Below are 70,991 nucleotides of genomic sequence, written 5' to 3'. Positions count from 1 at the left end.
TTTTTTCATAAATTATATTACTTTATACTTGAAGATTTAATAATAAGTAATAATAATACATTTTCTTGACTTAATATCGACTTAATTCTTGAAAATATAATTTTATCATTAGATTTTTTTTCACAAGATTAATATTTGTTTCTCAAAAGTAGAACTATACGACTGTGCTAAAAAATGCACAACATTCTCCATCCTAAACAACTTTTTTTTTCTTGAAAATATACAACTTGATTCTCAGAAGATTACAAATTTAATCTCACTGTGTAATAATGTTTTATTTTACGTGTGGCCCAAACATTCTTTGGTAAAAACAAGCACCGTATCACACTGCAGCCAAATATATTCCAAGTATACGCAAGTTCTCACATGTCATTTAGCAGTTTTACTTGTGAGCGACGGGCCTTCCAGCCAGGGGCGCTGTAGCAGGACGCGCAAGTCGGCCACAGTTTGTGTTTTTTTCCGGTCGGACAAGCTGACTGCTCGTTTTTTTTTTTAAAGGTACACAAACTAGCCCCGACCACACATTGAAACAGCCCCCGCGATTGGCATGTGAGCGCTAACACTTGAACGTCAAAATAACAAAAGTTTCGAACTTTTTTTCTACAAGTTGGCGTGTAACATGAGCAGTGATTATGCACACTTGTAATATTTTCTATTTTCATAAGAGATTTAAGTGCTTTTTTTCTACATCTTTTTTTCCTAACTTGCATGGAGTGCAAGCGAGAGGCACGAGGGGGTAAAAAAAAAAAAAGTTGTCTTTTTCATAAAATATATTTGCATTTGGTACTCTCTTGGTGGTTAAAATAAATCTAAAAAAAGGATTTAAAAAAAAAAAAAGAGGCGGTGTCACGCAAAACGTGTGTGTGTTTCGTAGTTTAATTTACGAGACTATGCCAAGTATTTAAAAGCTATTTTTAGAGTAAATTAAAGAAAAAGCAGAAGTCATTCATTGTTTCCTTTCAGACATGCCTTTGATCTTTGTATCTATACATATAGCAGGATATTCCATAGTCATATGAGTGTGCTACTGTTGTATGATACTGCAGTCTCATTCGCAAATAAACTCTTTGCATGAAAATGCCTCCCTTTTGTCATCAATTGGGCTTTGATATGTATTACACATGAGACTACCCACAATTATTTTTCTCAGGCCAAAATGACAATGGCAACGATGTCATGGCATTGCAAGAACTTGCTTTGCATCATGGATGAGATCCGGAGGCATGAATTGTAAAAAAAAAAAAAAAAAAAAAAAAAGAAACGATTAAATAAAATTCTCTTCATTTTTAGTTCTCTGGTCTGTGTTTTAATATTGATTTTCATTTTGAATCAAATAATGATTTCATAGTCAAAATTGCTGAATTTGCATATTTCCTTTTTAAAGACAGCAATTTCCAGAGGTGCCCAAATGTCTTATAAAAACTGATTAATAAATGTTTCCTTGATAAAATTATTCTTTTAGTTTTAATTCATGTTATGGTACAGTCGCCTGACTTTGGTACAGGCAGCGTGGGTTCAGTTCCCACTCAGTGACGGTGTGAATGTGAGTGCGAATGATTGTCCGTGTCTATATGTGCCCTGCGACTGACTGGCGACCAGTTCAGGATGTAGTCCCCCTTTCGCCAGAAGTCAGCTGGGATAGGCTCCAGCGTCCCGCGACCCTAACCAGGATAAGCGGTGTTGAAAATGGATGGATGGATGGATAGTTTTAATTCATATGCTTAAAGAACACATACAAATGTTTAATCTACCATTTTCGTTTCAGCAGCAGCAAGAAGATGTACTAGTCCATTGCATGTGAAAGAAGGGGGCTTCTTTCACATGCAATGGACTAGTCCATCTTCTTGCTGCGCTTGTGCTGACTTGATTCAGGAAGATGAAACAAATTTGTTGGCATGGTTGTGAGGAAAATGTGGCACCAGCCGTGGTCAGTATATTCTAGATTTTTCCTCCAAATGAAAACCAAACATGATATTTTATCTAACTTAAAAATGGTCTCAAAAGTGGGCCACCAGTTGAAACGGGATCTAATTACTCCGGAAATTAAAGATCTGCCTCAAACCTCAGGTTAGAGAAAACCAGTGTATCAGTTATTAAAATCGGGCAAATACACGTTTTCTCAAAAATATTGAACCTTTTTTCCTTGAAAATAAACAACTTTTTCCTCAAATGTCTGTCTTTAAGGTAGAAAATATTACTTTTTCCTCAAAATTATTTTTAAAAACATTTTTTGATAATTTTATTTTTCAAAAATACAGTGGTGCATTGAGATGCGAGTGACTTGATTTGCGAGGTTTTCGAGATACGAGCCATCATTCGGTCGAATCCTTGCTTTGACTTACGAGCGCAAACTTGCGATAGGAGGGCTCGGTTGCAGTAAACTCAGTTCATCTCACTTCACAATAAGCACCACCTTAACAAATGGTGAACATTTAATTTAAAAAAGAGGTTTCAAGCTGTTTAATGCCACTCCTAGTTGAAGTTTATGGTCAAACTACGGATAAAATAGAGAGAATTTCAGCTAGCTTAATGCTAACAAACAACGATCAAATGAATGGAAAACGACATTGACGTGCTAACCGTTAGCATGGACAGCCGCGGTTTTAGAAACCTTTAAAACGGATATTTGAACGCAAATGGTGGAACAACACATATAATATAACATTACTCACAGGCATGTATCCTTACCCTTGACAAAAAAATGTCTGACAATAAAGCAATTTACTGAGTGGTAGAACAGTAGCAGAAAAAGAAGTAGTAGTGGTAGTCTTTTCTTCTTCGTTTGTCTGCATTACTGTACTATACAATAGTGCCACCCGATGGCCAAACCGAGCACACCAGAAGGCGCAGCACACTGATGGATGAGACATTAGTTCATGAGGCACAAACTGTTTAATGCTTTACATTCTATTTAATTCTTTAATCAACCTGAGTTTTTATAAAGTACAATATTATAGAGTACCATTTTTCCTTATTAAAAAAATAAATAAAATTTCAATGGGGAAAGATGATTTGAGATAAGTTTATTTGGAACTAAGTCACAACAACAACTAAAATGTACAACTTTTTTTGTTGGAATATACATAACTTTATTATGAAACTGAACTTTATTAAAAATATAAAACTTTTTTTACAAAATATTTTTCCTCAAACGCCTTTTTTCTAAAACAAATTCAACCTCTTCCCAAAAAATATAAAACTTTTAAAAAAAAAAACAAAAAAAAAAACCTACTTTTAAAAATTATGAAAATTACAAAAATTATCTAAAATCTGAGATGTATTTGGTCAAGCGTATATAACTATTTTTCATGAAAATAAATGATTTTTCTTGTCAAAAATAGATAACTTTCAAATTTGAAAACATCAAACTTTTGTTATTGGATTAAGACTTTTCTCTCAAAAATATGACAATTTTCATGAAAATATCTGACTTTTTCCCCTTAAAAAAAATTACAACTTTTCCCAAACTGTCCACGAAAATTACTTTTTTAAGGAAATATGAATTTTAGTTACATGTAACTTAATTTGTCAAACTATACAGTACAACTAGTCTCCTTGAAAATATGTGATTTTCTTTCTTGAAAAGAGTGAAAATGTTTTAAAAAACAATACACCACTCTTTTCTCCCTAAAAATATTCTCTTGAAAATACGTAAAATACACTATATTGCCAAAAGTAATCGCTCACCCATCCCAGTAATTTGAATCAGGTGTTCCAATCACTCCCCTGGCCACAGGTGTATATAGCACCAACATTTGTGAAAGAATGGGTCGCTATCAGGAGCTCAGTGAATTTCAGCGTTGAGTTGTGATAGGAAGCCACCTGTGCAACAAGTCCAGGCGTGTAACATCGCCGCTCCTAAATATTCCACAGTCGACTTTCAGCTGTATTATGAGAGCGTGGACGTGTTTAAGAAGGACAGCAACTCTGCCACGTAAATTGACGGAGCGGGGTCAATTCCATGCTCCCATTTTTTTGGGAACTGTTTGGAGCTGGCCCCTTCCTCTTCCAACATGACTGTGCACCAGTGCACAAAGCAAGGTCCATAAAGACAAGGATGACAGAGTCTGGTGTGGATGAACTTGACTGGCTAACAGTCCTGACCTCACCCCGGTAGAACACCTTTGGCATGAATTAGAGTGGAGACTGAGAGCCAGGCCTTTCCGTCCAACATCACTGTGTTATTCACAAATGCAAAATGACGATTTCAGGGGATTACCAAAAAATCTGGGAATCATCCAAACAGATTTCTTTTCCGATTTTTTTTCCGTCATACAAACTCATCTCCCAAAGGAAATTTCTACTTCCTCTTCTTCTACTTCGACTTCTTCATATCCAATTGTGCTTTGTTGAAGCTTTTTGTCCATCACATCAGACTAATTAGCGGGTCGGCACGGTCCAGCCAGGTCCAGTCAGATGACGGCGTCCCGCTGCGCTCCACTCGAGTGCCATCAAAATGTTGGAAGAGTTGGCACATTTTGCGGGCGCTAGTGAGTTGGCAGCGGCGGCAGCGTTTGGAGGGTGGCCATCTTCTCTCTCCTCTGAATGCTTTGGCGCAGGAAGTAGCCTGTTACAAAGTAGTTCGATGCTCCCCCCCCCCCCCCCACACATTTTTCAATTGACTTAATAGATTTAATTTCATAAAAGTAATTGATTTGCTTTTTTTTTTTATTTGAAGTTGCTTTGAACATCTGGGGCCAGTGTAGAGTGCTATAGAAAGTCTACACACCCCTGTTCAAATGCCAGGTTTTTGTGATGTAAAAAAATAAGACCAAGATTCATTTCAAAAACTGTCCACCATTAATGTGACCTATAACATTCATGGTGGAAATTTTTTTGGGAGGGTAGGGGGCATCCATATGGGTTAGGGAGGGGAAAGAACAACAACCATATATTCACTTGGTCTTGATGTGAGGTTGTGAGTTAAAATTTTGGAATGGAAAAAAAAAAGTTTAATTTGATCTCGTTTTTGATTTTTAAACTTTTTTTTTAACTTTTGGAAAATATTACGTTTTATTTAATGACTTTTTGAAAAAAAAAATATACAAAGGAAAAATGTTGTGCGATTTAAATGTTTCAAAAGACACTTGAATACCAATCAACTCACGCATTTTAATAAACTTGTAAAAGTATCAAAAAATACTTCAACGTGCTGTTGTGTGTACATTTCTGAGGTGAAAAAATTTGTTTCATTTATTATTAATCATAACTAAAATACAGATACTATCTAACATTTTCAAAAAAGAAAAAAAATATATACTCCATTAACTGGTGTGAGGCCTTATCACCAGATGATGGCGACAAAGGACTAACGGAGCTCGAAACCAACTATTTTAGCTACTTTACTGCATGTAACCTGGTATGCATATGAATTTCATGCAGGTGTGAGTTCAAAGTTAGTAAGTGTCGCTTCCTAATGCACCTTTAACCACTTTAGCGTTTAATAGTGTATGTGCACAATTACTGAGTGCGTCTTTAATCCCACCATTGATTTCCCTCCTGTTGCAATCCCAACAATGTGCCTCAGATTTGACTTAATCCCTTTCTGTCGGGTGCATCCCCCGCCGTGTGATTTATAAAGCGGGTGGGCCTGCCCGCGGGTGTCGGGACCCTCACGCGGGCAAAGCAGCCGATTGGCCGGTGGTCGGACCGGGCCCCTCCCGGCTATTTATGGCAGACGCCAGTCGAGCGTTGAGCCCATACATGGTGGGCCGTGAGGTAGGTTTACCGAGCTCGCCGAGCGACCCTCCCTGCCGGTGGGTCACCTCTCCCACTCGGTCTCGAATGATAATTGCGTAAGGAAACGTGTGGACTTTATGGATTAATTTGATCATCTTTGCGGGGGACCCCCCCCCCCCCCTCCCAAGACGACACAAAGCAAAGCTACTGCATTTATGTGTATATATATTTTTTGTATAGTTTTTGTTTTGTTTTGTTTTTTGGCTTTACCTGTTCACACCTGCAGCACATGAAAAAGGACGCAGCTAGCCCTGATCTAGATCCTGCAGGATACACGTGAGTACTGTACCAGCCCGTCCGTCCTTGCTTTGATGACATTTCAGGGCAAAAGATGGGACAGATTTAGGATCAAGTCGTGGATGGACAGTTTGCTCCAAAATATTGTATGCAACCTTTTTATCCAAATATATATAACTTAATTCTCGAAAAATATATGACTTTTCTTTCTGAAGCTATCAATTTCCCCCACCCGAAAAATCTGTAACTTTATTCTCAAAAAACAGATATTTTTTTTGTTTGTTTGTTTTCAAAATATAATTCTCAAACTGAACTCAACTGAATTTCTCAAAACATAAGTCTAAAAAAAATTGTGATACTTTAAAATAAGTTTATTCTTGAAAAATTGACAACCTTTTTTTCAAAATAGACAATATTTTTCACATATTGCCTTACTGTTACAGCCTTACTGTTGAAAATGTACTTTGTTACCTGTTAATTTTTTTTTTCGTCAAGAAAATACAATTGAAGAAAAAAAATGACAACTTTTTTTTTCTGACTATTCCCTGCTTTATTTTTAAAACGTGCTACTTTATTTGTGAAAATGTAAAAACAAATTCTGAAAAATATACCACGAATATATTACAACTTTTCAAGTTTTTCCCCCTAAAATTTCTTTTTACTAAAAAAAAAAAAATCATCTTTTTGCTCTATAATATGACATATTGTCTCCTAAATATACAACTTTCCCCCCAAAAATATAAACATTTGTTCCCCTTAAATTGATGTTTTCTTTTAATAAATATACAGTCTTTTTCACAAAAATATGACTTTTTTTCTTTTAATTCATAAAACCTTTTTTTGCTGAAATATAAAATGCATTTTGTTAAAAATATACAAAATAAACATATTTTTCTTCTCAAAATATACAACTTTTTTTTACTCTGAAATAATTCCACCCCCCCAAGAATATTAATTATTGTCCCAAAAAAATGACTTTTTCTTGAATATTTCTGACCTTTTTTGGTGTAGGATTACGACTTTTTACTTGAACTGTCTCTGTAAATAAAAAAAATTTAAAAATAAAAAATACATGTAACTTTATTCTTGAAAATATAGGACTGGGAAACAAAATACACGTTTTTCTTTTAAATATTAAACTTTTTTCATGAATTTCTACTCTTTTGTCTAAAGTAGTTATTTTTTGGTTGGGGGGGGGGGGGGGGGGGGGGGTGTATACAACTTTATTCTTGAAAACAGTAGGATTTTTTATGTTTTCCCAGTCAGAAATTATACATTAGTCTGAAAAATACTGTATGTAAGTGTACTATATGCGTTGAAAGAGTACTCATCATCATGGCCATCATCATCAAGAGTCCCTCTTGTGACATGAGCATGTTGTTGTGTGTTGTTCCCAAGTGACCACATGGCTGTTCGCGAGCCGACTTGTGCATTCACAGCTGGCTGAGCCCACCGTGTTGTTCCCAGCTTCACATTCTCGTGCAAGTTGCGTGTAGCGCGTGCGGGCCGACTCCAGCACCTGCTCGCCCCGTCAGAACACACATGGCCACACGACTACAGACGCACACAAAGACCAGCTTGTGTGAAGTACAATATCTACTATATCAGTATGGCTCGTGATGTCGCTGAGTTTATGTCAACAGCGGATTAGTTTACTTTTACAATTAGGGTTGTACCTATCTGCTCTGTAAACAAACACACTGTAGCTCAGTCTCTGGCTCGTGGACGTCGTGGCCTGCGATATGCTTCAGGAAGCACGTCAAACTTGTAAAATTATATGAAATGGCATCATGCCAACGTGAATATCAGTAAAGCCCAAACAAAATAAAACAAACAAAAAAATAGCTCAGTGCTAACGCTAAGGCTATCAGCCAGTGACATTTAAATAGTCTCTCAATGTCTCGTCAATGCCATTATTAGTTTTTTTTAGAGCATCATAATTCGCATTGTCCAAACTGTTATTGTTGTCTGCATGGTTCAAAAAGAAGACCAACCATTACTCTTGCACATTCTTAAAATGAAAAACCTTAATGCAGTTGCATATTAATTTTTTATTTGATTTTATACATTATATTGTTGAATATTTCAATAATTGGAAAATTTACTGCTAGGAATTTGATTTCATATTTATTGTACACATTTTGTTTATGTATGAATCTTTCATCCATTGGATAATTTACTAAGACAAGTCTGATATTGCACTTTCTTGAAAAGGTTGAAGCTGTTCTATATTAGTAAACATTACATTTTTATTTTGAGATACATAATTTTGTTATTTGAAAATCTTTCATTCATTGGAGAATTGAGTGCCAGCAGCCTGATGTTGCACTTTCCTAAAAAGAAAATATTTAACCTCTTATACTGTATATTATTATATATTTACACTTTATTTGATAGGATATACTGTATCGTTTGGTTTATTTGAGAATGTTTCCTTTATTGGAGAATTGACCGCAAGCAGTTTGATGTTGCACTTTCCTTAAAAGAAAAGCAAAAGAAAAAAGCTGTGAGTTTTTATTTCAAATCAGTGTAAATATTATTTTTCTTGATATGAAAATCTTTAATTTATTGGCAAATTTACTGCTAGCAGTTTGATGTTACGCTCAAAGACAAGTATGGTCTGCCTTAGGTGTCTACTGTCAGGCGTTTAACGCAAGGCAGCACATCTGGCCTCCGCCGTAATTATGATGATGATGATGATGACGAGGAGCAGGAATTCGAGCTTATATATTTGATACTTCACCACAAGCGATAACACCTTGTTCCAACGATCATAACGACATAATGCAACATCATAACATAATATGGTTTGAGCAATAACATGCACGGGCACAGAGGAAGATTAAGAAATAGTGGGGTGAGGGGGACTTGGGGTGGGGAGGTGACACGACGGGGCCGGCTGCCGTCTTGTAAACACAAGCCTCGGCTGGTGCACAGGGTGACCTCCTCGCAGCAGCCACTCACAACACATGTTGCCTTATTAGGGGAGAGCCGGGTGTTGTGTGTGTGTGTGTGTGTGTGTGTGTGCGTGTGTGTGAGCGAGCGAGAGAGAGGGTGACAAAAAGCATCAGAGTCAACAGTGTGATTTGACACCAGGGTACTTTTTGTACTGCAACACATGTACACTATACATGATGTTTTGCATATATGCAAAAAGAAAAATCATATCTGGCAATTTGGTCTGAACATTTTCTCAAAAGAACGATGTTTTTTTTTTTTGCAGAAATGATACAACATTAGTCTGCAGAATACTATAATGTAGTGTAGTGTACTGTATGCGTCATCATCATGAGTCCCTCTTAGTGTTTAAGCAATCAGTCTAAAAGGCTATCTATCTATCTATCTATCTATCTATCTATCTATCTATCTATCTATCTATCTATCTATCTATCTATCTATCTATCTATCTATCTATCTATCTATCTATCTATCTATCTATCTATCTATCTATCTATCTATCTATCTATCTATCTATCTATCTGTTTTTCTCATGAAGTCCTCTGAGGGCCATAGTAAAATAATGAAAAATGATCAGACTGTTTATTCTTATTGTCCATCCAGTCATTTTCTGTACCGCTTATCCTCAAAAGCTGACTCTGGGCGAGAGGTGGGGTACACCCTGAACCGGTCGCCAGCCAATAGCAGGGCGCATATAAACAAACAACCATTTGCACTCACATTCACACCTATGTGCAATTTAGTCTTCAATTAATTTACAACGCACGTTTTTGGGATGTGGGAGGAAACCCCGGTCCTAAAAACTGTGAGGCAGACGCTCCAACCAGTCGTCCACCGTGCCGCCACATTTTAATTCATTAATGGTAATTATTTGGATAAATATACAAAGTGAATGAGGTGTATATATGTATGAATAAATATATAACTGCAATATAAATATTTGAGATTAAAAGAGATTTGAGATTAAAATTATAATTGAAAACATTATTGAGCATTTTTAACAATAAAATTGAATTTGCCCTCCATTTCAGGCTATATGCAGTCTTGTAAATTAGTTTTAAGACTTTATTGAATGTATTTTTGTTTATTTGAACTATCCATGTATTGTTTGTACCGGGATAACAGCAAGCCAAACTGAAATTAGTTGTAATTAATACAAAATAGTCATGTTGTATTGAAAAAAGATAGGGATTTGTCATTTTCCAGACCTCCGACTCGTTAAAACAACAAAATGCCATTTGAAATGAGAAAAAAAACATGAAGGAACAATGAAGGATACCTAATAGCCCCCAGTCAGTGAAAGCCTGGAAGTAAACACCTTTTATCACACGATCCTAGACAGGATTACGGCACAAATGTGCTAGCTTGCTAATGCTAATTGACATGTATGAAGCTTCACCTTCAGTTGGTGGACCGGGAAACACCATACAACCCCGCACACCCGCCCCCTTCACCCCTACCACCACCTGCCCCAATCCCGCGTCCAATCCCCTGTCCCGCTGTTTTGATCATCACGGCTAATTTCTGACTGTAATCTGATTAGGCCGCTGAGCAGCTTTAGCGTCCCGCTGCGCTGTCGTTCTGCGACCAGTCCGTGTGGCCGGGTGGCGTCGTTGGCGGGTGGTGGTGGCGGTTGTGGCGGTGCGACCGCTCGGGTGCCGGTTAGTGACTTCTCACCTCCCGCTGTCCGTCATCCTCGGCGCTAAACATGTTCCGAAACCCTTGGATCTCTGGTTACCATGTCAACCATGTGCAGCACTGCGGCACAGGTAAGGCCTGGTGGGGACCAGGAGTCCCAACCAAAATTAGCATTAGCAAAAAATGTTGATAAAGAGTTAGACAGTCCTATTGTGGTGCAGTATCGATTGGTTGGTGTCCAATGTTGATATTTGTACAAAGTATTCCTGTGCTCGATACTTTAGGACTGGAGGTGACTCGATGTCCTCTTTTCCGCAGATGTGTCCTTGTTTTTGGACTTAAAAAAGCATTAGGGATGGTACAAACTATCAATAACGATGTTGTATCGTATCATGGAACTGTATCGATAGGCTAGCTTCAAATGTTGATGTCATTATGCAATGTCCCACTGCTTGAAAACTTCTTTTCATGTAAGGCCTGGTGGCTGGTGACAAGGTATACACTTTTCCGCTAATGTGTCCTTGTTTTCGGACCTAAAAAAAGCATAAGCGGTGGGACAAACTATCGATAACAGTGTTGTATCATATTGTGGTACAGTATCGCTCCCGTCAAATGTTAATATTTTTACGAAATATCTCAGTATCTCAAAACCTTGTTTTCAGGTATGGCCTGGTGGTAACCAGGTGACCTCTTTTCCGTGGACGTGTAATCAATTGGGACCTAAATTTGCATCAATGGAAAATATTGATACAGTGTTGTATCGTATCGTGGTACAGAAGTGACAGACAAGTGTCAAATGTTCATATTTTTACACAAGACCCCAGTGCTCGAAACCTTGTTTTCAGGTAAGGCCTGGTGGCGACCAGTTGTCCTCTTTTCTGTGGATGTGTCATTGTTATGAGAGCTAAAAAAGCATTAGGACAAAGTATCAATATTGTGTTGCATCGTATCATGGTACAGTATCGGTAGGCTGGCGTCAAATATTGATATCTTTCCATAACATCCCAGTGCTCTAAACCTTGTTTACTGGTAAGGCCTGAAGGTGACCAGGTGTCTTCTTTTCTGCAGATGTTTCGCTTTCAGCCCTAAACAAAGGATTAGGAGTGGACAAACTATCGTATCGTGTTACAGTATCGATAGGCTAGCGTCAAATGTTATTTTTAACAAAATATCCCAGTTCTCAAAACCTTGTTTTCAGGTAAGGCCTTGTGGTGACCAGGTGTAATCCTTTATGCAGTGATATCTTTGCTTTAGTGATGAACAGAAGCATTTGGGCTGGGCCAAGCTATAGATACAGTGTTGTATCATATTGTGGCACAGTGTTGATATGCTGTCATCAAATGTTGATATTTGTACAAAACATACCTCAAAACTCAAGGACTGGAGAAGACCGTGTGTGCTCCTTTCTGCAGGTGTCGTTTTGTGACCCCCAAAAAAGCATGAGCACAAATTATGCAGTGTTGTATCATATTAATGTACAGTATGGATAGGCGAGTGTCAATATGTCTGCCTAAATAACATTACAAAATACCTTTGAAAGCTTTTTTTTTAAGGTAATATTGATATTTTACATCTGTTGAAACCCTACTCTGTCAGTGGCCAGTCAACACGTCAATCATTTCACACAGCGCAAGAACACAACACACAGGGCTTAATGCCATGAAATTGTTGTTGGTCACATTTTAACTTGGTCTGTCTTCACTATATCCTGACTTCTTTTCTGGTCTTTGTCTCTGCCATTGGCTGGTCCACATGTCACTCATTACACACACATACCGTATACAGCATATAGCACCCAGGGCAAAATATTGTGAGCTAATGATTTCCTTTTTGACTCACGTTACTCTTGCAAGTCGGTCTATACGTCAGTCATGACACACCGCGTGTATTATGACCTTTTTTTCCCCCTCTGCAAATCTAGTTTTCTGCAGAGAATATTAATAGAAAACCGTCGCCGGCTTAGCTTTCCTCTGGTGGCTCTCAGCTTCCTCAGTTCGTTGGCAGCGTGCAGGAAAGCTGAACTGACTTGACTTGCATGGGGCTTTCCGAGTGGATTGCGAACACGTTGCACAAGTCTGGCATGCGAAAAGCATACACGATAAGTTTTGGCAACCAAAGATCATTTTTTTGTCTGCTTGTGTCCTGCTGTAGCTTCAGTGAGGCCAAAAAATAGACCCAAATTTGTTCTGGTGGTGTCTGGAGCGGTAACGCAATCTGTCTGGGACAAAAAGGGAAACAACTTTACAACAGACTGCTGTGCTTGTTGTGGGAGTTGCTATGGACAGCATGTTGAGCGACTGACGCACTAATAAACCAAACAAAACATCGACATCAAACGTTATTCGTGAAAACTGTTGTTGCTTGTGATTTCTGTCTTATAATCAGTGCTATAAATCTCTGCTAAACTACCGCGGCAACCGTTATTTAATCCTCCGTCTTGACAGTTTGCGGCATGACCGTTGTATAATGTTGCAAAGCGACCTGCGAGGAATGCATGCTTGGACACATTTGATTGACTCCCATGTCACTTTCGACATGGTCTTCATCGTTTGAAGGAACTATCCTTATGCATTACAAAAAGCTATAGATTTATGACACGATTGTTTCTTTTTCTAGGTATTTTAAACCAACCAGGGGCAGCAATTTCCTAAACTAAATACTTAAAAACATTTACGGCTTTTGAGATGGGTTGAGCGCGAACATAACACAGACATAGACTGTTGACAAATTTCAGTTTAGAACCATTGGCAAAAGCACCTTGTCTCAGAGTATGTATTTTATGGCAACTTCACTGCCACGCTCTGTCCACACGCAATGACGAAAACTCAAATTCCTGACAATTTTGCATCACCCATTTTTGTAGTCTACAGTAATGAAGTTCAAATTTGGTAGCAATCGGACGAAAATCTGTTTGGACAAATTTGTATTTGACGGACCCCTGAAAATTGCTAAAATGAGCCTAAAATGGCTGCTTCAAACAAAGATGGCTGACTGTCTTTTCAGGCATGGCCTTTTGGGACTTTATCATGAGCCTATACTCATGATAGACCTTGCTGTTAAAGTTCATATTGCTGAGCGAAACTGGTTTTGTGGGGCAGAATTTTCAAACATTCTGGTTGGCACTACTGAACCAATTTCAAATGCTAGCACTGTTTTATGGTCTTGACTGAGTCTTGTGTCCTGGCAGGATTTGGATCGGAAGCGCTGGGCAAACTTTGCACCTCGACATCATTGCCAACAGAAGCCTTAAGGTAAGGACCCGTAGATAGGGCCTTCACGTAATAAAAAACATTTTGGTTAATGTGCTAATGACAGCGTTCCATTATTTATGATTTTAATGCAACTCGCCAAACCTTGAGCAAACAAAGGTGCTGCAACAGTTGAGTGAAATGACTATACAGACAACCCCATAGCATAATGATAGCATTTTAGTTAATCAGCTAACAACAGCTCACCATTATTTTTAAACTTCATGCTTTGTCACCACGACAGACATACGTTAGCATTGACAGCTTTACATTGTCATGCTTAGTCAGCATGCAATGCTGCAGATGTCTGGAACAGCTAATCCCCAAACACACACACACACACACACAAAATCTGCATAGCATTGAAGGCATAATTCCACAAAGCTTCTTTTGCGTCATGTTTACACTGACGCCTGCTTCTTTAAGCAAACCCCATACCCCTTGAGAGGAAACACAAGATCAAGTCGATGCCTAGTGGCTAAGCTCTTTTAATACTATGCATCCTGAGCTAAAAATAGCTGCTTCGTATGAACAAACTAGTCAAAGTTGGAGAACCTTTTGTGCCAGGTTGATAGGGAGTGTGAAGACTCAATGACTTCTTTCTTGAGTTGAATCCTGATTGATGTGACACCTTCACCTGGCGTCACACTTTTAAGACACGCTGATCAACAGTCATTTACAATAAAGACCCCTGTTAAGTTAAGTTAAGCTGTTAAGTGTGTATTCAGTTTTTTCTTCATTCTCGTTTTTTATTTTTCATTCACATGTTTTGACTTTTAGTTTTCAGAGTGATTTCTCCCTGCGTGACAAGACCGCGCTGGTCAAGAGTGTTTCGGATACGGATGCCAAACACCTGGTGGTACTTCCAAAGGGTGCGCATTCGTTTGTTTGTCTTTTTGAGATGCACATTTTCTCAAAACTGTTTTAACATTCAGTTTCAGAGTTGACGAAATACTTCGAAGGAGGTCTTCCGGCAGATTTCGAGATGAACAGGTACCGACTCCTTAAGCGAGTTACACACGTACCAGGATCCTAACTGATTTTTAAAATGTGAGAGGCCCAACACATGACACGGGAAAAAAAAATGGTGTTCTAAAAATGAACAACACCACTGACCACCGACAACCAAGCGTCTCTCATCTTCTAAACCGGGTGTCTGTCGTAGTACCAAGACTGACCTGATGAAAGGCAGCTCATTGCCACAGGCTATCCAGAAAATAAAGAGTCGTAGTAGAAGAAGGAACTGTTACCACACTGGTCACTACAGTATTTTGTGGTGGCCTTTTTTAATTGTGGTGAATAGCTTGTGAGACACGTTATACAAACACTCAACACAACCTTTTCCTCCTTTATTTGTGTCTGACAACAGGTTGCTTGCTGATTGTCTGTTGTTCCATATTAGAGAACTCGGCCCACCTCGGTGGTGCCTACACACAAAGATTTGCCGTCATAGATATCGAAAAAAGGTTCCGCATTTATGATTCTCAGCCTGACAGTTTTTATTGCAGATAAGGGATGTAAAATCACAATTAACACGTGCCACACCAACGGATAATCACTCGGGATAATATTTTCAAGGCATCTTTAAATCCGGCCTTGGCTGACTTTAATTGGAAGTGAGAGAAAAGGCCAAAATTCGACTTGATTATCGATATGTCTGTCCCCCACTTTAGCTGCATCTTCATGTCTTTACTATATCGAAAGCCTTTGCATTACGTCTCAGGAAGGAGAGGATTGCCCGGCGTCTGGAAGGAATTGAAAGTGACGCACCACCAGCCCTGCTGCCTGGCGGCTTGGTCGCCAATAGAATGCTTGAGGAGGACCCGCCTCGGTACACTCGGGCCTCAGACCCCTGTGAACCTTGCGTGATGGGTAAGATGACGCTGGACTTTGCTGGACTTTGTTAACCGAAACATCAAAGGGTCTTGGCTTTTTCCGAACTGCAGTGAAGCGCTTCAGTCGAGAGGAACTGGACACTCCCCAGAAACCAGTGACATCTCCGCAACGCCAGGCCAGAGTGGGGGTCAGCCACACGGAGCCGATGTTGGTGTATGTCGACCCTGTGACGTTGTCTGCCTCATCGACGCCTGCTTACGCATCCCCTGACCCCGCCAGTCTGAGTTCCAAGGCCGAGCGCATCGCCCGCTACAAGGCCGAGAGACGGCGGCAGCTGTCGGAGCGGTATGGCGTCCTCCTAGACCAGGAAGTGGATATTGATTACGCTCCACGCTACCGCGCTCGACTCGACCAAGATGCCACTGCTGACAGACACTTGGCCGGAAGGCGAGACAAACTAGAAACAGAGGCGACAGATCATGAATCTGGGGGCCCGTACCGTGCTGGTGTGGGCAGGGTTTACATGACGACTCACCCAGACCCTGCACCTGCAGATTCACCAGTCCCAGTCCACACAAACCAAGCTCCGGTCCCTGCACAAGACAGCAGATACTCAGAGCGGGAAAGAGCCATGAACATGGAAAACTACTGGAGAGGTGGCGCTCAAGAACACGCGTCTCGACCCAGAGCCCAGGAGCACCACGTGCCTCCACCCCAGCAGCATCAGCAGCAGCATCAGCAAAATCCCACTCACCACTACCACATAGACACAACACATTCAGAGCCGAATCCTAATTTCAGCAGGGACTACAGTGCCGCAGCGGTCCCCAGCTCGCCACGCAGTGCCCGTCGGGCCTCGCTGCCATCCACCCGCTACGGTATCTCACCTGGGGATTTGTTCATTGAGCAGCAGGCACAGAGCATCCTCAACAGGCAGGGGTGAGTTCACAAAATGTCATGTGGGTGGAGGACTCTCGCTTGGTGTTTTGTTGTTCTGAGTGAAGACCACTTGTCTCAAACATGGTTTCAAAATCTTCCATTGAGGTTACACACAGTCGCCTCTTTCACAGACTCTCTGCAAAAGTTGCTTATCATAGACATAGAGCTGGCATTTATTCTCACAGACCACAATAAAGATATTGTCTCTTTTCATACAGATTCCCTCCTTTAGACCAGCATTTCAAATCAAATCAAATAAATCTTTATTAGTATAGCACCTTTCATACATAAAAAATGCAACACAAAGTGCTTTGTAAAAAAAATAAAACAAATTACAGTAATACAACAGAAAAATAAAAGACCCACCCCTCCTACCGCCACGCAAAGACACACACACTCACACACACATACTGTACATACAAACATACACATATGCATACTGTACATACTAACTGTGAGTAGAGTTACATCGCTCTGCACTGAGGAACCTGTTGCGAAAAGGCCAGCGAAAGGCAGCATCCACACTTAAAGATGCCACAGCCTACGGCAGCAGGTAGCGCTGCCCCAGAGACCACACCAACCCCAACAGACCAGGGTAGACTCCACACGTTTTGCAGAGGGAATCACTGCTTTCGATAATAGGATGCATCACTACATCAGCTTCTGTTGATATAGGAAATAACTGTTGAACAACTTTCAACCCAGAAACGAGTCTCTTCACACCTTGGTCGAGCAGTAAGAAGGAATAAATAGTCCTTCATTAACTTCTACTGATCATATCACTTCAGGCTCTGTGGGTTTGGCTGCTGCAACTGACTCATTCCTTCGTCCTTACATTTACGTTTGTGTTGCCGTGGGTAATGTAATGTATTACATTAATCAAACATTGGATATCTAGAGATGTTCCTGCCCCAAACAAGTTTGCAGTTTACTTACCTTAGACCAAGATTAAAGTGCTTGACTAGCTAAACCCCCAAGGCTGGTATTTTTCACGCTTACTGACATCCCTTGTCTATTCCTTTCCCCAAGAATCAGAGTAAGTGCACAGAGGCCTTCTGAGTGGAGCACAGACAGACACCACAGCATCAGACACAGGACTCAGGAGAATCCGCTCTCGCAGGGTCCAGAACCCGGCCAGCACAGAACTGTTCCTCAACCTCAATCCAGTCCAGGTCACCCTCAGTCTTCTAAAGAGTACCACCCTGCCGTTGACCACCAAAATTTACACATGTCCGCAACCAAACTCTCCGGTCCCCCAGAGTTTCCACCACGAAGGCGAGTAAGCGCTGACCAAATCTACGCCGCCCACAAGGAGGCGAGACTGGAGGCAAGGCTAGAGGCGAGGTTGGAGGCCAGGCAAGCCTCCAAAGAAGAAGTCCACACGGAAGGTCTGCTGAAGAGCCGGAAAGCCGTGTTGCCGTCCGAGATCCGTCGGCGAGAAAAGACGGTGGATGATCCTCCCAGAGGTCAGAGCGAAAACATGGAGTTGCAGAACTACAGCCCGGAACAGAGGAGAATGAGTCGAAGAGTCGAGGAAGACTGGGATTCACCCAGAGAGCGAAGGCGGGAGAGGAACATGGAGAAGATCCGAGAGCGAGGCAGGCACCGTCACTCGGGTCACGACACTCAAGAGGACGGAGTGTTTGGAACTGTGCACCCGGAGAATGCCTCAGAAACCATTAGCCATCCAGAGTCACTCATGTTACAGAAAGAAACCAGAAGAAGTGCTGAGGAAGAGCTTCAAAGACAGGATCAGTACGACTCCTTAAGGAAGCCTCAGGAGCCCAAAGAAGAACATGAGCCAAGACAAGAAAGTAGTTTGGAGAGAGTGGAGGAGGCTAAGCAATATGAAGTCTCTGAGTCTCAAAGACAGCAGGAATTGCAGAGGAGCGACTCGGCTGTTTACCTCCGGAAGGGTTCTTTGTTGCCTCAGGCCAAGCACAAAAGCACAGAGGCAGGTGGAGGGCCAAAACCCAAGACGCGAACCCGCTCCATGTCGGACATCGGCATCAGCCAGCATTCCGTCACCTTCCGGATGGAGAAGGCCCGGGAGACCTCATCCAGCCCCTCAGGGCCGGCTAATGGGGAGATGGGCACTTTGGACACACGGGTGTCGGTGGCCCAACTGCGACATTCTTACTTGGAAAATGCCAACAGGAAGCCTGAGTTGTAGGTCCGCCGGCATGGGCTCTATTGTGTTCCATTGCATGACTAACTTTTCAATAGGATGCTACTAAACTCCATATCGTATCATACAAGAGCAGTCAGAGAGTGTAGCCCTCCGCCAAGGCGGAATGTTAATACCTGATCCGAGATCCTGAGAAGATCCTGCATAAACTCAACAAATGACAACCTGCTTTGATGGATATAAGTGTCTGAAGGTTAACCTGAATTTCAATTTAAATCAAAGGTGGCATTGAGATCAAATCTGGATTGAACTTTGTTTCATATTGGAACTTCTGACACTGCATTTACATCGACAAATAATCCAATGAAATTGCTCTTCGCGGAGGTAACAAAGTGAAAGAAAATGTTTTGTGGTAGTGATAGTGGCAATGTGATGGTGATAATTTGAAACCCTAACATCCCAATTTGTTATATTCATAGTTGTCTGTCCACCGCAGGGATGTCATGAACAACTGGAGGATACTCACTGGTATAAATTCCGGTTTTCTACTGCCGTGCCTTTTTTTTTTTTTTTTTTTTTTTTTATCAAAATAAAAAAGTCATCAATGTTGGAAACAAACAGACAAATAAACCATTGAAATTCTCTTTGGCGGATATAAAAAAGTGAGAAAATGAGTGGCAAAAAGCGTGTGCAAAATTTTGGTTGTCTTCCTCTGCATGCTAAGTGTGGCTAACCGCTAACCACGATTAGTCGACTGTATATTTGCATTGTCAACTGAACTTCTACTCTACCTCATTCTTTGTCCTTGACCATTAAAGTGAAGGCAACCAATCCCCAGCGATGGAGGCGGACCCCACGGTGGGCAGCACCGACTCCCGGGTTGACCGGACGGCTCGGAGGCCCCGCCGCTACATCACACCAGGGGACGGACGCACGTCCGAGAGGTGTCGGACCCAACCCATCACGTCTGCGGAACGTCTGGAGACCGACAGGTGCCAGGAGGAAGTCCTCACAGGAGATTTTTGAGAAACCTCTGGAGTTCCAGTCGTGACTGGCTGTTGAACAGATGTACATGTTTTTTTTCCACAGGTCCCATCACAGTTCAGCACAGCTGCAGGATGTTGAAGGTGACAATTAATCTTACCATGCACCACATTTCTGCAGTTGCAGCATATGCAGAGTTTTTACCCCTGTCGGCCACCGTACCTAACTATAGTTTTAATCCTTAATTTGAAAACCTAACCCCTAATTGAAAATATAATTTAAAACTAATGCAGCCTTGAAATCCCAATTTGAGACCTCAAACCTGGTTGAAAACCCTAATTTTGAAGCAGACTCTTATCTTCAAACTCTAATTTGAAAATCTAACCCTTCATTGAAAACCTAACCTAGGTTTTAAACCCTAATTTTCAACCTTACCCTAGTTTGAAACCCTAACCCAGGTTTGAAAGCCTAATCTGACCCTAACCCTAATTTGAAACACGAACCCCGGCTTGAAACCCGTTCTTTTTCCTGTCTCACTTCATAGTGGATGAAGAAAAACTGGACGAGCGAGCCAAGATGAGCGTGGCGGCCAAGCGCTCTCTTTTCAGGGTAACCAATTTAACCTGTATGCACACATCTTCATGTCACGTTTCATCTGAAAGTCGACATTGCCTCTCTTGTTAGGAGTTGGAGAAGACTTCAGAGGGCGGGGTTCCCAAGCCTCGCTCTCGAAATGCCGCCGTGGAACGTCGTCTGAGGAGGGTCCACGACCGCTCGCACACTCAGCCCGTCACCAGCAAGAAGGTGGTCGATGCCTGCAGGTTTGAATATTTACCATCCACCCCCTGTAACCAGTGGTGGGAAACAAAATATTCCCCATCCTGGGCCTTATTTAAGATCATTTTTTGATATTGTCGGCTCCAAGAATAATTTGAGGCAAATGCGCTGTGTCTTGCGCAGCCTATAAATCACCATCTTCCGGTCTAATGTGTGTAGGCACAAGAAATATGATCTATTTTTCCAGATCCTATAAGAGGTATTTGATTGACTGTTGACAGTTGAGTGGGGTGGGTTTAAGCGCATTCATTGGACACGCCCACAGTGTCTGAGAGCAGCGATCACAGCTTGATTTTTCACAATTGTGAAGCCTCATTCTATATACTTTTTGCTCATTTAAATTTGCCATGGTTTGAAAGAACCCTCTTCTCTCTGGTGTTTCAAATTCAGAAAATGTATTTATTTTTACTTTTCAGGGACTTTAAGTATATTTCAGAGTGTACTTTTTTTTACATTTACTAATATAATAGTTTAAACAGTACTTCTATTTTCTTTTTCACAAAGGTATCTGTACTCGCGCTACTTAAGTACATAGTGTGCATACTTGTGCCACCTGCGCACCAGCTGTATCTTTTTTCATCCATTTTTTTTTTTCTCCGCTACTAAGTGAGCCTTCTACGTCATCACTTGCTGTGGGAAGCCAAACCAGCAGTACAACCAGCACCACCAGTTCAACTGTTGTCAGCACTACTGTGACCACGATCAGGTAATGCAACGCAATAGTAAGGACTGGCTTCAAACCCTAATTTGAAAACCATAATTCTTGCTTGAAACCTTAATTTGGAACCCCAACCCTGGCATTAAACGACAAGTTGACACCCCACTTTGGCTTCAAATCCTGATATTAACTTATAAGCTTGTTTGAAGCCTTAATTTAACTTGAAACCCTAACTCTAGCTTCCATCCATCCATTTTCTACCGCTTATCCGAGGTCGGGTCACGGGGGCAGTAGCTTTAGCAGGGACGCCCAGACTTCCCTCTCACCGGCCACTTCATTCAGCTCTTCTGGGGGATCCAGAGTCGTTCCCAGGTCAGCCGAAGGACGTAGTCTCTCCAGCATGTCCTGGGTCGCGCCCGGGGCCTCCTCCCGGTGAGACGTGCCCGGAACACCTTTCGGCCGGTCCCCCTTCTTAAAAAGGGGAACCACCACCCCAGTCTGCCAATCCAGAGGCACTGTCCCCGTTGCCCATGCGATGTTGCAGAGGCTGAAGCAAAAACTCGGGCATGGGAGGAGTTCGGTGAGGCCATGGAGAAAGACTTCCGGACGGCTTCGAGGAAATTCTGGTGCACCATCCGGCGTCTCAGGAAATTCTGTTGCACCATCCGGCGTCTCAGGAGGGGGAAGCAGTGCACCAGCAACACTGTGTACAGTGGGGATGGGGCGCTGCTGACCTCGACTCGGGATGTTGTGAGCCGGTGGGGAGAATACTTCGAAGACCTCCTCAATTCCACCGACGCGCATTCCCATGACGGAGCTCTGAGGCGGGCTCTCATATCTCTGGGGTTGAGGTCACCGAGGTGGTTAAAAAGCCCCTTGGTGGATTAGATTCGCCCGTAGTTCCTAAAGCTGCCACCAAAGCTGCACACACGCCTCAACTCTAGCTTGAAACACAAATTTGAAAATATCACCCTAGCTTTAAAAACTAATTGGAAAGCTTACCTTTGCTTCAAACCCTTATTTGAAACCCTAACAACAACAACAACAACTCTTGGTGTAACCCGTGTTTATGATAGTACTATAGAAAATATTGCCACGTAAGCAATAATAGTAATGGTATAAAAATCTTATTTTTAGTGAGTTGATATTTTTTTAAATGAAGGTTTGCACTCTGTGTAGCCCCTTGGCGGTCCCTCCCAGTTTCCCCCTCGTGAGGGTCTTGGTGCACCTTATACGGGAAGGAAGCTGCTGTTTACCCAATAGTTCACCATTGATGATCCCCAGCATTCCCGCCAGCAGCATTCTTCGCATTCTTACAAGGTTGTAAATTCCACATGTGAGAAATTGGGCACCAGAAACAGACAAACTGTTCCCATCTTCAAAAAAGCTCACAACACGTTTCACACACTTTTCAGCGAATGATTGTGATGTACAACATTATATGACATACAGTATATCATAAACAACTGGATGTTGCCCATTGGGATACATTTGTATTTGAAACCCTAACCCTTTTTTATATGCCTAACCATGACTTTGAACCCAAACTTGAAACCCTAACCTTCGCTTCAAACTCAAATTTGAAACCCTCACCCTCCTGGCTTGAAACCATAATTTACAATGCTGACCCAGGCTTAAAACCCTACCTTGAAACCTCAGCTCTTCTTTTAAACCTTAACTGTTGTTTGAAACCCTAACCTTTGCTTCAAACTGTAATTTGAAACGCTAGCTCTTGTTTGAAGCCCTAACCTTAAACTCTATCCCTTTCTTGAAATTCCGTTTCACTTCTTAATTAGACTAATTTAAAAAAAAAAAAAACATTCTTTGTGTTTTGTTGTTCAGCTTTACATGTGGTAACTGGATTCTGCCCACTGGGAGACTATGGTTGTCTACCAATATGCATTTCTAGTTCCTTGAGATTTGGAAAACACATTTAAAGCGTTTTTTTGGTGTTAAGCTTCCAGTTCGTGCAAAATACTTTGACTGTGGTCTCCACTATTTAGCATCCAAGCAACGGCAGCTATCCAGGAGAAGGTCCAGGAGACTCAGGACGATGAAACCCTCAAAGTGGAGGGCGACGACCTATCCACGCTCAGCTTGGTCGAAAAGATGGCCCTTTTCAATCGGCTCGCCCATCCCGCGGACGAAGCGACGCCGAAGGGTGACACCTCCCGCCAGCGTCGCGCTCTCGCCCGCTTTCAGACGCAGCCCATTACCCAGGGTGAAGTGGAGCAGGTACTTTGTCTATACATTATATACATGACTCACAAAAGGTAGGGACATTTGGTTTTTAAGTGAAATTTCAGATGAATAAAGTCAAATTACGTTGACCTGTATGGCTTACAATCCATTTTACGCTCATCCAGTTTTCACCCAAAAGCCCAATATGGCCAACTTTTAACTCTAACTTTTATACAGCACATAATGTTATATTATATTCCATAAATAGAAGCTGGTGTCCTCACAGGTAACTGAGGCTCCGGTCGGCTCCTCAGTCGACCATTTTGAGTCCAAGCAGAAAGAACATGTAAGATCCTTGAAGCTGATTGGATGCTCTTGAATGAGCTTTTTATCAAGAGCATCTTGTCTCGATTTGGATTGAGCGAGCCTCGTTGTTAGCCAGAACAAGTGCCGAACGTGAGTTGTCATACAACAGAAGTGTTGTCATGTGACTTGCTCTCGTAAAATGTGTTCACGTCATTGTCTCTGTGAGTTGCTGATTTAGTGCATAACAAGCATGAGGTGTCCTATTAGGGATATGGTGCATGTTAGTGGCAGTCGATGACCCAATATCTTTGTCCAGACTCCACTTTTTACTTCCTGTAGGTGTCCCAATACTTTGTACAAACACCCACATTTTCTCCACGTTTTTATCTCTTGTAGGAGTTCCAATATTTTTCTCCAAACTCCAAATTTTCATTTCCTGTGTCCCAGTACTTTTGCCCAAACTCCACATTTGTTTCTTCCCGGAAGTGTCCCAATACTTTTTTTTCAAAACTTCACTTTTTGCATCTCATAGGTGTCCCAGAATTTTTGTTCAATCTCTACTTTTTCACCTGTTGTAGGTGTCCCAATGCTTTTGTCCAAACTATTTTATTTTTTTCATGTTCTGAACATGCAAATGACATATGTCTCGTCGCCGATAACACAATTTTAAAACAACACCATTAAAAACAAAAACAAGCAAGCAAAAAGCATAATCATCCATATTCGAAAAGGAATGAGAAGAAGCTGTGCTTTTCATCTCAATACTGTGTCAATACTTATGAATTATGATTGTTTTTGTATTTCTTATTTTTATTTATTTATTTATTTATTTATTTTATTCTTAGGTAAAACACAGCAGCCAAGTCAAACTGGAACCCCTCCCAGCCCCTGTGGTCCGCTCTGTGGCAATCACCCCCTCCCAAGCCTCTGTTACCATGGTAACCGTGACGCCTGGTAGCAGCAGCATCACCTACGAGGGGAGCTCCACCCCCCAACAACAATTGTTCGGCAATACTGTGGGCCACCAGGAGAGGGCGTTGCGGTACCTATCCATGAACCAGAGCGCAGGGGACACGGGCCATCCCGACCTCCTCCCCGACAGCTCGGAGCGACCGGGGGTTCTCCTCGTTCCCACCCCCTCTTCCGGCATTCTTCGCCGGCAGCAGGAGGAGGAGCATCCTGGCCTGAGAGCCGTCAGAAATACCAGGGAGGAAAACGCGGAGGAAGGAGGAGGCGGAGGAGGAGGAGGCAGCCATCACCTGGAAGAAGAGGCAGAAGAGGAAAGCCGCACCCGGAGCCAAGAAGGACTCTCAGGTAGGAGACTAGATCAGTGTGTGGACATTATCCTCATTGTGATCCCACGCATCATTGCTCGCCAAGCACACACTTTCCTTAGCAGGGGGGGGGGGGGGGGGGGTGTAAAGGAGAGGAGGGGAGGAGAGACACATCTCATTTATATTCCGCTGTGCCGCGTGGATCCCTTTGTCCCCAAAGAGATGGAGGTAGCAACACGTTTTATCCTGAATTCTTCATACTCATCAGCGGTTGACTTGGGGATGCAAGGACACAATAGAAGCGTTAATCATCGGTTATCTCACCGATGTTTTACGATCCGTCTACTATTAAAAGGGTAATCAGTCACTTGAATCAGTGTTACTGGGTCAGAGTAACTGCCGCCGAAGCTGATCAGCTCCATACAAGATGCCAACATTTTGAACATTCATGCATCCATTCGCCAAAGTATGGATGCATAACTGAGGAGGTAGGGTTAGAGTTTGATGTTATGGTTAGCCATTAAGGGTTAGAGAGTTTGACATGGTTTAACAGGTTCAGACACATGCAGTATTTTGTGTATTATGTTTTCAGAACAACAGGCTCACCCAGCGTCACTGAGACCTGTGATAACCAAAGTGTCGTCCACGACAACATCTCACGTGTCAGTAGTCCAGCAGATCCATCCTGTCATCCAGCCTCCCCCATCTCCGCCCAAACCCTTCCTGCTTCAGACCCCCGCAGAGCCCCTAAAGCCCCAGGTGTACATCCAGTCATCCCAGTCCCCACCGACGTATCCCAAACCGTTCACTCAACCCCAGCAGAGCCAGGCCAAACCTCAGGAACTTCTCCCCAAGCCTTACATTCAACCGGGCCCCCAGGTGCCTCCGGCGACGCCACCAAAACCTCAGGGCTTCTACCAGGTGCTGGTCAAGTCTCAGTCGCTCCCACTGGAGCACAGCGACAACTACAACAGACTCAGCGTCCATCAGGGTGATCTGCTGTCCCCCACGGGTTCTGCAGACCGGCTTCCTTACGGCATGTCCAGCAAACAGATGTCCATCAAAGAGAGGTGAAGTGATGCATGTTATACAGTAGTTCAAAATGCGCTGATTGTCGTCATGCGAGGACTGAGGGGCTGTGATCTATTAGAATAAGGTTCCTCTATTGGTCTCACCCTGGCACCAAGAATTTCACATCAGAACCCACTTTAAGGGTAAAGGGGTCTTTGTTTGGGGGTTGTGTTTAGGGTTACTGGTTAGGGATATTTTTAGGTATGTATTAGAGGCTAGGATTAAGGTTAGGGTTATGTTTAAAATGTATTTTGGGTCAGGGTGAATGTCCAGTGTTGCTGTCTGTTACCCACCAGCTGAGAATGACTTAATCAGACACTTGAGCTCCATTTGCTTCTATGCGTCCACACTCACTAGGGAAACGTGATGACACACTTTCTCATCGCCACCGGCCTCCCGATATCAACATTCCTCGTTCACTTGTGCTTGATGTGACCTGAATTATCACCCTTGAGTGACAATGTTATTAGGGGGGGGGGGGGTCACAAACGCGGCCCAGATGCAAATGGACCGTAATGGCTTTTTTTTGTGTCTATGAGGCGCTACCCTCGATAGGTAATGCTTCATGTCGCATATTTTCAAAGTGTTTTGCGTTTGTGTCAGAGTGGCCTTGCTGAAGCAGAGCGGCAAGGAGGACTGGAGGAACCGGATCAACAAGAAACAGGAAGTGGCAAAGGTGGTGTCCACTGATCAGCTTCAGCAACGGGAGGCGGAGCCGACACATCAGACCAAGGTACAGCATCAACACACCGTGACAACCAAGACCTCATAGCACGCATTTGTCACTACATTACATATTTCCTGCCACTATAAATTTGCGGCATGATAAACCCCCTGGACAAGACAAGCCTCCCAGAATGTTGCCCCCTCTCTTATCACCCCTCGTGTCCTCCCTGCCCCGTCCCTTCCCCTCAGGAGGAAGAGGTGGTCGTCCACGAACATTCTGCAGTATGTATGTCAGAGCAGCTGTGGGTAAGGCCCGCTTCTCAACCAGTCGCCTTTGAGCAGCAGCCGCGTTGTCCAATCATGTTTGTAGCTGAAATGCACCTCCTTTGCCTGCTGTGTGGAGCACTGGCATGGATTTGGGGAACAGAGGCCAACACAATTTTGACAACTTTGCAACTGTCAACAACTTCACTTGCCCTTTTCCTGACTTTTTCCCACTTTTTCACAACGTAGGATGGGCGGTTGAAATGGACCGTAGTTTTTGGAAAATTCAACCCCTGAAGCCAGGTACACTTGGCAACACAAAATTGAGTAACAATGTCTATTATGAGTCGACCCACATAAATTGTCTCAAGAAGCCGTGGCTGAAAAGACAGGAAGTTTGCGGTTTTGGTTTAAAAGTAAAATTGTTTGGGGTCTTTTTGTCAATTTTCAGGGCTCCTTCAATGTTTAACGCCTCCTTCAGATTGTTTTCTGATTGCTACCAAATTTGAACCGTGCTATAACTATAACGTAATCTGGACAGTAGTAGTTGAATGACTTCACATTTTTTGTTGGAGTCAACGCCCACGTAATGATAGTCGAGTCAACGTCGTTTCATCGATGACGTCATTATTATTTTTTCACTTGTCAACTCACTGTGCACACTACTGTTTGCCTTCAGCCTCCAAATACAAGCTCACTCTTGAGTACTCTAATTCCGACTGTCTGTCAGTGAAGGTGTTTGAGTGTGATTCGTGATTAAATGAGTGAGTCAGGGGGTGGTTTGTGCCGTGTGTCTGTGGGTACAGGATGAAGGGTTGAGCGAAACACTAGTTGTTTGTTTTATTTGGGGGAGGAGGCCTTGCGCCAATCATAAGTATACCCATAACAAAGTCGCAAGGCCCTATGCCTGAAAAAAACACCAGAAGCTGGCTATTTTTAAAATTTCATCGCCGAAGCCAGTTTCCTTAGCAACATGAAATTTGGTAGGCATGTCTATCATAAGTACACCGACAACAGTCCTAATAACCCATGTCTGAAAAGACACAGGAAGGCTAACATTTTGGTTTAAAATTGGCATAAAACACAAAACTGCGTACTGACATGCATGCTCATGCATCCTTTCCCTCCATCCTTCCTCTTCCCTCCACTCATCCTTCCACCTCTCCATCCTCAGGAGCCTGTCTTCTCCTCCACTTTCTCTCCTCCTTTCTCCCTCGGACAAAAGTGTCAGTACATTGACCATCACGCTCAGGTAAGCATGGCGGTGCCTCTGATTTGTCGCGCTTGGTGTGAAGCCTTTTTTTTTTTTGGGTGGAGATTAGATCCTGGAGAGATGATGAACGCCATCATGCTTGACTGGATTTTCTGCTTGGTTTGGTGCTGTTCCTGTGCAAGTGACTGCTCTTAACGGAGAGGTGACACACTTGTTTAGGGTTTAGAGTTAGGGATATTTTTAAGTGTTAAGGTAAGGTTTAAGATTTGGTGTTGGGTTTCGGTGGGTTAGGGTTAGGAATTAGGGTTGGGGGTCGGGTCAGGCATTTGCGTTAGTGTTCGGGTGGAAAAATTCAAAGATTTAAACAACTGAAAGGCACAAATGTCCTTAGGATCTACTGTAATTAAGGAATATGCGATCTAGGTTTTGCTATAACCCCATCAAAGAACCCATTCCAAACAAACCCCTCCAAAGCTAAAAGTGACCGTTGCAGCCATCAACAAATATTAATCAACCCACGTCTTTGTTGTTGTTTCAGGTTCAACTGGGAGGAAAGGACAAGGAGGCCCAGATGACCATCGAGGAGAGAAAGCAGATGATTTCCATGCGAGAGGACGCCTGGAAGAGCAAAGGCAAGGGTGTGGCCAATGACTCCGGGCAGTACACCGTGGCAGCGCGTATGGTCAAGAAAGGTTGGCATAAAATGATGATTTGGTCTTTGGACTTGGTTAAGCAACAAATGGCTCACCACCATGGGTGCCCATCTCATTCCATGTATCTGTTAACAATTGTGTGTTTGTGATCACAATGCTTGTAAGAGGTCCCAACTTGTCAAATTTGTTTTTGGCAGGACTTGCCGCCTCCTCCTCGGTCATTGGGCCAATCCTCTCGCCCGTCCCCACCAAACTTAAGAGCGGCGCAGCGATTGTTGGAAAACCTCAGGGGGGTGCGTTTGAATTTTTCCCCGTGCCTTTCTGCTCCAAAGAATTTAATATGTTGCATAAACTGATCTTGAATGGTATCTCTCCTTTGTATGTAGACATTGAAGCCAGAGCAGACATGGAGTCCGATAAAAAGCTGGACAAGTTGGAGACCTTCTTGGGACGCCTCAACAGTAAAGGTAAACTTCGTACCCTGCTGGCAGCGAAGCAAACCACTTAGTGATCTTCTAGTTAGTTAGTTAGTTAGTTAGTAGAGAGGACAGCAGTGGAACAGATTCTCCAAGTCCTGATTTTTTATTTTTTTATTAAACAAACCAGACAGGGGCTTCGGATTGTTTGGCCTTAGCGTGTATAATTTTCTTCATCATCGGCTGTCTATAACGTTCCGGCTTGTTGTGTCCATCAGTGTCCGAGCTGCAGGAGAGCACCCTGACAGTCACCGAGAAGGCAGTGAAGGAGGTTATGAAGCTGGATGATGAGAGCTTCTCCAACTTCTACGGCCGCGTGGCTGAACTCCCCCACGTGCCCTCACGCATTGAGCTCAGCGAAGACTTCGACGCCATATTCGGCTCGCGGCAGGGCTGCGGGAGGCTTACGTCGGCAATGGTGCGGCATAAGCGCTCCGTACGTCCGTCCAGGAATGTGCAGGCCTCCCGCAACCCCGTCAAGATGCTGGCTGCCCGCCAGGATATACGACACGAGTACACTGAGCAGAGGCTCAACGTGGCTCAGCTGGAAAGCAAGAGGATGTCTTCCGACAAGAGTGAGTGCATGGATGACACACTGTTAACGTTATTACATTATTATTCCTCATTTCTCAATGAAAAGTTAGTTAGTTAGTTAGTTGGTGAATTAGTACAGTTAGTAACTGAAGTTGTTACAGTTAATGCAGTTGGTGTAGTTAGTTATTGGAGTTGGTTAGTTAAGTTAGTAGTTAATTACTGCAGTAAGTACAACTACAGTTACTTACTGCAGGTAGTGCTAGGGTGTGTAAAAACGCTGATAGTGAATCCCAAAGGAAATGAACAACACTAAGCAGTTTTTACAGTATTTATTTGAACCAAAAGAGAATGCAAGAGGAAGTGTGAGGAAAATATTGGTAATAAAAAGCAACGTGACAAAACAAGCTTATTATTGTCAGTTTTCTGCTTATCAGTGGTTCTATTCTGAATTGCAGTGATTAAAAGCTCGGAATATTCCGACGCGGCTCTGGCGGGTCTGGCCAGTAAGGAGAACTACAGCACCGTGAGTTTGCGCAGTGTCAATGTCTCGGAGACGCCCACGTCCAACAACAGCGCCCTCCCATACACGAACCTCATGCTGCTGCACGTCAAAGGTAAGGTCCTCACCCGAGGCGTCCACCCAGGCTTCTGCCTCACTTGCAATGTTCTCTTGCAGGCCGTCGCCACGTTCAGACCAGACTAGTCGAGCCCAGAGCCTCGTCACTGAACAGTGGGGATTGTTTCCTACTGGTGACGACAAAGCACTGTTTTGTGTGGATTGGAGAGTTCTCCAATGTCATCGAGAGGGCCAAGGTGATCTGTATTTATACAATAGATTATTACTTGTAACTCATCATTATTACAAGCATTATATTGAAAATTGATGGAGGGTTTTTTTTGTAGGCTATGGATCTAGCCATGTTCATCCAGACCAAGAAAGACTTGGGCTGCAGGGCAACCAAGGTACGGACCATAGAGGAAGGCGTCCACGTGCAGAGTCCAGATTCACAAGAGTTTTGGACTATCCTCGGGGGACAGAGTGCCTACCAATGTAGGAAATAATTCACGTTTTTAGTTACAAATGGGGAAAAAGGTTGACACACTTCCTGTCTGGTTGATCAGGTGCCGGCCCACCGGAGGAAGATGACCGTTTTGAGAACGCCATCGTAGAGACCAACTGCATATTTCGCCTGCTGGATGATAAACTGATGCCTGATGATGAGGAATGGGGGAAGGTCCCTCATTCCTCCCTGCTGTCATCTAAAGAGGTCAGTCTCAGTGCTCCCAAAACACCATGTACATCCCTTTTCAGTCAAATGTCAATAAGTTAAAGCATATCAGGACCATGTTTTAATTTGTTGAAGTTCCAATGTGGCTTTTGGTCTGCGCGCCAGGTGCTGGTGTTGGACTTCGGTAGCGAGGTGTATGTGTGGCATGGCAAAGAGGTGACACTGGCCCAGAGGAAGGTGGCTTTCCAGCTGGCCAAACACCTCTGGAACGGCACCTTTGACTATACCTGTTGCGACATCAACCCTCTAGACCCTGGAAGCTGCAACAGCCGAATACCAAGGTACCTAACACTGAATTATTGATGACCGCTTTCAAATCTCTGGCGACGGACACTTAGGTAGTCACTATGAGTATGGTATGTTTAATACAATGAACACCAAAAAGAGCTGCTGGTGAAGCTTACAAGCTTGCTTCAAGAATAGATCACTGCTTTAGTTTGATACTATAAAACTGGTCTATGAACACATAACCTACCAAAACCCAACAATCACTTACCCTAAGAAAATACAAAGATCTTACCTTCTCCAGAAACAAAAAGTAATTCCTACGATTGCCCAAAATGAATGGAGTCATGGAAGATCTGGTTTGGAACTATCAACCACAGTCTATAAATACATGTCCTACAGAAACACTAGCCTCTGCTTTTCACCCCCCAACACACACACAAAAAGAAAAAAAACACTCATCCTTGGGAGAAAAACATACCTGGTATAGAAGAGAAATCCAATTCCCACTAACCTCTAAATAGTGGGTTGTCACTCTCACTCTCACAATGTACTATGGTCCATGAATACATAACCTGTTAAACCCCAAGTGTCAGCTTTTCATCTTAAACAACACCTGGCAAAGAGAACCTGAAGAGAACCTAAACATACCTGCTATGGAAAATAAATCCAAGTCTTACCAACCCCCCAAAATGTAGACGAAAGACTGAATAGTAGTCTTGAAGAGTTGGTTTGGTACTGTAGACTGTGGTCTCTATCAAAAACCCAAGTTTCTAATTGCTCTTTTAGCGTTAAAGCCTTAGAGCCTTAAAGCATCTTAACCATTCCCACCACCAATCAAATATAATGAGAGTCATAAGAGACTGAACCTTTTCTGATCAGAGAGACCTAAATCATTTCGGAGATAAAAGGATCTCAGGCCTCAAATGTTGTCTAGGCCAAAGTCAAAAGTATACCAACTATCCAGGTAGAACTGGTACACCTTAAACGACATCTTCCTCATCTATATGATAATCTCCCACCACAGGAAGGGCCAAGGCCGTCCCGACTGGGCGATATTCGGCAGGCTGACCGAGCACAACGAGACCATCTTATTTAAGGAGAAATTTGTGGACTGGACCGAAGTTAAGATGCCGTCATCACCGACAGAACTGAGCGAGCAGCTCCCAGAACAACAGGTTTGCATTGAATGGTTGTTGACTGTACTGGGTGAGATTACCCACCATAACCCTCGCTCGAATAGATCGCTTTTTAGCTCAATCTACCACTGGTCTCGTTTCCTCGAAGGCCACAGGGCGAGAGTGCCGGCCATACGACGCCAGCCTGATGCTGCCGCTCCTCCAGTCATCCGTCGGCACCATCTTGGACGGTGTTAACGTGGGCCGTGGCTATGGCGCAGTGGAGACAGAGGACCACATGAGGACTCAGGAAATCAGCACCGTCTCGGTGGACGTGTGGCACATCCTGGAGTTTGACTACAGCCGGCTGCCCCGCCAGAGCATCGGCCAGTTCCACGAAGGTGACGCCTATGTGGTCAAGTGGAAGTACATGGCCAGCACGTCAGGTTAGTCCCACCTTTCACTCCGGATTCTGTTTGTATATTGTACAACTTAATTTCTTGAGATTGTTTCAGTGGGACGCAGACACAACCCAGAGGTAAGGAGCACCGGACCCGGCCGAGAGAAATGTAGCTATTTCTTCTGGCAAGGCCGACACTCCACTGTTAGTGAGAAAGGAACGTCAGCGTTGATGACGGTGGAACTGGACGAGGAGAGAGGGGCTCAGGTAGGAACACAGGATTGTTTCCTGGGCAAGTCACTTGTTGCTCGGCAGAGTTTAGAAGGCTTGTGACTGGCGCCTAGGTCCATGAAAAAGAAAAGCTTTCTATTTAATGCAAAATAAATATCAGAAAGAAAGAAAAACTGGATCTGATGGTGCGATTATTTTGCCACTGCTCTGAATGCGTTCCCTTTTGCACCACCTGGCAAAGCTGGCTCATTTTCCTGTGTCCTATGACTCGTCAATTTGTTGGCTTGCGGGGTAGCGTCGACATTTTTGTGTAAGGGAAGGCTAGTACAGGTGTGTGACGTTTTATATCTGACACTTCTCCTGTATTGAAAGCAATTCACTCTCAATGGGTTCTGTATAAAAGGTCTTCTGTTGTTGCACGCAATTTTGCAGGATCTCTCTGTGAAAGTCGATTCTTTTTCTGCGTTACAAGGTGCAAGTGCAGCAGGGCAAAGAGCCACCGTGTTTCCTGCAGTGCTTCAACGGCGGTATGATTGTCCATGCTGGAAAACGGGAGGAAGAGGAGGAGAACATCCAAAGTAAAGACACTTTTAGTCCATGGATGATTCATGTTTATCGATTTGTGACATTCAGCGGCTTTTTTTAGGCGAGTGGCGTCTGTACTGCGTGCGTGGCGAGGTGCCAGCCGAGGGCTACCTACTGGAGGTGGCGTGCCACTGCAGCAGCCTGCGCTCCCGAACCTCCATGATCCTGCTCAGTGTTGACAAGGCAGCCATCTACCTGTGGCACGGCTGCAAGACGCAGGCGCACACCCGCGGAGTGGCAAGCGCGGCGGCGCTCAGGATCAAAGAACAGTAAGGTTTTTTTAAATGTTTTTAATATATATATTTAAATAAATTGAAATCACAACGTGTTGTATCAGTACACTGGCATTAAATATTGATATTTAAATGTAAACTGTAATTGCGTTTCTGCAACTGAACTCCCGTTAAATAAATACACAAGTCCATAAATGAATACAAATATTATTGACGTTTTATTTTCATTAAACAGAAAATATCATTAAATAAACTTAAATTGCCATTAAATAAATGTCTTTAAAAAACGTCACTCTAAAAAGCATGAATAAATTCAATAAAATAAAATAAATAAAAAAGCCATTAAATAAATAGAAATAACATTTAATAAACACATTTAATTAAATAAATACAAATTCAATCAAATCAATCCCCATGAAATAAATACAAATGTTGTTAAATAAATAAAATGTTATTGAATTAATAGAAATATAATTTAATGAATACAAATTCAATCAAACAAATAAAAATTCCATTAAATAAATAAAAAATGCAATTCACTAAATACAAAAGCTATTAAATGAAAAACAAATACATAAATAAAAGTGCCATTAAATAAATGAAAATCCTTTTAAAGGAATGCAACTTGAGTTAAATAAACACAAATACTATTGAATACGTAAAAATATAATTCATTCATCTTCACTTCCCCTTATCCTCACGAGGGTCGCGGGCGTGCTGGAGCCTATTCCAGCAATCTTTGGGCGAGAGGTGGTGTACACCCTGAACTGGTCACCAGCCAATCGCAGGGCACATACAAACAAACAACCATTCGCGCACACATTCACACCTACGGGCAATTTAGAGTCTTCAATCAATGCATGTTTTTGGGACGTGGCAGGAAACCGGAGTGCCCGGAGAAAACCCACGCAGGCACGGGGAGAACATGCAAACTCCACACAGGCGGGGCCGGGGATTGAAGCAGACACTCTAATCAGCGGTCCACCGTGCCGCCTAAAAATATCAGTACATGTAAATGAATTAAAAGGGACACATTTTGCCAAGCCAACTTTCTAGTATTTGGGATGTAATATTGTCTCGATGGTGTCTCTGCAAATGTGAAATATGAATTAAAATTGTTCACATATTCCTAAATTCCAGACGCTTTTATGCAGAGAGGCCTGAAATCAGGTCATTTGAATTTCTCAAGCTTATCTTCGTCACTGGCGAAGATCTCTGCTTTCCCGTTCCGCTCCCGAGCCAGCGCTGTCAACGTCACAAAGGAGGCAACCAATCAGAGGAACGGGGGTGGTCTTAGGCAAATATGGACAATGTGGGTACAAAACTGGGTCAAACAGAAGTAGCTGTCGCAGGGGCCTATTCTCGACACTCGAATGACAAAACCAAGGTGTTTTTTTTTTTCAAATGAAATTGAATTTTTTATCCTACGACCGTGTTTAGAGAGTCACTCTATGGAGGTCTAAATAGCCAAAATACAGGACCTTTAAAACGTCTGTAAATGAATGGAAATCTTTGTAAATGAAATTTCATTTAAATAAATACAAATGTTAGCTAATAAATAAAAATGTCAGTAAATAAATGAAAGAGCTGTTGCATAAATTAAATGTCAAGAAATAAATTATGATTACATAAGTTCAATATTGTGAGTAAATGAAATCAAAATAATCATGAAATTGTTGTCTCTTCAGGTGTCCACTGGAAGCCGGACTCCACAGCAGCAGCAAGGTGACCATCCAGGTGTGTGACGAGGGCATGGAGCCGCCGGGCTTTTGGGAGGCTCTGGGACACAAAGACAGGAAAGCCTACGACTGCATGCTGCAAGGTGATAAACGTGCACCGCACACAGCTCCAATATTGTATACAGTATATATTGCATTGCCTTTGACGTTTTGGCCGCCAAAGAATAGTTTGGAGTTTACAATCCCGTACAAATGTATATTTCACACCCCAAACCAACCGAGGGCCGCATATTTTTACGTGCGGTATAGATATGTACAGTATATCTCGCTTCCAGTTTGGTCAGAGTATTGGAACACGGGGGGGGCTTCGACAAAAGTTTTGGGACACCTACAGGCAGTGGAAAAGTGAAGAAAATAAGTATACTCGCAGGAAGGGAAATGTGGCATTTGACAAAATGATTGAGACACACACCGGAAGTGAAAAGAAAAGAAATTATGGAGTTTGGACAAATGTATTAGGACACCTACAGAAAGTGAAAAGGGTTTGGACAAAAGTATTAGGACACCAACAGGAAGAGAAAAAGGTAAAGAAATTGGGACGTTTGACACAATTATTAGGACACTTAAAAATATTTGAAAAGAAAATTTGGAGAACGTACAAAGGTATTGGGACACCTACAGGAAGTGAAGAATTGTTTGGACAAAATATTAGGACACCTACAGGAAGCAAAATGTGCAATTTGAAAAAGGATTGGGACACCAAAAGTGAAAAGTGTGGAATTTGACAAAAGTATTGGGATACAGGAAGTTAAAATGTGGAGTTCAGACAAAATTACTGGGCACAAGTAACAAGGAAATTTGATCACTTCTTTCTTAGACCCCGGAAAATTCAACTTTACTCCGCGGCTCTTCCAGCTGACCAGCACGTCGGGAGAGTTCGTAGCGACCGAGTTCTTCCACCCGTCCCGCACTCCGGACCTTGTGAGCTCGCTACCCTTCCTGCAGGAGGAGCTCTACAATGCGGCGCAACCGGGTGAGGCTTGTCTCGAGGCCACTGTTCTCCTACAGTTCAGGTTTAGACTAAAAGAGTACTGGACTGTTTGGGTTCCGCAGCGTTGTTCCTGGTAGACAACTTCCACGAGGTCTACCTGTGGCAGGGCTGGTGGCCTCAGGACCGCGAGAGCACCGGATCGGCTCACATGCGCTGGGATGTGGACAGGAAGTGCGCCATGGAGACCGTGCTGCAGTACTGCAAAGGTAATTCTCCCTTTTAACCCTAACACTATCACTCTAACATTATCCCCCTAGCCCTATTACACTAAACCTAACGTTATCTTCCAACCTGAACCTTAACACTATTCCCCAAACTCTAACCCTTATACGCATTCCAATAACTCTAACCCTGCATCCATGATAAACTTCCAGGATGACAGATATTAATGACAGTCTGTTATTATTATTGTTGTTTTTTTTTGCAGAGAAGAGTAACAGGAAGCCTCAGAAGTCCTACCTGATCCATGCCGGCCTGGAACCGCTCACCTTCACCAACGTGTTCCCCAGCTGGGAGCACCGCGAGGATGTGGCCGAGATCTCAGAGAGGGTAATGTCACGATTCGCGCTCATTTTCCGGATTTCATCGAGCTCAGTCGGTGGCAGTTGTGCCAGGTGTTTGCTTTGCTTTTTTTCTGACTGTTAAAAAGTGCATTTTGTAAATGGCTGATATGCTACACACACACACACACACACACACACACACACTAGTTTTTTTTGGTACTCACTTCCGCATTAGCTAGACACAATTTAAATATTTGACCCCGAAGGGACAAAATAGCTCATCCTAAAATGATCATTTATTCCCTCCGAGTGCATAGCCGGTGGCACAGTGGACGACTGGTTAGAGCGTCTGTCTCACAGTTCTGAGGACCGGGGTTGAATCCCCGGCCCCGCCTGTGTGGAGTTTGGATGTTCTCCCCGTGCCTGCGTAGGTTTTCTCCGGGTACTCCTGTTTCCTCCCACATCCCAAAAACATGCATGGTAGGTTAATTGACGACTCTAAATTGCCCGTAGGTGTGAATGTGAGTGCGAATGGTTGTTTGTTTGTAAGTGCCATGCGATTGGCTGGCAACCAGTTCAGGGTGTACCCCGCCTCCTGCCCGATGATAGCTGGGAGAGGCTCCAGCACGCCCGCGACCCCTGTGAGGAGAAGCAGCCCAGAAAATGGATCAATGGATAGATGGAGTGCGCAGCCAAGAAACGAGACATGACTGATATGTTACACCAACTAGGGGTTGAACCTATTAGTCAAATAGTCCACTTGACTTCTCTGCATCGACGTTGAACACTTGAAGTCAACTACAGTGTTCACTCGCCACTTCGCGCTTCACGTTTTGCGGCTTCAGTGCTTCGCGGGTTTTTCCAAAATATTCATTAAAAAGAAAAAAAAGAAAAACAGCCATATCGGCAGCCATATTGAGGAAAGACGCGTTGTTTTATGTTGATGCGCGCGAGAGAAGGTTTCCCTGCATGCCAAACAAAGAGATGAGTTAACTAAGAGGCTTTGTACATACCTCTACTGTACGGGCACTCATAAAAGGCGCGTGATTGGTTCCCGGCACGACATCGACCAATGAGAGCACGAGTGGATTTATCCTGTGAGCTGATTGGCATCGCAGCCTCAGCCAGCATCTTCCCTTGTTGTGTCTCGTCCACGCTGTTGCGTTCGCAATAACGTTTTTTGTTTAAGCGATCATTTTGTTGATGAGTTAAGCAAGCCCTTACAAATGCGCTGTGCCCCTGCGAAAGCTTCCTCCGGGACGCCCAAGAGGAAGAAGAAGATGATGACCATTCGCGAAAAAGTGAAACTTTTAGATATGATCAAAGAGGGCAGAATTTATGCATCTGTGGCACGCCATTATGGCGTGAATGAATTGACAGTGCGGAACATCAAGAAAGAGGAAGCAAACATCCGCAAAACCGCTTCAATAACCTTCAATAAGGACGCGAAACGTGTGGTAACTCCGCGTAATAAGAGAATTGTGAAAATGGAAGCGGCGTTGGCATTGTGGCTTGCTGATTGCAGCGGAAAGACTGAGTTTGGACACTAATATGATCAGGACAAAGGCCGCCACCAACACAAGCCTCTTCGCCTCCCTCAGAAGGCAATGTTGATGAATGTTAATTACTGTATAATAAATGTTAATTACTGTATAAGGTTTTATAATTCAAGATTTAAGTAAATAGATGTACTGCTGTAATCTGTGTCTCAAATATGTAAAGTATAAATACTGTTTACATATTTTAAACATTCTGGTACCCACATACACATCTACGAAAATTCCTATGGGGGTAAATTCTACAGTGCAGTTTTTCACATTTCGCGGGGGGTTCTGGTCCCCATTAACCGCGAAAAACGAGGGAACGCTGTAATTGCTAATTTAAAAAACATTTGCAATCTGGTCTTCCAGTCGGCCCATTTACAGAGGATTTTCGACTCGCCTATCTGCTGCTATCGGCAGACTAGGGCGCTCTGTGGGGGAGCAAAATGTCAACAAGGCGGCACAGTCTTCGTCCACGTACGCGGGTCAGAGAGTACAACAATAAACTGGTGGTGGATTAGAATAGCTGTTAGCCTCGCTAGCTTTGTTAGCCTCGCCGATCTCCGCTTGTCATGAAATATTCATACGTACTTGCAAAACCACGGGGCTGGCGGCGAGCAACGAGGGCAGCGGCGCCAAAATGTTAGCGCTAGTGATGCACAGACAACTGCGTGCTAACAAGAATATCATTCATCACAGAAGTCGTTTGATATCGCAACAGTTGTGTCTCTTTACGACACCGACGTCATTGTGTATGGCCGTATGGGTGCTGATAGCGTTTGAAAATAATTTGCCAAAAATGAAGCCTGTCCTCAAATACAATAAAAGCACAAGTGAAATAGAAGAAGTGAAAGAGAGAAATGCTGAATTTCTTTGGAGCCTGGTTATGATTCACCCCCACTCACACTCTGGTTTGTTCTGGCTGACTTGCATGTTCCACAAGGCTAACATACAGTGGCACAGTTGGACAAAAGAGCGATTCTTAAAATGGCCATTTTATTTTCCTTCCCATGTGGCTGCAGGAGGCGGAGGTGTGCAACCAGATCATCCTGGTGGAGGACGTGCTGGCCCGGCTCAGTCGGAACACCTACCCGCTGGACCAACTGCGGGCCCGGCCGCTCCCGGAGGGTGTGGACCCGCTGCGCCTGGAGATCTACTTGTCAGACTGTGACTTTGAGGTTCGGGAAGATGCACATTGACGTTTTTTACACAAAACGGAACCCGTATTGTTGTGAACAATACTCTACATCAGAAACATCAGGCAAGCTGTTGGGTTTCTCGTCATGTCGTGTCCAAATGACACTCAATGCCCCGTTTGTCATAAGGTCCATCCTAACATTGTTCCAAGGCGATATATGATGCGATTCCCCCCCCCCCCCCCCCCCCCCCACATTTTAAAACAGTTCCTCGGTGTCGTAATGAAAGTCTCCGATATTCGGTCAAAATACACCAAGGATAAGGAGTTACATCATACTTACTGTACAGCAGTGCTTCTCAATTGTTTTCTGTTCCGACCTGTTTTCTGTTTCTGTTTCACTCGCGTAGGCAGCACTTCATCACCAAGCCGCCTGATTGCACTTTGTCAGTGAGTGTAGAGTAGTAAGCAACTTTGCTGAACATTCGAGTATGTGCCGGTTATTAAAAGCTAACGTTATTCAGGTTATCTTTTGGCTTTGACAACATAGTGCCTCCTTGTAGTCCACTTGAAAATGGCGTTTCTTCACCCAGGCTAGCTGTCAAATCACGGCCGGAGAAACTTGCGTTAAGGGGCAATAATATGTAAGTCGGGCAAATTGTGACATCATAATTCAGAAAGGCTTGCTTACATATACATCTTGAGACACAGAGGCAGATAACAAAATATTTACTCATTATTGAAACTTACTTTTCCATAATATGTCCCCTTTAACTCTCACTTTTCAGAGCAAGCACTAAGTGTGTTGAGGTAAGATTACCCTTCAAGCTCTCAAACTGTTGATTCACATGTCTGTGCACGATGACCACCCTTGAGATATAAGAATTAAAAGAGGGGGTGTCCACTGCGTTGCGTTGTGGTCGTCCTGCAGCCATGGATTTCGTAGCATTCTTTGCCCTATCGTCTTTCATAGTTTGTTGTAAAAACGCACTTCTCACTTTCCTCTCAAGGAATGAATGAATGCATCACTGTCTGCTACAGTGTACGAAGTGAAGCATGACAAATGAAGCACATGAATGACGACTAGAAACGAGCCGCAGAGGTGTTTTTGCATGTCACATACTGCAAGTATTCTCTCGCTTCACTTAAGGGACACTGATCTTCGTAAAAACGATTGAGCCATTAGAAAACTGGCAAAACCATGTTAAAAATAGATGAAATTGAGAATTTATACTTCATAAAAGAAAATTACGTAATGGCAGTGGATGCTGGAAGAAATTATTTTATTGCAAAAAAATGTTTAAATAGCTAAAAAAGGAACAACAACAAATCGTCCACTGGAAACCAGAATCAGAATCCTCTTTATTGCCATCTAGCCTATCTCTAATCCTCCCCCCCCCCCCCTTTTCTCCTAATCCCCTCTTTGTTTTTTTGTTTTGTTTTGTTTTTTTTAATCAAAGGCTCTTCATTGGGGACAGCATGTTGGCATGTTTGCCTTACAGTTCTGAGGTTCACAGTTAGTATCTTCCTGTGTGTTTGCGCGGATTTTTCCAGGTAAATTCTCCCACATTCCAAAAACACGCATGTTAGTTTATTTTTTCCGAGACTCAAAATTGTCCGTAGGTTTGAATGTGAGCGTGGATGCTTGTTTTTCTATGTAACCTTGCTGACTGGCTGGCGACGAGTCCCGCTTCTCGCCCAAAGTCTGCTAGGAAAGGCTCCAGCTCACCCGAGACCCGAATGAGGACAAGCAATACTGTATCGAAAATGAATGAATGGATGGATGGTTTTCAATGGACAGAGATTCCATGTTATTAGATGTGTTTATGGCGTCCCTTGGATTGTTTTCTTCATGAGTTACAGTTGCTGTGATCATTTCCACTTTACTATGGCCGCTTGTTAACTGGTGTGTGTGTGTTTGTGTGCTTGTGCGCACGTACGTGTGTACTCTGCAGGAGGCTTTGGAGATGAAGAGAGATGAGTACGAACGTCTACCAGGGTGGAAACAGGTCAACTTGAAGAAGGCTAAAGGACTGTTTTAAGCACGTTGGATTGAAGATGGAATGAGAAAAGCACAAAAAGAGAGAAATAGACAGATGCAGATACACTGGATAAGGACGTGAGGACTTGAGAGTCACTTCCTGTTCTGTGTCAGGAAATCCCAACACCAACACCAAGCGTGTTGGTTTTCGTGGACTCGACACCACGTTGCTCAGTTACAAGTGTGCACTTTTGGCATAAGTGTTGTAATGTAAAGGTTTGATTTTGAATGATGTATAGTGCCTTTGCTTATTTGTTTTGTGTACAGTTTATACAAAGACATACTAGTGTGATATCTCTTTGGCATAAAACACATTGTGACTCCAAAAATGGAGTCATCTTGTGTCTCCTGCTTAATAAACGAAACCACTTTCGAAGCCCAGTTTAACTGATTGAGGATTCGTTTTTAAACAAAACAAGAAAATGCTTCTATGGAATAAATAAATGAGAAAACAATGACAATAAACTGAACATTATTTTTTTATTTCATGATTTAACTATACAAAAAATAATAATTTCAGTGCTTACATCAACCCCCTCCGAATAACTGTTTTGTAATCTTGCCTATAGTGAAAATGTTTTAGTTCTGAGAAATAAAAATAATTTGAATGACAAAATAATTGTTAAAATGATCATTTCCTGATCTAAAGAGAAACTGGAAGACTATTTTACTTACTTAAATTGTGTTGAAGCTTTTTTTAAATTCGTTTTTTTTTTGCATTTATTTTGTTACAGAAGGAACAACATTTTGTCAATTCCATGAAATAAATCAATAAAGTAATATTAATGACTTATTGAGGATTTACTTTTTAGCAGGGATGTACCCAAAATTTGGTCACCGAAAATCTTGGGCCGAAAATGGCCCAAAAGTGCATTTCCGGTTTTCAGCCGAAATACTTTTGGCGCCGCATGAGGATGTTGTCGTCCCAGCAACCTGCGAGCAACGGCTGTCTAGCCACGATGCGGAGTTCGCTTGGCATCCAGCGTCAACGCAGTGTAAGTCGCTAATCATCGCCTCCGTGGGAGCGAATAAGATACGCTATGACAAGTATCGTTATCACGAAGAGAGGATGAGGATTAATTAAAAGGAGAAAGGCATGCTAATTGCTAAGCTATTGTGACGTATTCAAGTCAAGGACTTCAATTGTCATATCAACACATGAAACACCGAAATAAATGATTGGGTTATACAGTACACTTGTCGCATAGGTCTGGCTGGAACCGCGTTATAGCGGACAGTAACCAACTTTGAACAGCAAAATAGCAGCTAAATTAATAAGTGTCTTGAAGAAAAGAATACGCAATGACGCTACACAACAACACAGGACTGGAACCGGAAACCGGAAATGAATTAGTACGTCACCTGAGAAAAAGGGCCGACAAGGTTAAAAGTATAGCAATATAATAAATATTTATAATAGAAGGGTTATTAGTCCCACAATGGGGCAATTTACATCGTTTCAGCAGCAATAGTGGATACCTGGAAATACAAAAATAGCATGCAATCGAAGACATTTGTACAAAATAGAAACCTAAGCTATTGTCTCTGCATAAACTAGCCAAGCCAATCAGTTAACAAAGTTATTTGTATGATTGCAAAATAGAGCGCTGAGTTTTAATTTTGACTTTTGAGATCTGAATAATCTGACTTGCTTTCTTTACTACGGTTGGAAAATCCGTAGTCTAATTAGACACAGATATTTTGGACAACGGCACGTTGAAATCTCATATACAGTACTTTGATTCAGGCTGCAACTGTGTCCACAATTACATGGCTGATGCAATAAATAGATTAAATTGACAACTATTGAAGCCATCATTTATTAACGATTATCATTGTAGAGTCATGGTTTTGTTGTTCAATTGAACAGTATGCAGAAATATTTTTATCCTATTATACTGCAATAACTGTTCCGCGGGAATGTTCTTGACATAATTTTTAAAATAGGGATATTTCGACAAATTGTTCTGGAAGTGAATTTCTATAGGTTGACAGTGCTGCAATCCTAGCCATAAATGCAATTTTACTAATAACTGGCGTAATCGTTTTTTTTGCTGTTTCGGTTTTCGCCCTTGGTTTCCTCATTTTCAGCTTTTTTTTCATTTTTTAGTGAGTATGTTTGTCAACTTCCATGAAATAAAGATCAAAGCAATGACAAAAAAAATCTATTTTATTTCTTGATTTAATGAGGAACTTGAAGATTTTTTTACTTTATTTAGTTAAATTGTGATGACACTTTTTAAAAATGTATTGTATTTTTTTCATTTATTTATCATCGTAGGAAAAATGTTATGATAAAATAAATACATCCCAAAAATATAAATCGCATAAAATAATAATAATTATTATTTTTTTGAAAAAGACTACACAAGGGTGCTGGAAGAATCCAAAAATTGATTGAACAAAGAATGCTTATTGACCAAATAAATAAAATGTATGTAGCATATTATATATTGTTTCATTTACTTATAATTAATTAATTTCCCTTTAAACCTTTTTATAAACCAATTTTATTGATGGGTGACACAATCTTCGGTCATGCCTTCTGCCACAGCAGTCTCTGATAGGCTGATGTAAAGTGCGTTTTAAATAAAATGTATTATTATGATGATGATGACGATGATGATTATTATTATTGTTAATAATAATAATATGAATAATAATTACGCCGGACAGAAGAAACGCTTCCGGAAGATCCGGAAGTCTTCATTGTTGTGTGAAGGGGCGGGGGCAGGAGTCACGTGACGCTGCTAACCACATAAATGAAGCGGCAACATTAATAGCGGCCTCTTTCCTCCTCGTTGTTTGCCGTTAATGGGAACGGGGGGAAATTCTCACACGGTATTTTCCCCGTTTTATTCCTCCCTTTCTCCAAATCGTGTTTAATTGTTCGTTGTTTACTTGTAGTGGTGCGTGTAATGACTCATTTCAGTGTTGAACTGTTGGCGAGCTTCCTGCCTCGGTCGCCAGCCTCATGGCACGCCTAGCAAGATGGCAGTGTAACCTCATGTGTTTCTTTCTAGTACATGTAATATTGGCAAACCTCTCCTGAGTGAACTATTGGGGCCGCGTATTTGCGGAAACCCAGCGCTGTTGTTGTATTTATTTATTATTATTTTTAATATAAGGCGCCACCTGCCGAAGTGCTCATGTCGAATACGAGCCAAACAAAATGTCGTCTTTGAATAGAAAACTTTTTTTATTTTTTTTTTTTTTTTTTTTTTGAATGGTCAAACCTTCAATGATGAGTTGCATGTGAGTCCGTGTTTCAGCTGAGTCTGATGATTATTCCTCACTGCACTGACGAGTTTGACCCAACACAGCGTTGCGGTGTTTTTATTTTTGTGACCTTTTTCTAATGCGCAATGTGTCTTTTCTCTCCATTTTTAGGTTCTCCACGTTGACTTTGTTAGTGAGGTGTGAGTCCCCTACTGCTCTTTGCACCGAATTATACACTTCTAGGAGTACCCAACCGCAATTACATGAAAATGATTTATTTTTAGATGTTTCAAAATCATTTCATTATGCTTGGTTCTGTTTCCTTTTTTTTTTTTTTTTTTTAGGTGATTTTCCTGAGATGTATCCTGCTGCTGATACATATGTAGATTTTAAATTAACTAAGACTTGATTCCCTTAAGGATTTTGTATGTAAGCGCTATGATGAAATAACTTGATTGTCTACAGTTTCCTCTAATACTGAAATTGTGTACCGTGTGTAGTCTTTTAATGCAATCTGACTTGAGTTTTGTGCGTGTGCCTCAGTGAAATGTGTCAAATAAAATTTGAGTTTGTTTAAGCTTGTGCCTGACTTTTCCCGGAGCAGTATTGTTTAATGCAAAGTGAATTTAAGGTTTGTGTAGTTTTCTTTACCGCTTATCCTCACTAGGGTCACGGGTGTGCTGGAGCCCATCCCAGCTAACTTTGGGCGAAAGGTGGGGTACACCCTGAACTGGTCACCAGCCAATCGCAGGGTTTGGGTAGTTTTTCAAAAGAAAAAAAGTTGTCATTTGGTACAGTCTGAGAACCAATGAACATGCCCAGCTAAATCTAAAACTGCTTTTACAAAGGTAATACAAATTTGCCTTGCTGTGAGGCATTAAATTTCAAGTCAACTGAGTAATGCGCTTAAAATTTATACTTGCTGGAACATTTATGCATTTCTTGTCATTGAAGTTTTACTGTAAAATTTCAGATAAATGACAATATTTAAAATTGGTACTGCATGACAAGAATCTTTGAAACTGCACAATGCACTCTACACGGCTTGGTAAAATGGTGTGCAAGCTTCCAGTCAGGATGTTAACACACTGCCAACATGGGAGATGAGATCAAATCAGAACTGGGCTGACAAGGAACCTTGTGGCCCACCGCTGTGTTGACTTGAGGCTATCTCCTCGTGTTTGAATATTTGATGCCATTTTGACGGTATTAGCACTGAGCTATTGAACATATTACACGGCCCCAGGTTTATCACACATGGAATATATTATTTTTCCAGTCAGATGGCTTCCCATTAGCTTGTAACAGACTGGAACGGTCATCTGACCGTTACACTTGCAAATAGTCTGTTTTGTTTTATTTTTTATTATTGGCTCTGATTAGTGTAGCTGCTGTGTCGAGTCAGTGTTCCCCAAACCTTATTGAGCCAAGGCACATTAGAAAAATCTCACAGCACATCAATATAAACAGAAAGTACTATTCTTTATACTACATTTTTTTTTTTTTTACGTCGAATGTGGACCTGTTCAGATGAACACAAAGCTGCTGCTGTTCTGTTGTCTGAAGGGCTGCAGGTGGAGACACGGATTACTTTTTTAACTTCTGCCATCTAGTGGAAGCGCATCTAATTGTTCTGCTTTTCACAAACTGTTGCTGGATGAGCAAAAATGCATTACGTGCAGTAAATATTTCAACCATTCATTCATTCATCCTCCGTACCGCATACCCTCGCGGGGGGGTTGCTGGAGCCAATTCCAGCGGACTCTGGGCGAGAGGCGGGGTACACCCTGAACTGGTTGCCAGCCAATCGCAGGGCACATGGAAACAACCATTTACACCTACGGGCAATTTAGAGTTTTCAATCAATCGACGATGCATGTTTTGGGGATGTGGGAGGAAACCCACGCAGGCACGGGGAGAACATGCAAACTCCACACAGGCCAGGCCGGGATTTGAACCCCGGTCGTCAGAACTGTGAGGCAGACGCGCTAACCAGTCGCTCACCGCGCCGCCCTATTTGAACCAAGTAAGTGAAATTGGGTAATTTCCCACAGCACACTGTTGGAAATCACAGAAGTTCACTCTATACAAAATAAGTCAGTTTTAATCGGTTATCGTTCCGTAACCAAAGTCTGCATTTTCATTTACAGTCAGTGCTCTCAATTCAAGCACGTCAGTTCTTCCAGGGCTCGCCATCGTCCATCGTGTGTCATGACGAGGCTGTGCCGGAATCCACGTTGCTGAGGTTCACGTCCTTGCACCGCTTCGTGGCCGTCTGGTCCAGCGACGTCCCCTCGAAGAGGCGCGCCATGAAGCCCAAGCCGTTCTTCTTGATATAGGACTTGCCGGCGAAAGTGTACAGGACGGGGTTGGCGCAGCTACTGATGAACGCCAGGGCCGAAGTGACGGCTCGACTAGACTGGTAGATGTACTCCAGTCTATGGGGCGACATGGAACACTTGGGTCATGAGGTCAAAAAGGTAAGCAGTGTGATTGGTACGAAGGTAACTGATGTTATGAGAGGGGCTCTAAATTGTCTTAGATTTGTAGGTTTATTTTGACAATTGATAGATGAGCTCTGAGGTTTATGTGGAGAAAATGCATTTCGGTTGATCCAAGAATGCATTGACATCAGTGTTTTTGGTTGGGTTCGCCGAAGCTGAAATTCTTTTCGATGTTTACAGAAGCAGCATATGAAGGCTTCATGGAAGACAAAAATATCTTTGTTTACCAAAATCTGTACTAGATTTGATGAAAACAACTATAAATTGTCTCAGTTGTTTATCTTAGAGCTGACAACAAAAATTGTTCTTGTTTCGTTCGGTTGACTCAGATGTATTACGAAACCACATGATTTTCTTTCTTTTTTTTTACTACAATTGTGTACGGTAGTTTTGTTGAAGACTAAATTGTTTCATATTTGTGTATTAGTTAGAGTTATCTTTGATGTTTGCGAATATGTAGTTTTTAATGCATGTTTGGTTCTCTGACTAGTGTATTCTCTTTGATTACAAAAGCTGATGTTTTATGAAAGCCTATGTTAGGTTTGTTGTCTTTGTTTTCAATGAGATTTAGTAATTCAAAAAAAAACTGATCTATACAGAGGGACAAAAATGACATTAGGTTTGCCAACATTAGAAAAAAAAAAAAGTTACTGGTTACGTTTGTTGACGACTGTAAATTGTCATTGATAGTCACAGTTTTGTTGATGGTTAGGTTAGATTCATCACCAAACTAAATTCAGTTTGTTTTTCAAAAACATGTACATGAGGTGTTTTGAAGACAGTGTCTCTGATGTTTTCATTATGTTTCAGAAGGAAACGTACGTTAGGTTCACTGAAGACTACATTTTCTAAGGCATTTATGAAAAATAATCACATGAGGTTTGTTGAAGCCTCAAAATTGTCTTTGTTTATGAAAACCTATGTTAAGTTTGTTGTTAAACTGGCTTCCTGGTAGGTTTGTTCATTTATACCTTCTGTTTTATTTTTCAGTTTGGTGAGGGTCGTCCAAGGCTAAAATGACTCGTTTTTTTGTTTTACAAAAACGTACATTAATTTCGTTGAGGACTCTCTCTCGATTTGGTATATGGTATCGCATTATCAAGTGTTTTTTTGTTTTTGTTTAGTTTTTTTTAACTCACGCTTCTCGTGTGGGTGATCTCTCCGAGTACCATTCAGCTGCCACCTTGGACCAGACCAAAGCATAAAGTTAGCGTTCGTTCAAAGGTTTAACCATTGGTGCTTGACAAGCGCTAGATAAAAGTTACGAGGCCAACCTGTATCATGTTGATGACGTGGTACGGCAGCCAGAAGAGGCAGAACATCACCACGATGGCCAGGATGAGCTTCTCGCTGCGGACCTTCCGGCGGAACTTGGTCTGTCGCAAGCGTCTCAGGATGAGCACGTAGCTAGTGATGATGACGGCGTAAGGCAGGATGAAGCCAACCACCGTCTCAAAGGAGTACTGAAACCTCACCTGCAAATGGTGATAGTCATTGTCAACATCGTGGATCTGGTCGGACGTTAGAATGGCTAAATTGTCTCCGATGAGGAATCATTTTCAATGTTGCTGAAAATACGTGCGCTCGGTTTGCCAAAGATTAAATTGTCTTTTGGTTGGTGTTTACGTAAAACATGTTAGGTTTGTTGAAGATTCTAAATTCAAGATAGTGAAAACATTTGCCTTGGGATCATCGAAGACTAAACCATTTTTCCTTGTCCTCAAAGACTCTTACACTCGAAACTGTATTCAATGTTTGCGAAACAAGTATGTTGCGTTTGTTTAAGATTAAATTGTCTTACTTTGGATACGAACAAAAACGGGTACTTTCGGTTTGACGAAGACCATATTTTCCTAGATTTTTTGGACAAATATGTGTAGTTCATCTATCCATCCATTTTCCGTACTGTTTGTCCTCACTAGGGTCGCGTGCGTGCTGGAGCCTATCCCAGGTATCTTCGGGCGAGAGGCGGGGTACACCCGGAACTGGTCGCCAGCCAATCGCAGGGCACGTAAACAAACAGCCATTTGCACCTAAGGGAAATTTAGAGTCTTCAATCAGCCCAACAGCGGTAGGCCAGATTTGAACCCGGGTCCTCAGAACTGTGAGGCGGATGTGTTAACCAGTCGTCCAACATGCCGCCCTGCTTAGGTTCATTAAAGATTCAATTGTTTTCGATGTTAATGAAAACAATGTTTCTGAAAACATGAAGACTAAATTGTATTAGATGTTTGCAAAAACACGTACGCTAAGGTTTTTCAAAGATTCATTGTCTGATTTTTACAAAAGCACTCAATATTAACGGAGTCATATCCATTATGTTTGGCAAAGGCTATAAAATGTCTCAGATGTTTGCACAACCACGTGCTAGGTTTGGCAAACAATCTTTGATGTTTATGAAAACTCCACAAGGTTCATCAAAGATGAAATTGTCTTTGATGTTCACAGAAATGTGTAAGTTATGTCTGTCAAGTTAACAAGAGCAAATTATGCTAGGTTAGATCAAGTCGAAATTGTCTGACATTTACGAAAACACGTATGTTAGGCTCATCGAAGATCAAATTAGTTTTGTTAACGAAAACACATAAGCTATGTTTGTCAAAAACAGTACTTTTTCTGCGAAGTTAATAAGGCTACATTTGACAAAGACTAAATTCTGTTTGTGTTTACCAAGACAGTTAAGACTGCTCGAAGATTACATTCTTTGATATTATATTGCTATTGTTCTTTTTTTGTCAAAGACTTAAAATTGCGTTCGACGTTAGGGACAAGCGCCTACACTAGGTTTGGCGAAAAACCTTTGAGATTATTGTCTTAGATGTTTCCAAGAAACACATCCGGTTACGTAAGACCTTAAGTCCACTTACGTATCGAGGCAGCGTGTGGTTGGGCGCGCACACGTGTCGCGTCTTGTTCCGCTCGTCTTTATCCTCCCGCACGTCACGGAACACCAGTGAGGGCAACGCGCTGACGGCCACCAGCAGCCACATGCCCAGGATGACACGACGCACCACCTTTCTGCTGATCCTGGCCGAAGTCCTGCGGGGCAGCACCACCACCACCAGCCGGTGCACGCTCATCAGCGTGATGAGGAAGATGGAGGCGTACATGTTAACGTTGCAAAGGTAGAAGAGGCCCTTGCACATGGCCGTCCCGAACACCCACGTCTGCTTGGCCAGGTAGACGACGAAGAAGATGGTGAGCGCCATGAGGAAGCCGTCGGCGCATGCCAAGTTGAGGATGAGCAGCGTGGTGACGGAGCGGCGGCGGGCGCGAGCCAGGATACTCCACACGATGAAGAGGTTTCCGGGCACACCGAGCAGGAAGACCAGTCCCAGGATGAGGGCGCCCACCGTTGTGGAAAAGTCATTGCTCACCACGCTGCCGTCCTCGGGGTTATCGTCTTCGGCCGTGGAGCGACTGAAGGCCTCGCTCAGGTTGTTCATGCTGGAACGAGAGAGGATAAAGCATTGTGGTGACCTTGTGTAGTTATCAAATGCTCCTTGCATACTTAGCTTTTTTTTTTTTTTAAAACACTTGGTTCTTAACGTGGTTCTACACTGGTATTTTTGACAAAGTTCTTTAAATGGTCCCTGACCGATGCTCTGATTCTAGTTTTTGACTCGGTTCTTGTCTTGGTTTTTGACTGATTTTATACTTGATGGTCCTTGACTGTTGTTTTTCACTTGGCTTTTTTACGGTTGTTTTCTGATTCTTTACTTGGTTCTGGACTGGTTTTTGTTTAGTTGTTTTCTCCTTGGACTGGCTCTTGTCACGGTAACCATCCACTTCACAGTTCTGGGAACCCAAGTTCAATCCCCGGCCCCGCCTGTGTGGAGTTTGCATGTTCTCCCCGTGCCTGCGTGGGTTTTCTCCGGGCACTCCGGTTTCCTCCCACATCCCAAAAACATGCATGAATTGGAGACTCTAAATTACCCGTAGGTGTGAATGTGAGTGCAAATGGTTGTTTGTTTGTATGTGCCCTGCGATTGCCTGGCAACCGGTTCAGGGCGTACCCCGCCTCCTGCCCGATGACAGCTGGGATCGGCTCCAGCACGCCCGCGACCCCAGTGAGGAGAAGCGGCTCAGAAAATGGATGGATGGATGGATGGATGATTCTTGACTTGTTTTTAAAATGTCTTTCCTTGGTCATTGATGTGGTTCTTTTTCTGATTTTTGACTGATTCTTGACTGTCTTGATTTTGACTTTGACTGTTTAATTTTGTTCTTGGTGTGTTTCTTTCAGACTGGTTCTTGACTTGCGTTTTTGACCGTTTTTTTGTTTGTTCTTGACTTGGTTCCTTTCATGTGGCTGTTGTGGTTCTTCACTTGATTCTTGATCGAATTGCTGATTCTTTCTTCTTTTTCTATTGTTCTTGACATTTTTGACTTGGTTCCTGACTTGTTTTCTTACAGTTTCGTTTTTTTTTTTTTAGTTGGTTTGTGACATGTTTTTGGACTCACCTTAAACAGTTTTTTGACTGGTTCCTGACTTTGCTCTTGACGTAGATTTCACTGTTTTGGTTTTTGTTTTGTTTCTTGCATCTTGTCATGGTTCTTGGCTTTTTGTTTTTGTTTTTACTGATTCTTGCCGTGGTTCTTGGCTTGTTTTTTTACTGGTTTGTTGTTTTTTTTTTTTTTTTACATAGGTTTTCACTTGGTTCTTTACTGAGTCATGACTTTTAAAAAAAAAAAATAAAAAATTTGAAATGTTCCTACCCTGGCATGTTTATTTGACAATGTTTTGACTTGATTCCTGAGGCGGTTCTTGACTTGTTTTTGAATTTGTTTTATTAGCCCCTTGACTTGTTTTTTTATCTTAGCTAAAGTAATAGAACATTTAGTGGATTTTGGATTATTGAGCATAAAACACTAGCCTGACACAGCCTCACAAATATTCACGCAAGACCTGAAGTCAACCGGTTTAGCCTGACGTGCTAAAACACGCAACCCCACAAATTTCTCTTGAAATGTGTGTTGCTCCACTGACTACAATGTACGGTACGGTGAGGCTTTAAAATAGAAAACAAAAGCTTTTTGGTCACAATACATGAAGACCATTTGCGGAAATCAACACACCGAGTCAATAAAAAAAAATCTCCACCAGGATTTTACACATTTTTCAGCTAAAGACCCAAATTAGACCCCAGGACCAAACCAAATATATAAATTGCAAAACACTTGATATCCTTCCAAATGATTGGTAAACAACACATTGATTGATTGTAACAAATTGGGAAAGGACTTTTGAAGCATAGGATAATGTGTGCCTGCGTTCCTAATGTTATTTAATGTTTAACAGCTTAACTCTTTTCTTTTTTTTTTAAAGTGTGATGTCCATAGTTTATCTTGTTTTCAGAAAAGTAGCTTTAATCAGCAACCCAATAGTTCTCCCCTTTATCAATACCACTTGGGGTTGTATTTGATCAGTAGAAAGCCTGATTTGTCAACTTTACGACGAGGTAAAATGTGTAAGGATGGCGCCTTTGTGGAATTAATACAACGGCAAAAGGCATGGGTACGGCCCCCTGAAAAAATGTGTCAAAATTGGGGGTAAAATAAACTGAATAAAAAGCAAGTCATGAGAAGCGAACTCTATTTAAATGGATATAAACGAGGCATATTTTGGTGCGTAGAGTGCTGATGACGGCTACTGACCTTCCCAGGATGTGATTTGTTTGTCAAATTGAAAATATTCCACTTGTCCTTCTCCGTGCTCCCTCCATTCCCTTGTGGGACTTATCATGTCAGGGCGCTCCATCGTAGTCTGAATCGTATCCGAAACACACACACTCACCCACACACACACACACACACACACACACACACACACACACACTCATACACTTGCTAGGACATGCACACTGACGTGTCCACTCCCCTCTTCCCGCAAAAAGTTTTTACTTTCCACTCATAGTGTGCTTCCTGCCCATCTTACTTCGACTATAAGCCCTTTTATATATATATATATATATATATATATATATATATATAGCTGCTGAAATAACACATCACCCTTTTTCTCACTGAAAATATAAGTTTATATATATATAAGTATACTGTGTATATATATATATATATATATATATATATATGTGTGTGTGTGTAATGGTAATGTGGTAAAATGTTAATGTACAGGGGGTTCCTGGTTTTACACCCTGACTTGTCTCCTACCTGGGCAAAGAAATCCCCATTTTCAGGTGATGGCCAGACCACATGGAGCCACTATCCCCAAAGCTAAGCAGAGCCGCAGCGTTGTTGCATGCACAGTTTAGCATCAGCTTCTGATGACCAGAACGTAAAATCACCTCGAGGGGCCCTCGGTTTATGACAAAGGTGACGTAACCCGAATTTGTACACGTTGGAACGTGCTGGAGTCTTTCGCTATGGTAATACAATAGTAAAGTCATACACAAGACCTCACAACTCACTCAGTAGTTTCCCCTGGAACGTTACCAAAAACAATTAGCCCCGGATAACAATTCCCCCGCTGGAAATGTAATTGGGTGGGCATGCCAGTCATGAAAGAAAGCACGAAAATGTCTCCAGGACCCAGGCCTGGAATTGAACAGGAAGTCAACCATTTTGTTTTGTAGCGGCCATATTGGTCGCCCTCCTGGGCTCTGACAAACTCCCACTCAGGAATTCAGCAAAATGAGTATCCTAGACAGGTGAGTGCCTCTATTTTATTGCTGTTTGCCTATGCTGTAAGCGTTAGTTTGATCATTTTTGAGGATTCGCAATCAAAAACCGGGTGTGAGGGCCCGTTCAACGCTGCTTGCAGCTTTAGTTACGACTACGCCCATAAGAACTAAGCAGCTGATTAAAAGAATTCTTATCCTTTGCATGTGTTACATGAATGTGACACATTTCGTTTTTATTGCCTGAAGGGAAGCAATTGCGATTGAAACATTTGCACAAGTTTCCTCTTGCACACACTCATACACAGACACACACACGCTTGTTACATCATAGAGAGCGTATGAAAAACACACACTCACCTGTTCGAACATGCCAGGAATCTTGCTTTTCCACTAAGTAGTCATGACACCTTCTTTGTGAATAAAAACACAAAGGCTCCACTTTTCATTTTGGAGATAATTTATTTGCACAGAAACATTACTTTCCCTTTATAACATATCAAAAAAGAAATGCGTACATGTACCTACGGCCATAATCGTGTAAGAAATATGAATGCCCAGCAATAAAATAGGAAAGGTGGAGCAGGAAGTTGTGTTATATAGTGCATTGCGAAAGTTAATGATGCAGAATGATGACATCATCAGTGTGGTTGCTTGTCGGTGTGCGAGGCGTCCTGGAAGGACTGTAAGTCCTGCCCGATGTACTCTGATACTGTGGATCAAGAATGACAAAATGTGGTCATGATTTAATATTCTATATGCTTCTGGTCAGTATAAAGTCATGCAAAGAAGTATTAGAGCCTCATTAAAAGTAAAATCATAATTCAGTGTGAGAAGGAAGTCATAATCACTGGAGGATATAGATTTTTTTTTTTTACTTAGATTAGATAGATTAACTTGAGGTTTTTTTTTTTTTTTTTTTTTTAGAAAAAAAGGGTTGCTTATCTGGGGCGTAATCTTACGTACGTAGTGTAGTTTCATTTTTGTCGGTAAAAGTTTTATTTTCAATGAGGAAAAAAGTTGTAATTTATGAAGCTCAAAGTCAGTATTGCAAGAGTAACATTGTTTCTCAAGATAAAAAAGTGACATTTTTGAGGGAAGATCTCTTAATCTTACAAGAAGAAAGTTGTGTTATTTTTCAGGGGGAAAGCCATATCAGAATCAAGTCGTATTATTTTGAGGACAAAGGTGTTATTCCAGTCTTGGAAAGAAAAGATTGACTCTTTTCCTTACAAAAAAAATATTTATGATATAAGTTGTAAAAAGATTACGAGAATTAAAATGATATCAAGTAATTTTCTTTCAAGCATGAAGTTATATTTCTTCAAGCAAAAGTAAAGTGTGCTAATCTTAAGAGTAGAAGATAGTATTCTTTCGAGGTTATCATCTTAAAACTTTTCAAAATGTGTTAGCTGCGCGCACAGAAATGTCCCGCTTCAGCGAATCGATACCTATACGACTGTTACTGTCTCTGATGCAGCAATTTTACAGAAGCCGTGCAAACGAGGTGACTGTCACTCAAATGATTGAAGAAATGTAGCTAGCACGGGTATCTTAGTGTCTCATTCTCGTACATTTCATTTGAGGGCTTCATACTCACCTTCCTCAAATGTGATGGGGTGCATGGTGGTGGAGCTGGTGAACTCCAGAGGGCACTCCTGAATCTTGGCATCCCTCTCATCCCTTTGACCCATTCCCAGAACCCTCCCCTGAGCGTCCCAGCTCTCATAGTGGGAGTAAGGCGCTGAACACATGTCGTGGTAGGTGCTCAGATGTGTTGGGGGGGAGGGGCACATCTCCTGAGGATAAGCCGAGTACTGGGCATACGGTGGGGTCAGAACAGGAGGTAGAGGGGAGGTGGAGATGGGGCTGCCGGCTGGGAAAGGGCTAAGAGAAGAGGAGTGGGAGGGAGACGGTGAGGAGGACAGGTAGGGTGAGTCGAGCCAGGGGGAAGGGGACGGTGGCTGGGGACCTCGGAGGTGCAGAGGGGGGAGGAGCTCAGTGAAGCCCAGCTCCAGGTTCGCAAAGCTGGGGTGATGCTCAGACACGGTGGGGCCCGTCCCCCCGGGCTCCTCCGTCACTGTGTCGGCGCCGTACTCCTCCTGGTAAGCCAGGGCGGTACACGGAGGGGAGTAGGTGGGCGGATAGGAGGGCAGGCGGAATCCCAGGCCCGTCTGCCCGTCTGTCATGGGGTCGCACCTCACATTCATTCTGGACCGACCCCCCGCCGAAGAACACACCGCCCCTTCATGCCGGGACTCCAGAGGCGGTGCCTGGGATCGGGACAGCAGTGGGTCTTCTTCCTTGAACATGACTGCGGGGAAAAAAACGACAACAAAATATTGTAGCACCTACTTTATACTACAGCAAGATTTTATGATGTGAATACTAACTGGGGACATATTTGAAGCAATGAGTGCTGCTCCTTTTCCTCTTCCCATTGGAGACGAAAAGACTGACCGACGCTGGATGAGTGATGGACAGGTCACAGTAGGGCGGCACCCTCGCGCACAGCAAACACTGGTGGGAGAAACATGTCGATGCTGAATGAAAAAAGAACTCATCCATCCTTCCGCTTATCCTAGACTTCTTCTCCCCAGCCACTTCATCCAGCTCTTCCCGTGGTATTGTGAGGCTTTGCCAGGGCAGCTGAGAGACATTCGTCGCTCGAGCATGTCCTGCGTCTTCCCAGAGGCCTCTTCCCTCATCTTGCTCCTCTCGACGAACGATTCTACTCTGAACACCTCCCGGATGACTGAGTTTCTCACCCTATCTCTAAGGGAGTGCCCAGAATCCCTTATTTTGTTTCCTCCTATCTGTGATCTTGTTCACTCTGTCATTAGCGCACAGGTTGGGATCATCTACAGTGAGAGAAGAGAGATCTTAAAGACAGAAGCTGCGCAACAACTACCTCATTGCTGTTGTCACGGTCCACGTGAGCTTCCTCTTCCCACTGAAGTTTACCATCTGATTATTTGGGACACAGAGCAGGAATAAGAACAATCACCAGCTAGCCTAAAGTCACTGACTGATGACCACACTTGATCAACAACTTTCCATCATTTGTTGGGAAACTAAAAACAACAATGGAAAAAGATCCTGTGCTCACCTGTGCTTCTCTCCATAAAAACAACTCTGGAGATTGCCACGAAGTTGGTGCCGCTCAGCAGGAGCTCCTCGCCGCCCTCTACCGAACAGGAAGTGAGGCTGACTGACTCGATGACGGGCAGTTCCTGTGCTGACCGCTGGGCTGCAACCAGCGGAAGATCAAATCAAGCCCATGCGTTGCACCGCCATCCAGCAGCCACACGGGAGCGACCACTTACAGCATTCGATAGGCAGCGAGACCACCTGCAGGGCCAGAACCCGACCAGGGGGGGCAGCAGGGGGCGCCAGAGGGAGGTGGGTTCGGAAGACCAAGCGCACCCGCGTGTTCTTCCTCCCAACGTCAGTTTCGCCCTTCCTCAGCTCAATGTCCGAGTTCCTCAGCTTGAGAATCCCGGCGCAGTCGATTCTGTTGCGTTTGATGACGTGATCATCAGCCGCGTCGTCTTCCGAACAGAACCTAGGTCTACTTACAGTGCAGTCATGTGGTTCTCCGGGTTGAGGGGGATATCCAGCACTTTTGTTCCCACCTGGATGCTCTCATGACTGGTGGTCCCCACCATTTTCCCTGTCACCCTGAAAAGAGAAAAAAAACAACAACAACTTTGAGGGAGCGACCCAAGTCCATTCCTGTCACTTGGTTCTCTATTTCATGTTTGGTCATCTCCTATCAGAAGACTGTTGAGATCACATCATCATCACCTTTCCAAAGCTTCCTAGTACCTGTGTATCTGATAAAAGGGGTGTGGCCTGATGGAGCGATCATCTGCGGTTCCGACAAAAACCTGGAGAGAAAGCGATTTCCTTTCGTTGTAGCCGAACAGCTGCAAAGAGAGACGGGGGTGAGAAATTCAACCAAAACTGAGACGGGCTTACGTTTCAAATATTATGAGCCTAAACTATCCAAACGGTATGCTTTTGTGCTGTCGGTATCGATGCATGGTGTCCAGAGGCGCCGCTATTTGGGGCCCCCCTGAAAGAAAAATCACTTTGGGGGCCATTTTGTCATGGGGTGTAGGTGGGTGAATGGATAGATGATGTATAGGTAGAGCAGTGTGAGAGATCATCAGTTGTGCTGTGGGAAATTATCCGATCATTTGTCTCAAAATTATTAATTACTTATATATCTCTCTGTGCCAGTGACGTATAGTGACAGGAAGAACAATTATATGCTTCCATTCTGTGGCAGGAGGTACAATAAACCTGTATATTCACCAATTGCCATTTGTACAACATAAGTCATGGCTTTGTGTTTAATAAACAGGCCAAAGTTTCACATTGAGTAAGTCAGTTCGTGAGTTAACTGAAACAGGATCATCATTATTTCATTATTCATACTTTTTGTGAAATTTTTCTTCGGTCGTGTTCTATGAAATGTTTCTAACGCTAGGGCACCCAGGCTCAATAAAGGATGGGAAACACTACTCAAGAGGGCGACAGTCAAAGTTGACAACACTGCTTCGATGACACAACAGGCCCTGTCATTCAGTGGTCCTGAGTAACATGACCACTTTGCCCCCCTTACGACGCCCCCTCGTGGTGACACCTTGACAACAGGATGCCCAGTCGGAATGGCCTTGACGGCTCCTCGGCTCCCCTCGGTCTCGTAGTGGGCTCGGTGGTGCGGACGGGGCTGCACCTCGATGCGTAGCTCGTACTGGTCAAACTGGGAAGGCAGGGGCCAGTCGAGCGGCGGGAGGGCATTGGACCTGCACGTTTGGATGACAAGGTTACACTGGCAATATGTAAAGTACTTTATCAGACCCCTGGGGCTTCAACAACTGAAACCGAGCACCCAGGTGAAAGGATTCTCCAGTTTACTCCTTACCTGAAGAGAGGACTGTGGGCGTTGCCTCGGGTCCGCCCCCAAGCCAGAGCAGGGGGTACCGAGAGGTAGTCCATACTCATTGAAGGGGGGTCTCTTCTGGTCTGCATGGTCTCTGGCTGTTGTGGCCCTGGGGCCTGCTCCTGATCCCTTGGAGACAACTGGTGGTGGTGGTGGGGGGTTGGATGTATTAGTCTCCCAGGTGGACTCAAAATGCAACTTGCTCTATTGTTTTTTTTAAAACCTGGATGGAGAGCCTCCAGACATAAGACATGCACCTTGAGGGGAATCAAAGGAGTCTTAGGGTTGAGTTAGGGTTAGGGTTGCTACGTGGTTGATTTGGAGTTAATTACGCACAGGGTTTGGGGATTGGGTTAGGGTCAATTTTTAGAGTTGGTGTTAGCAAGGGGTAGGGTTCAGTGTTAGGGTTGGGACCGGGTGTGAGCTGGAGTTTAGGTTTAGGAAATCTACAACCATTTAATCGTATGACACCAGTACCTGCTCCACAGATGTCTTCCTCGTTTTCTGTGGAACGCTGAGCTCACAGCTACCCGACGGAGCTTGTGACAGAGGGCCTGAGTCTCCCCCCTCCAGGCCCTGCAGCTCCTCGGAGTAACTCCCCCTTCGGGACGAGCAAGGGGACGCAAGGGGCGAGTTTCTCCGCTTCTTTCCGCCCGGAGAAGTTGGCCGGGAGGACGGTGAGAGCCCGAAATTGAGCGTGGCCTCGCTGAGCTCCTCCTCTTCCACCAGCAGAGAGTCACAGCTGGAGGCCGGACTCAACCAGCCACGGGACGAGGGGCTGGAGGCAGGGCTGGGACTGAGCGAGCCCGGGCACCTGTCTCGGTAGGTGAAGGGGTCCAGCAGGGGGAGGTAGAGACGCTCCTTGTCCCACCTACCTCCGCCCTCCACGTCCCAGGAGAGGGCGGATGCTGGCTCGTCTTCAGGCGAGATGGTGGTGATCTGAATGCTGGGACACTCCACCACGCAGGACTCTGAAACCTGACAGGTACTTTCTTTGACTCGTCCATTTTTATCCATTGAACTTCTATTTCAAGTTTTCTGACCTGAACGGAGCGCGCCGGCAGGCTCTCGTAGGTGCCGCTGAATTCTTTAGCCAGCGCTCTCCGTGGAGGCGGGGAATGCATCCCGGCCCGCCGATTGGCCGAGGGTGGCGGGCTGGGGATGTTGACTGGGGAGTGCTCCACATGAGTAGTGGCACAGTGGCTGTCCTGAACTGATTGAAGAGCAACGTTAGAAAACACACTACAAACTATAGAACATTTGTGGCTTAAACGTTAAAATAAAGTGCTTATAGCCTAATGTTCTATTTTTGGGGGGGGTTACAGTATATATATATTCCACCCGCAATAAATAAAACCACGCCGTGACGACTGCCTTCGGTAGCATCCTGCATGAGAAAGCCTCATTATATGTCTATTGAATGTTGTAAACATCATTATGTGGCAAGTGTATCCATTTCCATCATAGTTAGCCATGCATTAATTTGACTTGGTTTGCTGGAATGTAATTGTTGGCATACGAGCGGCTCACGCGCACTCTTTACCAAGGCCTTTTCAGTTCAAATGTGCATTTTGTTCACAATTGTATGCGTTCCAAAGCAAAATCTTCACATATTAGCCACAGACCATGCAGAAATAACCATTTGCGTGTACGTTTGGAGACATCGTTATTGTGCTACACTAACAACGGGCTGAAGTTTGAAAGCTAACCAGCTAACAGCTAAAGTTACTCTGTCTAAGGCCTGCCGCACACTGCGATGCGGTTAAACCCGAATGGGCCGGATCATCGGATGAAAATGTGAGTTGCCGACTCACCCCTGCACATTGAGCAATTCGATATCCATATGGACGCCATGAACAGCGAGCCAGTATAGGCGTTTGATGCTGTACACACAGTATATTGTTCTTTATCACATTTATTTAACCATAAAAATATAGATTAATAGTTAAGGAAGAAGCGGTTGCTGAGGACGTGGGCGAGAATGAACGCGTACAGTATTTTAAAAGAAGCTCCCATCCATGTGCGTGTACATTTTGGCCACAAGCTTTGCGTTTTCATTCCCAGGCATATAAGAAATGATCAATTTAGTTAAGTATTGTTGTAAAGGGCACCACGGTGGACGACTGGTGAGAGCGTCAGCCTCACAGTTCTGAGGAGCCGGGTTCAATCCCCGGCCCCGTCTGTGTGGAGTTTGCATGTTCTCCCCGTGCCTGCGTGGGTTTTCTCCGGGCACTCCGGTTTCCTCCCACATCCCAAAAACATGCATTAATTGGGGACTCTAAATTGCCCGTAGGTGAGAATGTGAGTGCGAATGGTTGTTTGTTGGTATGTGCCCTGCGATTGGCTGGCAACCAGTTCAGGGTGTACCCCGCCTTCTGCCCGATGATAGCTGGGATAGGCTCCAGCACTCCCGCGACCCTAGTGAAGAGAATCTCAGATTCAGGAGGAGCAGTGTGGTTTTCGTCCTGGCCGTGGAACAGTGGACCAGCTCTGCGCCCTCGGCAGGGTCTTGGACGGTGCATGGGAGTTCGCCCAACCAGTCTACATGTGTTTTGTGGACTTGGAGAAGGCGTTCGACCGTGTGCCTCGGGGAGTCCTGTGGGGGGTGCTTCGGGAGTATGGGGTACCGAACCCCCTGATACGGGCTGTCCGGTCCCTGTACGACCGGACTCAGAGTTTGGTCCGCATATCCTGCAGTAAGTCGGACTCGTTCCCGGTGAGGGTTGGACACCGGCAAGGCTGCCCTTTGTCACCGATTCTGTTCAGAACTTCTATGGACAGAATTTCCAGGCGCCGCCGAGGCGTAGAGGGGGTCCGGTTTGGTGCCCTCAGTATTGCGTCTCTCCTTTTTGCAGATGATGTGGTTCTGTTGGCTTCATCAAGCCGTGATCTCCAACTCTCAGTGGAGCGGTTCGCAGCCGAGTGTGAAGCGGCCGGGATGAGAATCAGCACCTCCAAATCTGAGACCATGGTCCTCAGTCGGAAAAGGGTGACGTGCCCTCTCCAGGTCGGGGATGAGATCCTGCCCCAAGTGGAGGAGTTCAAGTATCTTGGGGTCTTGTTCACGAGTGAGGGAAGAATGGAACGGGAGATCGACAGGCGGATCGGTGCAGCGTCTGCAGTGATGCGGACTTTGTATCGATCCGTTGTGGTAATGATGGAGCTAAGCCGAAAGGCGAAGCTCTCGATTTACCGGTCGACCTACGTTCCTACCCTAACCCATGGTCACGAGCTGCGGGTCGTGACCGAAAGAACGAGATCCCGGATACGAGCGGCGGAAATGAGTTTCCTCCGCAGGGTGTCCGGGCTCTCCCTTAGAGATAGGGTGAGAAGCTCGGTCTTCCGGGAGGATCTCAGAGTGGAGTTGCTGCTCCTCCACATCAAGAGGAGCCAGATGAGGTGGCTGGGGCATCTGATTCGGATGCGTCCCGGACGCCTCCCTGGTGAGGTGTTTCGGGCACGTCCCACCAGGAGGAGGAGCCCCCGGGGACGACCCAGGACACGCTGGAGAGACAACCTCTTTCGGCTGGCCTGGGAACGCCTCGGGATCCCCCCCGGAAAAGCTGGATGAAGTGGCTGGGGAGAGGGAACTCTGGGCGTCCCTGCTAAAGCTACTGCCCCTGCGACCCGACCTCGGATAAGCGGTAGAAAATGGATGGATGGATGGAGGTTAAATCATAAAATGAACAAATGGTGAAAGGATAAAGTTGTTGCTCAACCCTCGCCTGCAACTAGAAAAGCTAACAGGAGTTATTTGGTGGAAATGATTTTATAGTACAAAAAAAAAAACGCCTCAAAATCTGGCTGCTCATGTCAAACTTGATTATATCAGATGAGTCTAAATGTACCATAAATTATAAGGCCCTTTTCATAATTCCGCATAGTCATATGGAAAGCATTTATTCAATAGCTACCACTCACACACACGCACACAAACACACGCACACGCACACACGTACCACCTTTTTTTTGGCTCAGACAATAAAGACTCACAGCGCTCACGAAATGTTGAAATGTATTGTACGTTTGAATCGCACAACGGCCCTTATTATCTTCTGTTAATGATGATTATTCGCACCGTAACTTCCAATTGTTTTGTTTCCTTTTTGGGGGGGGGGGGAGTGAACACACAATAGCAACTCAATCAAGGTTGGGAAAAAAGACAAATGTTTCCTGGCAACAACAATATTTCCAAGTCATTAAAGCTGCTGCAGTGCTGGAACATTGCAGTTAAAAAAAGAGAGGAAAAATAAAATGCAGAAAATACATGAAAAAAGTGCAAAATTCTTTAAAGGATACAATAAAAATATATAACCTGCCTGAAAAATACATTTCAATAAAAATGTGGCAGAAATAAATGTTTTAATAAATCATAATCATAATAATCATAATAATAATCATAATAAAAAAAAGTAGATGCAAGGTAAAATACAAATTGAAACAAATTCTAGAAATAAGTTTCAAAATGTAAAAATAGCTATAAATTCATACACAATACAGTAGGAGTCAATTTACACCGTACTAATGTAACCCATCTGACTAATTACTGGGGCGCATCTGACTAATTACTGGGGCGCGTCCAACACAGTCTGTTCTTGAACCATTCATTTGGATTTCAAAACAATTGATCCCCTTACAAAAATAATACAAATAGTAATATTGCGTTCAAGGGTCAGTCTGCTCCCGTCATAGAACCTTTGTTAAGTGTACAACTTTAATGGCGAAAGTCGCAGATACGCCTTGAGCGTCTCATTGGTGGATGTTTGCTGAAATGACCTCTCACACGAAATCATGCATATTTTTACAACTTTCGAAGTGTATTTATTTCTAGTTAAATTCCTTATTGTCAGACTTCAGGAGACATTGGACTGCAGTTTTCCGACTCAATCATTTGATGCTCGCTAAACTGAGCTCTTGCATGACATCACGCATGATTCGGATTTTTGGGTGACGTTGAAGCGAATTTTTCCTGTTTATTTTTTTGCCAGAATTATGCTACTTCTGGGGATGTTCAACTTACTTTCGAGGTTGTTTCTTTGTCGGGTTTGACGCTCGCTGAACTGAGCTCAGCATATATCTAAGTGAGTGGTGGCCTAATATTTTTGCTCCAGTATTTATGCATATCACCAAAGCTGGAAGCTGTGACCCAAAAACCCTAAAAGTGTGTTTGAGTGTGACACCTCCAGAGCTTCTCCCATATGTGGGGCCTCGATTTACTCGTTTAATTCGTTCAATGCCCACGCTCGTAACTCCAAACACTCGTATCTCAAATCTTTAGTCCACATTGAAATGAACGGAAATGCTGTTAATCCATTCCAGTGCAAAAAAAATTGTGTAACACGTTTTTTTTAACAGGAAAATACTTATATTACTTGTAAAATCCCACACAAACAGCATAACTAAAGAGAATCAAAATAATTAAACAGTGCTTCATGATATTTCAGTGGGCATTGTGCTGCTCAATCTGGTGTGCACATCTTTGCCACCAGGGGGCAGACATACCACAGAAATTTGATGACGAGCTCAAGCAGCAGTTTGGCAAAAATTCTTCAGAAAAGAGGCTTCAAGCTATTTATTGCCACTCGCAGTCGAAGCTTACTGTCAAACTAAACACAAAGAATTATCTGCTGTGTATTTAAAACAACCACATAGCTTTGCTTTAGATGAGTCCGATTAGCTTAATGCATACAAACTATCCAAAATGCCGTTGACGGGCTGACGAATAGCGTCGGTGTTGCAGTCGTAACTCTTTAATCAACAGATATGTGAACACCGACGGTGGAGCATCACATGTCGGCGGATGATATAACAATAAACAGGCATACTGTATATTCTTTATCCTCTGCAAAGAAAGACTAATATCGCTGCGACTTACTGGCCGTCTCCATGTCTAGCCATATAACTGTATTACACAGCCCCCAGCTTGCCATGGTGCACAAGTAAAGAAGGAGCAGCACAGCGCCCATTGAAGTGAGGCAAAAAATATTTCAAAACGGTTGAATTCTTTATATTCTATCATTATGCTATCACTGTATGCTTTTAGAAAGTACAATACTGTATGACAGAGTGCTACTTTTTTGTAAGCCTGGATCAGATTGATGGCACTTCCATTCATTTCAATGGGGAAAGATAATTTGAGATACGAGTGTGGTCACGGAACGAATTAAACTTGTATCTTTGTATCTCAAGGCACCACTGTGTATATGTGTGTGTGTCTGTCGGGGTGGGGGGGGGGGGGGGGGGGGGCGTGTGGAGGTTCCTTCCCACATGGCAGTTGTTAACTCGCATGCACGCCTGATTAGAACCACATTGAGTCTGCATGCACACACACATGTAAAGTCTACCACACACATGTATGTGCGTGCGCGCTCACGCGTGCACGCACATACATGCACGCATGTTCCCATGCATGTTAGACCTGACTGACCCACACTGGTGCTGCTGTCAGAGGGCTCCACGGAGCCGGAGCCGGAGCCGGAGCCGGAAACCTCCTCCTCCGGCCGCAGCACGTCCTCCTCGAACGCCAGCTTGAACTCGAACTCGCCTTCCTCCCAGCCGGAGCCCGGCGCGGCCCCCATCGGCGAGGAGTGCGCCCCAAAAAAAAACAAAAAAAGTTTTTTCTTCTGAGGAGTAGGGGGGGGGGGGGGGGGGGGGTCTCTTCTCTTTAAGTGCGCGTCATGACGCAAACCACCTTCACTCTTGGACGAACTTTCCACTCGTCTTCTTCAAACTTGATGCCTCGTGTTTACAAAAGTGTTTTTTTTGTGTCTTTCCCAGTCAGTCTTTTCTGTCATCCTCACGCTACACAGAAGAAGAAGAGGAGGAGGAGGAGGAGAAGGAAGAGGAGGAGGGGGAAAAAAAGAAGTTGATGAAATATTTTTGTCGTCCTTTACCCTTAATTGCCTCTGGGTGGGTTCTGCAGCGCCGTCGCTCGGTCCCCATAGGGTCACCCTGCCTGTCGATCATCACAACCGCCCGCCCCCTTTACCCCCACTCCCCTCACATCCTCTCCTCCTCCTCCTCTCATCAACTTTGCCGTGTGACCACCACGGCCCTGAATGCATCACTCCCCCCCTTTTTTGGCTGTCATTCTTCCTTCGCCGCCCCTTTCCGTCCCCCTCCTTCCTTCCTCCTCCTTCTTCTTCTTCTTCTCCCCCATTCCCACTTTATGAGCCCCTCTGCCTCCCTCCCCTCCTTTCCTCTCCGTCAGAGATCTGGTTCTCATTATCCGCTGCAGTCTGTCTGAGTCAGGAGACGAAAAACTTAAACAAACAGCCCTCTCTCCGGCTCAGACCGGCTCCCCGGCCCCAGCCCCCTCGCCACTCGGGAATCATCGGGAATCACGTCGGCGCTACTTGAGGGGGTCTCGCTGGCTTGCCGACACGCCCAAAAAGCGGCATGAATGTTGGGCCTAAGGGTGTTTTAAAATGCACTATTATTTGCAACAATGGCGTCCATTAATCAATGACAAAAACTCAAATGTCTCACAATTTTGCATCACCCATTTGTCTGGTATTCGAGCTGTGTCCGAAAAATCCCTGGACTGTTGTCATAAAATATGTATTTCATATCCAAACTACAAGTTTTTGCCTTCAAAGTAATTCTCCTGGAGTCTAATGGCTAACGCACTCTTTGAAGGATTCTTCCAGGATCCTCCGCAGCTCCGTCGAAACTTGATGTCACTCAAGTCCGGAAAACGGTTCCCCTTGATGAACCTCTTGAACTTGGAAAAGAGGGGGGGGAAATCACATGGACCCAGGTCAGGTTTAGTCTAGTCTAGTCTAGACAGGTCAGGGCACTTTTTTTGTGGGTCTACTTATGCTATTAAGATTCATGTTGCTTAGGGAAACTAGCTTTGAGGGGGCGGGGAATATGGCGACACTTCACAGAGTCTACTTTTGGAGGAACCCCACAAATGGCCTGAATAGCCCGAAAATAACCGCTTCAAGTCAAAATGGCTGACTTACGGTGTCTTTTCAGTCATGGGTTCTTGAGTCTTTTTTTTTTTTTTTGTGCGGTTATTTATGATAGACGTGCCTACCAAATTCCATGCTACTAAGTCAAACTGACTTTGGGGGCTGGATTTCCCACAAACAAAGTAACAGGAGATGCTAGCAATTATAAATTTCCACCAAAATGACCCTTGAATGGCCACATCAAGACAAAATCGCAGATTTCTTGTTTTTTTTTTCCCGGCATAACGTTTTGTGGTGCTGCTCGTGGTAGACATTGCTTCTAAAATTCATGTTACTAGGTGAAAAAGGCAGCAAAATGTTAGTTATGTGTGTTTTTTTTGGCAAGTCAATCGCTGCCATGGTTCCTCCACATACAATAAAAAAAAAAAACTCAGTCCTTACAATTGAGCATCTGTCTGACATATGGGGTTCAAATCGGACAACTGCTCTACACAAGTTCAACTGAAGGACCGGAAATGGCCAAAATGACCCTAAAATGGCCACTCCAAATCAAAATGGCAGACTTCCTGTGCCTTTTAAGGAACGCCTTGTGAGACCTTTTTGTGGCTCTACTCATGATAGACTTTGCTATTCAATATTTATGTTGCCATGGGAAACTGTCGGGCGGCGTGGCAGACGACTGGTTAGCACGTGTGCCTCACAGTTCTGACGATCCGGATTCAAATCCGGCCTCGCCTGGGTGGAGTTTGCACGTTCTCCCCGTGACTTTGTGGGTCTTCCTCCCACTCCCCCAAAACATGCATGGTGGGTTAATTGAAGACTAAATTGCCCATAGGTGTGAATGTGAGTGTGAATGGTTGTTTGTTTCCAGCATCTTGGATTAGAGATCATTCAAACCAATTCCAATCCTTCCTAGGCCATAAAATAATCCCTGAGTGTTTGACGATGATCCGCTGTGAACTGTGATTGATTTTACAATAACTGTGTCCGTCCTCTCAGTTCAAAATTAATTGTTCTTGCTCTGTGGAAAAAAACAGTAATATCTAAAAAGATTTGCAGGAAATTTGGTTGAGATTTGAGGCAGAGTGCTGTAGAAAAATGTGCCCTGATATGACGTTTTTCTCATTTTGTAGGAAATTCTACTTAATTCCTAAGTGAGCATATGGCATCTTCTTTTTGGAAAAAAAAAAAAAAAAAAAAAAAAAAGGGCACCCCATTTTGTAGGAAATCATACCACTGAATTCTAATGGGAATTAGCAATTTTCTATACAGAAAAGTGTATTCAATTTTTGCTGCATCCCCTTTCTACAAAAAAAATAATAAGGCATAACACTTTGTAAGAAATTCCATTCAATTCTCATGTTTATGGGTTATTTTCCACAAAAAATATATATATATATTACATTTTGTTGTAAAGCCCACAAAATGATCACGAGAACGGGTCCTTGTCTAAAAAAAATAATAAATAAATCTAAAATATATATATATATATATATATATATCTTCTTTATTAAAAACAAAAACAGATTCACATTTCGTGGGAAATTCTACTAAATTCTTACGCGAACAACACATTTTGTAGGAAAACGTTGCATCCCTGGCAAAAAAAGAAAGAATCTCACAATTTGTTGGAAATCCCACTAAAATCTCATGAGAATGTGTTTTTCTACTTATCAGTGTTACATTTTGAAGGAAATACTACTAAATTGTCAGGAGAAGTGACCCTTTTTTTTTGTTTTTACATTTTGTAGAAAATGCAACAAATTGTCAAGGGAACTTCTTAAAAAAAGTATGTTACATTTTTAGCAAATCCTAACAAATTCTCAAAAATGTGCTTTTGTTATGCCACATCCCCTCTGGGCAAAAATAGAAAAGAATGTCACATTTTAGAGGAGATCATACTGAATTTGTAAGAGAAGATTCTGCATGCTCTTTCTGCAAACTAAAAATGGCATCATTATTTGTAGGTAGGGCATCCAATGAAATTCTAATGAAAATGGGCCCTTTCTACTAACCAGTGTGTTACATTTTGCTGACAATACAGTACTACTAAAGAGTACGTCCTGGAAAGCGTGAAATAATCAGTTGACTGCTAAACGAGAAGATGGACTCATTTAAGCATGGGGCTGGACGCATTGTAACTTATCCCACATGGAAAGTATGTTTGACATTTTGCCGTGAAAGAAAGCAAGAATTTAAAAAAAATATCTAAAATGATCTGTTGTCAGCTGATGACAGATAAAATGGTGTATTTGCTCTAATGAACAAAAATAGGTCTTTTCAGATGTGGAGCACGGTTTCCATCATTTATTCAAATGCGTGGATGTGATGCTTGTCCCCAAGGCTGATACTGAGACAACTTTGTGCTTTGTCCTTGTCTTTGGCAAGTGTCGCCCCCAGGTGGCGGACCACGTGAACTTGTTCCCAATGTGAATGGCGCCACATGTTTCTACGGGCCAAATGTAAGCCACGCACACCCCTTTCAACGTAATTCCGTTTTTATTGGAAATCCCCCTTACGACCCTTTTTCTACCATATCATTTTGGCCTTTTTTTAAATCATGGGTCCCTCAAAGACAAACTCCTGAGAGAGAGAGAGAGAGAGAGAGAGAGAGAGAGAGAGAGACAGAGAGAGAGAGTCGTAATAGTAAAGGGGATTTTGAAAGATTTTCTTATAAAAAATGAAAGCGATATAATTAATTAATGTTTTTAAAACTATATTTTTTCAAGCTGGCATTTAGCAATTTTGCTTTTTAAAGAGTCAAGTTATTATTTTTTAGGAAGTCATATTTAATTATTTAATTTCAGATTTCAAATGTTTTTTTTTTGTCTCATTCCTTTTGAAAAATGTTTTTTTTTTCAGAATTTTGTTTTACATTTTTTAGGAAAAAATAAATTAAAACGGCGTATTTTTAGGGGGGGAAGTCACTCTTTTTAGGGAGAACATTTTGTTGTTGTATTTGTTAGGAAAAAAGTAAAAGAATACAGATTGTTTTCATTATTATTGAAAAAGATCGTTTTTAGAAAAAAATACTTTTTCAGGAAAGGTCCTATTTCTGCATGGGAATTTTTTAAAGTCATTTTTCAGGAAAAAAATGCATTTTTAATGGACTTTATTTTATTTTTTTTAGAAAAAAAGCCACGTTTTTCTTAAAGAATAAACATTTTAGGGGGGAAAAAATCACATTTATCTTTTCTCAAAAACAACACCATTTTTTAGGGAAAATACACGATTTTTAGGGAAAGTCATATTTTTGAAGAAGTCTTTGTTTAGTAAATAGTCTTTTCAAAAAAAATATGATCGTTGTAAAAGAATTTTTTTTTTTTAAAGAGATTCATTCAGAATTCTTTTTTCTTTTTTTTGCCATTTGAGTGTGGCCCTCTGTGTGAACGTTTGTCTCTCAACATTCACGGAATACAGTCTGTTCTGAAAAACATTGACCTCTTTTGCTCCATTGAAGTGTACAACACAATCACAATTTACCATCATCTTATTGTCTGACACTGAGCATGTGCTCGTTCTTCACTATTTATACCTTCCTGTTGACAGGAGCCATCAACACATGGCCCCGCCCCCTTCGTCTCACTGGCAGCTGTACTGTGACAGCTGGGACTCCACTGGGCAGTTGCTGGTGGAAAGCCGGCATCACCCTGACAGGACGTTGATTTAAAAAATAGAAAAATAGTATGCAACATTATGTAGGAAACCCACTAAATTATTATGATAAAGTTCCCTTTTCTACTGAAAACAGTGCATCTAGTTTTGTAGAAAAGCTTATTCAATTATCACAATCCATTTTGTAGGAAATCCTGCTAAATTCCAATTAAAGCAGGCCTTTACTAATAAATAAAAAGTCTTCCTTTTGATAGGAAGTCCTATTAACTTCTCA

The 70,991-nt window shown here is 43.0% G+C and overlaps 3 protein-coding genes across 15 annotated transcripts; 1 reads left to right on the top strand and 2 right to left on the bottom strand.

Moving 5' to 3' along the window:
* Positions 1–10,527: 10,527 nt before the first annotated feature.
* Positions 10,528–42,252, top strand: LOC133412031 (supervillin-like). Of its 12 annotated transcripts, none has more exons than XM_061695010.1 (39): positions 10,528–10,703; positions 13,760–13,823; positions 14,601–14,692; positions 14,756–14,813; positions 15,544–15,692; positions 15,767–16,595; positions 17,625–18,764; positions 19,542–19,715; positions 19,813–19,850; positions 20,252–20,316; positions 20,392–20,528; positions 21,152–21,250; positions 23,206–23,437; positions 24,535–24,627; positions 24,718–25,003; positions 25,556–26,033; positions 26,638–26,767; positions 26,950–27,006; positions 28,139–28,216; positions 28,716–28,869; positions 29,028–29,123; positions 29,217–29,297; positions 29,525–29,881; positions 30,296–30,454; positions 30,517–30,653; positions 30,744–30,891; positions 30,963–31,108; positions 31,235–31,410; positions 32,382–32,532; positions 32,642–32,918; positions 32,988–33,139; positions 33,576–33,681; positions 33,750–33,957; positions 35,610–35,743; positions 36,478–36,633; positions 36,714–36,857; positions 37,079–37,200; positions 39,718–39,873; positions 41,786–42,252. In XM_061695010.1, the coding sequence occupies exons 1-39, from the start codon at positions 10,643–10,645 to the stop codon at positions 41,870–41,872; spliced, it is 7,407 nt and encodes a 2,468-aa protein (XP_061550994.1). In that variant the 5' UTR covers positions 10,528–10,642; the 3' UTR covers positions 41,873–42,252. The 12 variants fall into 12 exon arrangements, with proteins under 12 accessions (XP_061550994.1, XP_061550992.1, XP_061550990.1 ...); XM_061695008.1 differs by adding an exon at positions 40,619–40,640 and having other exon boundaries at positions 24,535–25,003; positions 41,786–41,873; XM_061695005.1 differs by adding an exon at positions 11,235–11,417 and having other exon boundaries at positions 10,670–10,703; positions 24,535–25,003.
* Positions 42,253–45,033: 2,781 nt separating this feature from the next.
* Positions 45,034–53,542, bottom strand: ltb4r2b (leukotriene B4 receptor 2b). 2 transcript variants are annotated; one of them, XM_061695019.1, is made up of 6 exons: positions 53,253–53,504; positions 50,760–51,041; positions 50,462–50,633; positions 48,869–49,069; positions 48,734–48,777; positions 45,034–47,528 (listed from the first exon to the last, which is right to left on the bottom strand). In XM_061695019.1, the coding sequence occupies exons 2-6, from the start codon at positions 51,038–51,040 to the stop codon at positions 47,300–47,302; spliced, it is 927 nt and encodes a 308-aa protein (XP_061551003.1). In that variant the 5' UTR covers position 51,041; positions 53,253–53,504; the 3' UTR covers positions 45,034–47,299. The 2 variants fall into 2 exon arrangements, with proteins under 2 accessions (XP_061551003.1, XP_061551001.1); XM_061695017.1 differs by having other exon boundaries at positions 50,462–51,041; positions 53,253–53,542.
* A 1,075-nt stretch (positions 53,543–54,617) lies between these two features.
* On the bottom strand, positions 54,618–65,885 carry nfatc4 (nuclear factor of activated T cells 4). The gene is made up of 13 exons (XM_061695187.1): positions 65,614–65,885; positions 60,230–60,399; positions 59,664–60,164; positions 59,169–59,326; positions 58,887–59,049; positions 58,064–58,164; positions 57,815–57,916; positions 57,562–57,749; positions 57,345–57,485; positions 57,147–57,202; positions 56,629–56,755; positions 55,836–56,549; positions 54,618–54,947 (listed from the first exon to the last, which is right to left on the bottom strand). Exons 1-13 carry the CDS (start codon positions 65,762–65,764, stop codon positions 54,877–54,879), a joined length of 2,643 nt encoding a protein of 880 aa, XP_061551171.1. The 5' UTR covers positions 65,765–65,885; the 3' UTR covers positions 54,618–54,876.
* Positions 65,886–70,991: the final 5,106 nt, after the last annotated feature.

Source organism: Phycodurus eques, chromosome 13, assembly GCF_024500275.1.
Source record: "Phycodurus eques isolate BA_2022a chromosome 13, UOR_Pequ_1.1, whole genome shotgun sequence".
In the NCBI taxonomy this organism is placed as follows: domain Eukaryota; kingdom Metazoa; phylum Chordata; class Actinopteri; order Syngnathiformes; family Syngnathidae; genus Phycodurus; species Phycodurus eques.
Note: the sequence above shows the minus strand (reverse complement) of the source record. Positions and strands in the feature narration are given on the sequence as shown.

Coding starts and splice junctions, on each gene's coding strand:
- LOC133412031 (XM_061695004.1), top strand. CDS start 10,643: ATGTTCCGAAACCCTTGGATCTCTGGTTACCATGTCAACCATGTGCAG. Junction 32,919..32,987: donor GTACATGGCCAGCACGTCAG/GTTAGTCCCACC, acceptor AGATTGTTTCAG/TGGGACGCAGACACAACCCA. Junction 33,958..35,609: donor GCGCTCAGGATCAAAGAACA/GTAAGGTTTTTT, acceptor TTGTCTCTTCAG/GTGTCCACTGGAAGCCGGAC.
- ltb4r2b (XM_061695017.1), bottom strand. CDS start 51,040: ATGAACAACCTGAGCGAGGCCTTCAGTCGCTCCACGGCCGAAGACGAT. Junction 48,778..48,868: donor ACGTCATCAACATGATACAG/GTTGGCCTCGTA, acceptor GTCTGGTCCAAG/GTGGCAGCTGAATGGTACTC. Junction 47,529..48,733: donor AGATCACCCACACGAGAAGC/GTGAGTTAAAAA, acceptor GTCGCCCCATAG/ACTGGAGTACATCTACCAGT.
- nfatc4 (XM_061695187.1), bottom strand. CDS start 65,764: ATGGGGGCCGCGCCGGGCTCCGGCTGGGAGGAAGGCGAGTTCGAGTTC. Junction 57,486..57,561: donor CTCGCTGCCTATCGAATGCT/GTAAGTGGTCGC, acceptor CGCTGGTTGCAG/CCCAGCGGTCAGCACAGGAA. Junction 57,203..57,344: donor TTTTATGGAGAGAAGCACAG/GTGAGCACAGGA, acceptor CCAAATAATCAG/ATGGTAAACTTCAGTGGGAA.